The sequence below is a fragment of the Sander lucioperca genome, chromosome 17 (genome assembly GCF_008315115.2).
Source record: "Sander lucioperca isolate FBNREF2018 chromosome 17, SLUC_FBN_1.2, whole genome shotgun sequence".
NCBI lineage: Eukaryota > Metazoa > Chordata > Actinopteri > Perciformes > Percidae > Sander > Sander lucioperca.
The window spans coordinates 27,574,553-27,632,312 of record NC_050189.1 but is presented as its reverse complement, the minus strand read 5'-3'; the positions used below and the strand labels follow the sequence as shown (position 1 = coordinate 27,632,312).

General features: G+C 39.4%; 3 protein-coding genes and 2 long non-coding RNA genes across 11 annotated transcripts; 3 read left to right on the top strand and 2 right to left on the bottom strand.

The window, feature by feature from the left end:
- Positions 1-4,303: 4,303 nt before the first annotated feature.
- Positions 4,304-6,912, bottom strand: LOC118493679. Its single transcript, XR_004895630.1, has 3 exons — positions 6,666-6,912; positions 5,209-5,275; positions 4,304-4,341 (listed from the first exon to the last, which is right to left on the bottom strand). It is a non-coding gene; the product is annotated as an uncharacterized LOC118493679 (long non-coding RNA).
- Positions 6,913-15,203: 8,291 nt separating this feature from the next.
- On the top strand, positions 15,204-17,202 carry LOC118493535 (cell wall protein DAN4-like; the record flags this gene model as incomplete). The annotated part of the gene is made up of 4 exons (XM_035993692.1): positions 15,204-15,395; positions 15,723-16,018; positions 16,385-16,576; positions 16,895-17,202. Coding segments are annotated over exons 1-4 (978 nt in total), but the record flags the coding sequence as incomplete, so codon positions are not given.
- Positions 17,203-20,049: 2,847 nt separating this feature from the next.
- LOC116049059 lies at positions 20,050-25,988 on the top strand. Its single transcript, XR_004104800.1, has 3 exons — positions 20,050-20,088; positions 25,612-25,668; positions 25,764-25,988. It is a non-coding gene; the product is annotated as an uncharacterized LOC116049059 (long non-coding RNA).
- A 39-nt stretch (positions 25,989-26,027) lies between these two features.
- Positions 26,028-29,072, bottom strand: LOC118493534 (calphotin-like). Its single transcript, XM_035993691.1, has 7 exons — positions 29,054-29,072; positions 28,067-28,847; positions 27,808-27,871; positions 27,188-27,249; positions 26,929-26,992; positions 26,104-26,367; positions 26,028-26,033 (listed from the first exon to the last, which is right to left on the bottom strand). The coding sequence occupies exons 1-7, from the start codon at positions 29,070-29,072 to the stop codon at positions 26,028-26,030; spliced, it is 1,260 nt and encodes a 419-aa protein (XP_035849584.1).
- Positions 29,073-29,074: 2 nt separating this feature from the next.
- On the top strand, positions 29,075-33,697 carry LOC116049076 (probable serine/threonine-protein kinase cdc7). Of its 7 annotated transcripts, none has more exons than XR_004895623.1 (7): positions 29,075-29,192; positions 29,538-30,162; positions 30,202-30,666; positions 32,023-32,078; positions 32,586-32,647; positions 32,741-32,889; positions 33,012-33,697. XR_004895623.1 is itself a non-coding variant. In XM_035994334.1 (6 exons), exons 1-6 carry the CDS (start codon positions 29,583-29,585, stop codon positions 33,098-33,100), a joined length of 525 nt encoding a protein of 174 aa, XP_035850227.1. In that variant the 5' UTR covers positions 29,279-29,582; the 3' UTR covers positions 33,101-33,697. The 7 variants fall into 7 exon arrangements, 3 of the variants coding, with proteins under 3 accessions (XP_035850227.1, XP_035850229.1, XP_035850226.1); XR_004895621.1 differs by lacking the exon at positions 29,075-29,192 and adding an exon at positions 29,279-29,372 and having other exon boundaries at positions 29,532-30,162; XR_004895622.1 differs by lacking the exon at positions 29,075-29,192 and adding an exon at positions 29,279-29,378.
- The last annotated feature ends 24,063 nt before the right edge of the window (positions 33,698-57,760 follow it).

Below are 57,760 nucleotides of genomic sequence, written 5' to 3'. Positions count from 1 at the left end.
CCCTAATGTGGCCCAAATGTGGCCCACATATGCAGTTTTTATGGCCCACATTTGGCCTTGAATGACGGCGCTGACCTCAGGTGAGTGTGGCTCCCGAAACTCAGCCACAGGTCCCCCTAATGTGGCCCAAATGTGGCCCACATATGCAGTTCTCTTATGGCCCACATTTGGCCTTGAATGACGGCGCTGACCTCAGGTGAGTGTGGCTCCCGAAACTCAGCCACAGGTCCCCCTAATGTGGCCCAAATGTGGCCCACATATGCAGTTCTCTTATGGCCCACATTTGGCTTGAATGACGGCGCTGACCTCAGGTGAGTGTGGCTCCCGAAACTCAGCCACAGGTCCCCCTAATGTGGCCCAAATGTGGCCCACATATGCAGTTCTCTTATGGCCCACATTTGGCCTTGAATGACGGCGCTGACCTCAGGTGAGTGTGGCTCCCGAAACTCAGCCACAGGTCCCCCTAATGTGGCCCAAATGTGGCCCACATATGCAGTTCTCTTATGGCCCACATTTGGCCTTGAATGACGGCGCTGACCTCAGGTGAGTGTGGCTCCCGAAACTCAGCCACAGGTCCCCCTAATGTGGCCCAAATGTGGCCCACATATGCAGTTCTCTTATGGCCCACATTTGGCTTGAATGACGGCGCTGACCTCAGGTGAGTGTGGCTCCCGAAACTCAGCCACAGGTCCCCCTAATGTGGCCCAAATGTGGCCCACATATGCAGTTCTCTTATGGCCCACATTTGGCCTTGAATGACGGCGCTGACCTCAGGTGAGTGTGGCTCCCGAAACTCAGCCACAGGTCCCCCTAATGTGGCCCAAATATGCAGTTCTCTTATGGCCCACGTTTGGTTTAGTTTGAAATGTAAACAGACTACAGATAACTAGTTACCCAGTTTAAAAAGTAACCATTTTAATTACTTTATCAAAGTAGTGAAATTTATTACATCTGATTACTTTTTGATTAGTATTCTAAACATGTTTATAACTGGGCTATACAGCTGAATAACAGTGAATTTAAACCAGGCAGTTTAAACCTCACAGTAGTACCAACATAGTCAGACTTATAAAATGCAATATCTACATAAAGCTACATATAAGCTTTTTAATTGAAAAGATTTTTTCAGATGTAACCCCATTGTAATACTAAATTAATTACATTTTTCCTCAGTGACTAGTTACATGCAGTTTCTTGCTCCCAAACCTATAGAAACACAGTGAACCAGCAGCTATCAGGGTGCGGCAGCTGACTGATGTGCATTCGCAGACTCAAACAGTTTAGAATTACAAATTTACAAATGTTCCCTAAATACCTCAATTGCCTCAGAAATGCCATGGTAGATGCTTGCTAGCCCTAACCCTGCACCCAGAGAACCTCTAGTGCATACTCAGTTACTGCAGTAAGGAAAGTCAGACGGGTGTATGGTAAAAGTTAGCTTGAAAATAAAGTTTTTAGGCAGCTTGGACTGAATTTTGTAATGCTTTTTATTTGCACATTTAACAGTTAAGACTGGTCCTGGCTGGTTTCTGTCTCAAGTTCTCTGGCTGTTTCTGTCTTTTTAACTCTGGAACTTGGAGATTGTTTCAAGCTACAAATTGCCTTGAACCTTTTCAAACTCAAAAGTGGGCCTATGTTGACAATACCTGACCAATTTGGTATTCCTAGCTTCATGTTTAGGTTAAGTGTGTTCAGTATTATAGTTTTGTCATTTTAAGAAAAAAGGAACACATACCAATATTGAACATTTGAAAACACACTAAAAGAAAATTAATCTTAACATTTACTAAAATAGAACATGTTAATAGTATAAAATGAATCTTAACCAATCTATAAAACACAATAAAACAACTATTTACGTGTGTGTGTGTGTGTGTGTGTGTGTACCCCCAGGATCCTTCAACTTAAATTCAAGGCTTTTTAAGACCTTTTTAATACCATTTCAAATTAAATTCAATGCCAACTTCGTACCCATTCCGACAGAAGTATGAGGGGAAAATGTAAAATCTGTATACATTTTTCAACCCTAGAAAATAATGATGTACAAGTAGGCTACTTGAATTAAATAAAACATTTTATTTAAATTATCAGTCATTTAATACAATTTACTGAATAATAATATAATCGAATTAAATAAGATATATTACACTGCATAATTTTACTTTTGGTACTTTAAGTATATTTTGATAATACTTTTGTACTTTAACTTAAGGGAGATGTTGAATGCAGGACTTGTAACTGACAAGTAACTTGTAACTCTACACAGTTTTTTTCTACTTTTACTGCAATACATGATCTGAGTAAGTCTTCCACCTCTGTAAATCACCAATAACAGTCATGCATGAAAACCTGCAGCAATGTTTAACACTGAAAACACACAGCTCAGTTCAGCGTTTACTTGCAGCTCTGCTACAGTAGCAGATAGCCGTTAACATTACCTGCCGGTCACATCGTCTCTAAATAGTCCGCTCACACTGAAGTCCTGCACAGATCAAGAGATGTTAGAGTCCGATGACTGCTCGATACGCTGCCCTTCTCGCCCTCTCCGAAATCTTTTTAGACAGGTTGAGTTGAGCCTCGAGCGCAGTCAGCGCCACCAGCCTGCCGTACTGGCTCGTCCTGAGGGCCTTCTCTGGTGTCTGTTGAGGAAAACAAACACAAAACACAGAGTGAGGTCTGATGTAACAGACATAAAATGGACTGAGTCTTTAAAGTACATATCTTAGGAGTTTTACTTACATTTTGTAGCCTCGCTATAAACTCCCTCTCCTCCTCCAGTCCCGAGATCCCTGACTCCTGGTAGGGGACAGGGGTTTCGTCCTCGGAACTGGAGGAGGAATCAGGATTGTGGGACCTCTTCCTGGTGGTGGAGGCTTCTGGTGACTCTGGTGATGGTACAGTGGGGGTGAGGGCCTGGCGGAAATCCCTCATCCTCTTTGACTGGGCCACGTTCAGGCTGAGGGCGTAGAAGCAGTCAGCTGTGGCCGTGTTGTGGCACAAAGGTGGCCACCATCTTCTGCTGCTCGGCAGACAGGTTGTTCTTTGCCTTAAAACAGTAGAAGAGAAAAGATTGCTACAGCCAGCATATAGCTTTCTGATCACGGTCGGAAACTAAGCAATCAGGAAAAGTTAACACATTGAACATTTAAAATTAAACAGCTGATTAACGTGAGCTTGTTGCTCCGTGTGAGCTGATGACCTCATCTGTTGACATTTCTGAATGCCTTCCTACAGCTGCTTCATAAAAGCTTTCCACACAAACTAACGTACATGTGTCATTAGTATAGAAAAAAAAATTTGATTTTAACTGTGTCGGGCTCAGACACAAACTTCTTAATGCCTGTCGGACGCGGGCCGGGCTCGCACAGAAAAATTCGGCCCGATCCAGACTCTAGTGTGTGTGCATAACGTTATGAGCAGTTTGCAGTTCACTGTGCCGCTAACTGCTCGCATCATCTGTACCGATGATCTAACATGTCCAGGGATACCATATATCGTCTGCAAAAACTCCCACAGTTGTGCACAAGGTCTAGGATACTGTACATCAAAAACATAAAAAGCCTTAAAGCAGGCATCTACTGCCCCAAGAAGAGATGGGTGCTCCAGGGCATGTCCATGCACTATAACAAAGGCTTGCGATAACAGATGCCTGTCCCCAAGAAGAAGCACATGTGGGACCTCTGTGCTTGTCCTTTTCGTAAGGTATTCAGCGATGTTTGTTCCAACGTGTAGAGAGAAAAAAAACTTTATAAAGACACCTTTACTTCAGATATTAACCCTTGTGACAGGCATAAGCTTGAGTGATAAAATGAAGGCCAAAATTATATATAATCTATGTGGATTTAAATTATGTATTAAGTAATGGGTTAACAACTGGAAAACTATGTCTTTCTGTGTTTGCTCTAACAACATTTCGTTTTAATAATGATAACAATAAACTGAAACAGATCATTGTTGTGCAGTGGTTTGGTCTGACACATGTGTGTGATAGGTCTGAGAGAGGTAGGTAGTAGAGGATGGATACCCCAACTGAGCCCGACTGGACCCAATGGGCCAGGCCGGGTTCGGGCAGATATTTAGAAATGATGTTCGGGTTCAGTCACATCACAACCAATTTTAAGCGGGAAATAAAAGGAAAATGTATTGAGGTCTGCAAATCTTCAGACAATCTGTTACAATACTTGCTGACGCTTGTTTTATTTGTTACATTTGTATTAACTCACAGGCTGCTCACCTATGAAAGCTTTTGTAGATTCGGCGTAGCTGGGGCGGACCGTCTTTCTCCGGATTTTGTAGGTGCCGGGGTCACCACAGGTAGCAGAAGCAAAGCGATGTGCCTGTCTGCAATATTGCAAGCATAAAAGTCAAATGTAAAATTCTACAACTCTGTATCACATTCTGGCGACTACATTTCAAAATGCAAAAAAGATTCCCTGACCTTGCTCTGACTTTACTACAAAATGCTCAAATTCCTTGATTTTCCGTGCCTGGTATAGACCCTCTTAAATGTCACGGCATTCCAGAAATGTAGTATAGTGCATGCAGAGCAATGCATTATATTGTTCTTTTCTTGTTTCTTCTTTTTATCATTATTCTTCTTCCAGGCCCTAATTTGACTAGAACCGCTTGCTGTAGAAATTCCATTCAAAATATTGATGAGTTGGTCCTTGTGCAAATTTTGGGTCTATGTCTTCTCATGTGATTTATACTTTGAGATACTGAATAAGAACTAATAAGCTCTTTGTGACATCAGTGAAACTTCATTGAACTCAATCTAACTTAATTACATTTGCAGCACCTGATCATTGATTAAAATGTGTGAAGTCCAGAGAAAATTTAACTCAGGTTCTTTTTTTCTGCATGGAAACTGGTCAAATACTAAGCCGTATAGATGACATGTTTCGTTGATCGGACCAGTATTATACTAAAATATCAGTGATCATAAAGACATTTATTTGTAACAGCAGGCCTAGGCTATTTTCAGACTATTTGTTGATTTACAGCAGGATTGTTAAGTGCTGCATCAAAACCAAACCTACAGGATATATTGTTGCATTTCGGGGCAGTGGTATCAGAAAATATTACCGGCAGATACCCACATTTACAATATCAGTATTGGACATGAAAAAGTTGTATTTTGCCATTCTTATTCATAGTACATATATGTCTTTTACTAAAAACTTATAAGCTTTTATAAAATGTGCCTACCTTCAAATGTAGAGAGTAAATCACCCAGGTCCCATTCTACCAGTTTATTTTGAACATGATCATCCATCTACAGGAAAACAATAATAATAAAAAACATTACAAAGCTGCCATATATCACTTTCAATAAGCATTCAGAAATGTCAAGCAAGCAAGCGGTCATTCTCATTACGCCAACAACATTTGACAGCTAATAACATAATGAATAATCAAGAATAGTTATTTTGGCAGGCAACACACACACGCGCGCGCGCACACACACACACACACACACACACACACACACACAATTCACTGCCAGCACAGGTTAGAATCAGCCAATTTCTATATTGCATTAGTGGAATTCAGCTGCATGGAGGTAAAGTACTCCGTGACAATAGCTCATGCAGGTCAAATTTAACACGTTGGTCCCAATTGATTAGACTGACGCAAGACTTCTTTGCCAGGTTGTTCACTAACTAAAATGAACCTATTGGCGGGAACCGGCGATGTGTTCGCCTGTCTTTGTCAGCATTACAATTTGTATTTTGTATTTAAAGGAACTACATAAAGTACTTAATACATAACATTTAGTAACGTTACACAAACAGCTAAAACACATGCAAGCCTGAGCATTCAAAGTAGGCTACATAATCACTGAATACAAATTTCGCTCTTTTTTCTGCATGTTCACAATTCAGCAAGCAAGATGGCGGCGTTCGTCTTTTAACACAGTCACGGTCATTCGTAACGTAGGCTGAGGACGGTTACCGGTAAAAAAAAATTTGCCGCGCATTTTAACACTTCTAAATTAAAATATCCAAAACTAATTTACCGTTGGCAATGTCCGTACGTTACTAACGGTCGGTGGATTAGCTAACATTAGTAACGTTTTATTCATAAACCGCTCCTTAAACCGAGCTAGCTACCAAGCCAATGTAGCATACAATGACTCAGATATATCTTAATAAAAAAGAAAACCGATAGACAACGTAACTTTGAATGTGCAAACAGACATAGAAGATAACAACGATACAGCCTTGAAATGTCTCCATTAACGACTCCTTTGAAATAACGTTAATTAAGTTAAATGTCACACTTCATAAGCTAGCTAGCTAGCAGCTGGCTAGCTTATGTGAGTCATTGTATGCTACATTGGCTTGCTAGCTAGCTAGCTAGGTTAGTGCCATGACAAATGTTAGCACGCTTAAACGTAGCTAACGTTGATTTAGCTCGGTTTAAGGAGCGGTTTATGAATAAAACGTTACTAACGATAGGTAATCCACCGACCGTTGGTAACATTCGGACATTGCCAATGGTAAATTAGTCTAAAGTCTAAAAATGGGTGGCAATTTTTTTTACAGCTAGCAGCTAACTAGCTAAGTTACGTTAGCTAAAGTAACATTAGAGTTTATTCTAGAAGCACTGTTTAACAAAACACATTTTCAGCAACAAACTACCGGTAAAATGAGAATGCTTACCTCGCTTCCCTGCCCCAGGAACCAGATGTGTTTTTTAAGAAAATTAGTTGCTGCTGTTCCGACTCATCGAGAGCGAGAGACGACGATGTGGGGTGACTGGGGGTTACGTCAGTTGAAGAGGTGCGCTTGTTTTTCCCTGTGTGAAGATCCAGCGGGCGGGGTGCCAGATAGAGCGATCTCTTCAATGTGTTTCTGTCTTCGCCCGCCGTAGTTCTTTGCTGGTATTTATTTGTAACGCAAATCGTGATAGGATTTATATTTAATAACGTTACTTGAATAAAACGAAGCTAAAACATAAAGTTATTATTGTAATATCGTTAGACTGTTTTTAAACTAAGCTAAACCATCTGATCTAATCTACGAAACAAACGTTTTTTATACGTCTTTTATGTCACGTTTTTTATTCTTCCCATACCATGTCATGAGTCGTGTGTGTGTGTGTGTGTGTGTGTGTGTGTGTGTGTGTGTGTGTGTATATATATGCGTGTGTGCGTGCGTGCGTGCGTGCGTGTTAAAACAATGTCATCCAAAATAAGGCGGATCAGCAGTGTTGAAAAACTGAAGCCTGGATTTCGTTCAACGTCATCAACCCAATGCAATGGGTTATAATATGTTTAACCATTTTGTAACCCAATTATGGGTAAATTTATACATTTCAGGCTTAACCCAGCATATGAGTAACCAAATTAACCCAGCATTTTTAAGTGTGTAGGGTTTTCCCTCAATGTCCTATATATGCCTTCCTGCTTCATTTCTTCTTGTATTGAGGAACAATGTGGGTTGATTACTGTCATTTTTATTTTGCTTGACCAACAGGTTGCTGGTTTGATCCCTGGAGTGACAGGATAAATGTGGGCAGTCAAGTGAAAGAGCAGCACGCCCTTCTTTTTCATTACCACTGCTGAAGTGCCCTTGAGAAAGGCACTTAGCCCACACATGCCTTAGTGGAGATGTTCAATAGCCAATAGATATGACTGTGTGATTGTGGTGGGCAGCTTTTAGAATAATAATAAATGAAATCAGTTTACACAATTTTGTTTTTGTTTTTTACATTTCCCTTCTTATAAAAAAAGTCATACCAGTTTTATCCACTTCAGAAATGCTAGCTAATAGCCTTGCATGAAATTATGAGATAAATGAGACATTTTCCAACATTTTAAAGGGACAGCATATTTACCAAGTGTATGTGTATGTACAGTTGTGCAGTTAAATGTACAGTACAGGAAGTGATGTCAGAACTCAGATTTATTCAGAATAAGGATTATTGTTGAGTCACAACAGTGCCATTACAGGGAGAGAGACATTTTCATAATATTATTTATAATATTTAGTTGGTATTTTATTTTGTTATGTTATCCACGTCATAAATGTGATATTGGTGTAAACATCATTGCATTTAAAATGGGAGCGGAATATATTTTTTAAACTCAAAATGCTGAGAAAAAAAAATGTATTACAGTAAAAGTCAATAATTTAAAAATGTGTCTATCCAGTGGCATATGAATATTCTGCTGTTGTAGTCAATCTTCAGCATTTTATGCATTTTGTGGTCTGAGATACTTTTGCGCACACCACTGTAATTGAGTTGTCCCCAAATATTGCTGAGACATGACCTATCAGGGATAACATAATGCAATGCAGTGCGGTGTCATGGGGGAGTGACATTCAAAATAATCAAATATCAAATAAATAGTCTAGATTTATTTGCCTCATAACATCACTATATACTTCCACATAACTCTTGCCCAGTGTATCATATTAAGGCTATCTGCTCTACAAGACAGGCCAGCATACTTCATCCATAAAATGTGGTCTGGCTCACACAGCCCTTGTTGTAACCCTGGCTCTTTACATTGGGACCACCACCTGACAGTCGGCGCAACCTAGGTTGGGCCCGGCTTCTTACATTTGGGCCAGGTCTGGCCCACACGACACTCACCATAACCTAAGTCAGGCTTGGCTCATTTAATTTGGGCCACATCTGGCCCACACGACACTCACCGTAACCCAGGTCGGGGCCGGCTCCTTACATTTGGGCCAGGTCTGGCCCACACGACACTCACCATAACCTAATTCAGGCTTGGCTCATTAATTTGGACCAGGTCTGGCCCACACGACACTCACCGTAACTCATGTAGGGCCTGGCTCCTTACATTTGGGCCAGGTCTGGCCCACACGACACTCACCGTAACCCAGGTCGGGGCCGGCTCCTTACATTTGGGCCACATCTGGCCCACATGACAGTTGCCCTAACCCAGGTCGGGCTTGGCTCATTACATTTGGGCCAGGTCTGGCCCACACGACACTCACCATAACCTAAGTCAGGCTTGGCTCATTTAATTTGGGCCACATCTGGCCCACGACACTCACTGTAACCCAAGTCAGGCTTGGCTCATTTCATTTGGGGCACATCTGGCCCACACGACACTCACCGTAAACCAGGTCGGGGCCGGCTCCTTACATTTGGGCCACATCTGGCCCACATGAGACTCACCGTAAACCAGGTCGGGGCCGGCTCCTTACATTTGGGCCACATCTGGCCCACATGACAGTTGCCCTAACCCAGGTCGGGCTTGGCTCATTAATTTGGGCCAGGTCTGGCCCACACGACACTCACCGTAACCCAGGTCGGGGCCGGCTCCTTACATGTGGGCCACATCTGGCCCACATGACAGTTGCCCTAACCCAGGTCGGGCTTGGCTCATTACATTTGGGCCAGGTCTGGCCCACACAACACTCACCGTAAACCAGGTCGGGGCCGGCTCCTTACATTTGGGCCAGGTCTGGCCCACACGACACTCACCATAACCTAATTCAGGCTTGGCTCATTAATTTGGACCAGGTCTGGCCCACACGACACTCACCGTAACTCATGTAGGGCCTGGCTCATTACATTTGGGCCAGGTCTGGCCCACACGACACTCACCGTAACCCAGGTCGGGGCCGGCTCCTTACATTTGGGCCACATCTGGCCCACATGACAGTTGCCCTAACCCAGGTCGGGCTTGGCTCATTACATTTGGGCCAGGTCTGGCCCACACGACACTCACCGTAACCCAGGTCGGGGCCGGCTCCTTACATTTGGGCCACATCTGGCCCACATGACAGTTGCCCTAACCCAGGTCAGGCTTGGCTCATTAATTTGGACCAGGTCTGGCCCACACGACACTCACCGTAACTCATGTAGGGCCTGGCTCCTTACATTTGGGCCAGGTCTGGCCCACACGACACTCACCGTAACCCAGGTCGGGGCCGGCTCCTTACTTTTGGGCCACATCTGGCCCACATGACAGTTGCCCTAACCCAGGTCGGGCTTGGCTCATTAATTTGGGCCAGGTCTGGCCCACACGACACTCACCGTAACTCAAGTTGGGCCTGGCTCATTCCATTTGGGCCACATCTGGCCCACATGACAGTTGCCGTAACCCAAGTCAGGCGCGGCTGATTACAAGTGGGCCACATCTGGCCCACTCAACATTTGCCATTGCCGTAACTGAGCCTTAAGTGCCAAAAGTGGCACAAATTTGGCCCAAATGTGTCTGCTATCTGGGAGAGAGAGAGAGAGAGAGAGAGAGAGAGAGAGAGAGAGAGAGAGAGAGAGAGAGAGAGAGAGAGTTATCAGAGTTATAATTATCAAACTTAAAGAAATTATTTAGCTTTATGTGTTAACATCACATTAATAAATATATTTATATATATATATATATATATATATATATATATATATATATATATATATATATATATATAACCCATGAAATATAATCTCATAGCTACCATAGCACAATAATGTCAGCAGTTCAGGTGAGATAACTGAACATACAGTAACTTGTCTTATTATTATTCATGCATATTAAGCTACCATAATTAATAAATAATATAATCACATAGGATACTTATCCTCATTCTTGCAGTGTCTGCTTTACACATTTCAACAGTCATTTTGCCATGCATGCCATTATTCATTTGCTTTTTAAATACAAACTTTATGCTTTTGAATCTTGCTGTAAATTAACCTTTTCCCCATCTGACAAACTCTAAAGTAGTAGGTAGTTTTTTTTTTGTTTAAGAGAGAAATTAGCCCTGGTTGCTATCTGTATACTATCTAGAGACAGTATTAGGAATAATGTAAAAACAAAAACAAAACAAAAACCCAAAATAGCATAAACAGAAAAACAGTATAGGGATTAATTAAGAAATTGTGTAAATAAAAAAAATAGTGATTCATTTCAACAGTACAATTGTGTGGAGGAATGCAATCTACAACACATCATCTCATGCATTTTTCAAACTACGTAAGCAGGGTATATACAAAATACAAGGCATTTGCGCATGTATACAAGACACAATATGCTGTTGTAGGTATGTTGTGTTTGACTACAAATAATAGGAGACAAATGCCTTAAATGTGTTGCTTTTTGTTTTGTTTTTTGTTATCAGATATGCTTGCTGCTTATGAATAGCCATCACTCGCTAACATGAACTGTGGATTTTTTCTAAGCCTACTGGCAGGTGAGTCAGTGTACATTGCAGAGGTGATTTTAGACCCTTTTAAGGGGTGCTCAACCCCTACATTTCATCTCAGACCCCATAAAAATTATACTAATAAAAACAAATACATTTTTATTTATTTTTAATTTATTTAACACTTTTGCAAGGCACTGTATCCGTGTCACATTCTCATCTAAAGATCTGATCCTAGAATCGCCCCTGATACGTTGTATCAGCTGTTCCATGACATGACTAACTCTATATGAATGTACTGACGTCAGTATCAACACTATTTTCTTAGACATAATTGTGGTAACAGCATCTAAGCTTCAGAATGGGCCTCTGGGTGGGCATTTTCCATAGGACCAGCTGAATGACATCTGAGAGCTGGAGATGCTAGGAGAGATGCTAGGCTAACTAGCTGCCAGTAGGAAAGTGGAAGGACAGCCTAGCTTGCTAGCATTATTTTTCATTAATGTCATTTCAGCACATGCTGAGTCATTAGCAGCTTTTACACACCCAGTGCTGTATTTGACCTGCATTATAGAAAGGAAAAAATAAATAAAACTGAATTTAAACCTACCAAATAAGTACACAAGTCAAAACAAAGACTAAAGAGAAATATACAGTTGTTTTTTTTGCCAAAATAATTGTAATTTCAGGATGGATTTGTTGTGAATTACTGCTATTGTTTATGATATAAAAACTGTACAAGATGAACTAATATGAAACCTCACATTTTAAAGGACACCTTACATAAATACCAGGGAGCAGTTAAATCTGCTAAAACTCATTTTTATCTCACCTGGTTGCTAATAACACCCAGAGGCCTCAGGTTCTCTTTAAAGTGTTCAACTCTCTTGTTAACCCTTGTGAAACTGACTGTGCTGTGCCATCCACATTGTTGTGTGAAAACTTCCTGAAACACTTCATAGATAAAATTGTTGGCCTGAGCTTTTTATCCCCTGCTTTTACCAGTGACCCCTCTGTTCCTTCTTTATGCCCAGCTGTCTTCCAGCAGTTTGAGCCAGTTACATTACACGTTCTCTTGGACGTAGTTAAGCAGCTTCGTCCTACAAACTGCCTGCTGCACAGTATCCCTGCCCGCTTACTCAAAGATGTCTTTAACACTGGTCCAGTATTTTATCCTTGGTTAACACATCTCTCAGCTCAGGGTGTGTTCCAGCTGCTTTTAAACATGCTGTCGTGCAACCACTTTTAAAAAAGAAAAATCTGGATCCTTTAGTTTTGTCTAATTTTAGACCTATTTCTAAACTTCCCTTCTTATCTAAAATCTTGGAGAAGGTTGTTTTTAATCAACTACAATCATTTTTAGATGATTTTAGTATTTATGAAAAGTTCCAGTCTGGTTTTAAGCCCCGCCACAGTACTGAAACTGCCCTTCTAAGAGTCTATAACGACCTTCTCTTAGCGGTTGACTCAGGAAACTCCGCTGTTTTAGTGCTCTTAGATTTGACTGCTGCCTTTGACACTGTCAACCACTCTATCCTCTTATCCCGACTCAAACAAAGTGTTGGCATTACGGGCATAGCCCTAAAATGGTTTGAATCTTACTTGGCAGATAGGAGTTTTTCTGTCCACCTTGGGAATTGCTCTTCATCTGCTGCCCCTCTTTCTTGTGGGGTCCCCCAAGGTTCCATTTTGGGACCCATGCTCTTTTCTCTGTACATGCTGCCCTTAGGGTCCATTTTAAAAAAACATAACATTTCTTTCCACTGTTTTGCAGACAATGTACAAATCTATTTGCCTGTAAAAAACAATGACAAGGACACTGTCCAGCCTTTGTTGAACTGCTTGAGTGATATCAAAATTTGGTTGGATCAGAATTTTCTCTGTCTCAATGATAATAAGACTGAAATTGTTGTGTTTGGTCGCGCTGTACATTTTAGTGCCTGTGTTGATGCTCTTGGTACTTTAGGTTCCCATATTCGACCTTTTACCAAGAATCTGGGTGTGATTTTTGACAGTGCTTTCAAATTTGATAAACAGATTAGCTATGTTGTTAAAACCAGTTTCTTTCAGCTGAGACTATTGGCTAAGGTTAAGCCTTACCTGCTACGCAAAGACTTTGAAAGAGTCATACATGCATTTATTACGTCCCGTTTAGATTACTGTAACTCTTTGTATGTTGGATTGGATCAGTCATCCCTTCGTCAGTTACAGTTAGTCCAGAACGCAGCAGCTCGACTTTTAACTGGGACTAAAAAGTGCGACCACATCACACCAGTTTTGGCCACGCTCCACTGGCTTCCTGTTTCTTTCAGGATCGAATTTAAAATTGTATTAATTGTTTTCAAGATCTTAAATGGGTTGTCGCCTTCTTATTTATCAGAGCTTTTACATGTCCACACACCTGTCAGAGCACTGAGGTCTTCCAATCAGATTCTCCTCGATGTGCCCAGATCCAGTTTAAAAAATAAAGGTGACCGAGCCTTTGCAGTGGCTGCTCCAAACCTCTGGAATGGTCTACCTATTAATGTAAGAACAGCTCAGACCATTGAAACATTCAAGTCCTTGCTTAAGACCCATTACTATGCATTGGCTTTCAAATCAAGTTGAGCTTTGATATCTTGACCTTGTTGTTGTGCTGTTGGTTATTTTGTATTGTATACTGTGTATTGTTTGTGTATATTATCTCTTTGATTTTGAACTTTGTTAAGCACTTTGGTCAACTATGGTTGTTTTTAAACGTGCTATATAAATAAAATTGAACTGAACTGAACCTTCTGCCTTCTCCTCTCACACAGGTCTCTGCCCACCTCACTTCTGGGCCACAGCCGCTGAGGTTCCTGCAATTAACTCAACAAATGCTTTGGCCACTACAGTACCAGAGGTCAGTAAACTTTCAACACCTCAGTCATTCAACAGGGCACAACCACCTACACCAACAACATGGACGTCAACGGAGTTAAATACTGTTTCTCACGTTACACCTGTGTCTGCTCTCCATGGACCTGTCCAAACCAGTTTGTCACCTGATATTACCACAAGCCAACCGTATTCAGAATCATCAGTGGTAAACCCTGGCCCATCTCCTATGGATGGAGATGAAAATGCATCTTTTGTTGGGTCTGGTGCTTCCACATTGGTGCATAATGTGTCAGGACAGAAGAATTCCTCAACAGGATCAGTGACTGTAACACAGATTCATACTGACTCCACACAAACTATTTCACCCTTGATTACAGCTCAGTCCAGCAGAGCTCTGACAATGCCAGAGTTTAGCTCACCTTTACCAAATTCAACTGGGATGGATACAGTGGTATCCAGAGATAACGCTTCAGCATCACTGCAAGAAACCCACAAATCTGCAACCCTGAAAATTGTTAACACATCTACAAATACATTTGTTACTGGCATGGCAGCCACACCTAAGTACTTAGATGTCACAGATTACAGCACGCCAAAAGGCATTCCACAGTTATCACAAACTGATTCTATGTTAACACCTACACACAAATCCCAAGACAAAACAGACACAGAGAGGCCAAATTTAACTTCAGACAAATCTAACAATATATCTGAGACACTGAATTCAACAGCTTTAATTAACTTCAAAGCCATGAATTCAACTTTGAGCCCATCTGAAACAGCAGTGATTTCTGCATCCACTGCTGCATCAGTGACTTCACAAACACTAACATCGGCATCATTAACAACAGAATCACCCATAGCTATAAAACAAACTGCTGAATTAACAGCAATTCACATCACATCAACACATAGTGAATCAGTGACTACGACACAAACAACACCAACTATGCAAACAGTATTCACAACACAAAGTTTTTCCGCAAACGTGCCAACACAATCTACTCCGATCTCAATAGAATCAGCAACAACACCAACACAAGTTACAGCATCAGAGATTTCACAACCACAAACACTGACACAAATTACAGTTGTAACCACACAATCAGCAACTTCAGCAGAAGCTGCACCATCTGGAACAACGGAATCAGTGACTTTACGGACATCAACATCATTAACAACAAATATTGAGTCAGTGATCACAACAGCACAAACTGAACAACCTATGGCAACAGCATTTACAAAACAAACTGTTACCACAACCTTACCAACACAATCTATTCCACCCACAATAGAATCAGCAACAACACCAACACAGGTTACAGTTGTAACCACTCAATCAGCAACTTCAGCAGAAGCTGCACCATCTGTAACAACCAAATCAGTGACTTCACAACCATCGGAATCATTAATAAACCAACCCACAGCTGCAACACAAACTGCTGAATCAACAACATTTCAACGCACAACACCAACACACAGTGAATCAGTGACCACAACAACACAAACTACACCACCTATTGCAACAGCATTCACAACACAAAGTTTTTCCGCAACCTTACCAACACAATCTTCTTCGCCCTCAATAGAATCAGCAACAACACCAACACAAAATACAACCTCCGTGACTTCACCACCATCAACACAAGTTACAGTTGTAACTACGCAATCAGCAACTTCAGCAGAAGCTGCACCATCTGTATCAACCATATTAGTGACTTCACAACCATCGACATCATTAACAACAGAGCAAACTGCTGAATCAACAGCAATTTACAGCACAATAACACATAGTGAATCAGTGACCACAACAACACAAACTACACTACCTATGACAACAGCATCCACAACACAAACTGTTTCCACAACCGTACCAACACAATCTATTTCACCAACAATAGAATCAGCAACAACACCAACACAAGTTACAGCATCAGAGAATTCACAACCACAAAGACCAACAGAAATTACAGTTGTAACCACTCAATCAGCAACTTCAACAGAAGCTGCACCATCTGTAACAACCAAATCAGTGACTTCACAACCATCAGCATCAGCAACAGTAACAGAGCAACCCACATCTGCAAAACAAACTGCTGAATCAACAGCAATTCAACTCACAACACCAACACACAGTGAATCAGTGACCACAACAACACAAACTACACCACCTATGACAACAGCATTCACAACACAAAGTTTTTCCGCAACCTTACCAACACAATCTACTCCGCTTACAATAGAATCAGCAACAACACCAACACAGGTTACAGCATTGGAGATTTCAGAAGCACAAAGACCGACACAGGTTACAGTTGTAACAACACAATCAGCAACTTCAGCAGAAGCTGCACCATCTGTGACAACCAAATCCGTGACTTCACAAAGATCACCAACAGCATCATTAACAACAGAGCAAACTGCTGAATCAACTGCAATTCACAGCACAACACACATTGGATCAGTGAGTACAACAGAACAAACTACACCACCTGTGACAACAGCATTCACAACACAAAGTTTTTCCGCAACCGTACCAACACAATCTACTCCGCTCACAATAGAATCAGCAACAACACCAACACAAAATACAACCTCTGTGACTTCACCACCACAAAGATCAACACAAGTTACAGTTGTAACTACACAATCAGCAACTTCAGCAGAAACTGCACCATCTGTAACAACCATATTAGTGACTTCACAACCATCAACATCATTAACAAAAGAGCAAACTGCTGAATCAATAGCAATTCACAGCACATTAACACACAGTGAATCAGTGACCACAACAACACAAACTACACCACCTATGACAACAGTATTCACAACACAAAGTTTTTCCGCAACCTTACCAACACAATCTACTCCGCCCTCAATAGAATCAGCAACAACACCAACAGAACTTACAGCATCAGAGATTTCAGAAACCCAAAGACCGACACAAATTACAGTTGTAACAACACAATCAGCAACTTCAACAGAAGCTGCACCATCTGTAACAACCAAATCAGTGACTTCACAACCATCAGCATCAGCAACAGTAACAGAGCAACCCACAGCTGCAAAACAAACTGCTGAATCAACAGCAATTCAACTCACAACACCAACACACAGTGAATCAGTGACCACAACAACACAAACTACACCACCTATGACAACAGCATTCACAACACAAAGTTTTTCTGCAACCTTACCAACACAATCTACTCCGCTTACAATAGAATCAGCAACAACACCAACACAAATTACAGTTGTAACCACACAATCAGCAACTTCAGCAGAAGCCGCACTATCTGTATCAACCAAGTCAGTGACTTCACAACCATTAGCATCATTAACAACAGAGAAAACTGCTGTATCAACAGCAATTCAGAGCACATCAACACATAGTGAATCAGTGACCACAACAACACTGCAGCCTTTGTCATTTTCTTCTGACGCATCAACCATAAATCCTGCCAAAGCCAACACAACGCAGCTGCAAGTTTATCCTAATTCTGTTCCCTTATCTGGGAAAAATACAGTGTTCTTCCATCATAGCCCCAAAGTTACTGCTGTGAGGTCCCTTACCTTTGAATATCCAACTCTGATCTGGACCACATTCCCAGTTTTGAATGCCTCCAGTGCAGACTCTGAGAACAACACAATTGAGGTAATTACTTAAATAGTTTGACATTTTCGGAAACACCCTTTTTTCTTTACAAGAGTTAGATGAGAAGAGTGATACCACTCTCGTCTGTACGGTAAATTGAAGCTACACCCTGCAGGCGATGAGCTTAACATGAAGGCTACATAAATGTTATATCTTGTTTTCATATAAGAAAAAGTGATGTAATCTTGGAAGTAATAGGTAGTGATAAGTGCTTCAGAGCTGCTGGCAGGCTGATTGTTAATCCTGAATAATTGATTTTTTTGGGGGGGTGTCTAACTGCATGTCAATCACTGCTCATGCACACACATTCATTCTCCCTTGTAGGGGGAGGGGCTTAGGAGATCGTTTTGGGCTTTAGCAGAAAGGGGGGAGGGACTGAGAAGTTGTTGATGTTCAAATGTTTTGGCTAAATCCTGGATCTTCCCAATCCTACCTACAGCACCTTTAAAATAATTTTTTTTAAAAACTGTTCCTATACAGACAGTGATGGTATGCTATTCATAGGCTATATTTTACTGTGTATCTGTTAGAATACATGTGTTCCAGCAATTTGTTAATTGTTTACACCTATTACATCCAGTTACAACCCATTACAAAGCCTGGACTGACAGGTTGATGTTTTTAATTATGGTTAGGTTTTTCTCTGTAGTGAATTATCTTTCTCTTTCAATTTCACAGATTCCCCCATTGCCACCAGAAGTCTGAATTAGACACTGAAGGCTTGAAATCCTTATTTTGAGTCTGACCAATGATCACCTAGACCTACCATCAGTGAGCCACACATATCCAAATTCATAGCATGCTTAAGAGGAATGGGTGTCAACAATGATCAATTGCCACAAAATGCTTTTAAATTAGCACATCCAAAAAAACAATACAAAAAAATCCTTGTGAAACTTACAAGTCACATGTTACAACCTCTGCTAAATCCATCCCGAAATAAGCAGATGTAATGTAGGTGATATCACTGATACACTTGAGGTTTCTCACACTGAATGTTAGTTTTCTTAGTAGAACTGCCTATTGTTTATGTGCAGCCAACTGTTAAATAATTTAAACGTTAGCTGTAGACAGCGTGCAGCCACAAATAGATATAAAACAGATATATCACTCAGCAATGCTTGGATTATTATAACAAGCCAGGCACTGAATGATGTCCATAGAGTTTATTCCTATGTTTGTGGTGGTTACAGTTACACCCTAATTTTTCTTTTATAAAACACTTAAGTTCTTTATTTAAAAACAATATTCAAAAAGCACGATTGAAATCGAAAAGGTTTTTAGTTTTTTAAGATTTGCTTCTTCTTTTTTTATGCCAAGTCTTTGTTTCTGGGTTCTATTGCTATTTGATTTCCAGCTCAATTAAGGTTGTAAATCTTGCTGTTATTTAGACGTGAGGTGTGATATGTTTAAGGCCCATTGCAATTTCTATCTGACACGGAAAATTTGAGATTTTTTGTTTGTTTGTTGCCTGTATCTCAAATGATATCAATAGCTCTTGATGAGACTTAAGTTTTATTTATTGACTTTGTCATTCTAATGTTTTGGTGTTCTATGCAATTTATGTTTTGGTGTTCTATGCAATTTTATCCACCTGCACAATTTGTTCTTATTTTTCTTTCTCTTCTGCTTATCATATTGTTTAATATATTTACAACTAACCTAGGAAGTAGGCCTGTATCTATGTAATTTTCACAAATCAATTTGATGTGACTTGAGTTATCTTTTATGTTGAGTTTTGTTTATTGACTTTGCCATTCAAATAGTTTGGTGATCTTTTGCGAATTTATCCACCTGCACAATTTGTTCCTTATTTTCTTTCTCTGTTTGTCCTATGTTTACTATATTTTAAGACTCCTGAAACCAATATATTTGTTGTTTAGGACACTGCAATTAATTGCACTTCCAATAAAATAGTTATTCATGCCTATAAATGCTGTGTCATGCTTTGTCACTATGTATTATTTTTCTTTTCTTTCTGTTCTCCTTGTGTGGAGTTTGTATTCAGGAGGATTCTAGTTATAAGGGTAAGGTCAATGTCTTATAACTGACTTATGAATATGTCATACTGTTAAATATGTCAGTATGATCTTATTGTCCTGGGCAAGATCAGATATTGGCTTGAAGGGATCCTTTATGTGTGCATGTTGCAGTAATCCCCACCCACCATAAACCAGATGTCTTTATCTTATGAGTGGAATGCATAAACAACAGCACTCAGGATTCTCAGTCATTTTCATCGTTTAGTCACTAGACAATCTGTAAGTGTGGGCTGTGTTTATTTTTTTTATTATTTTTTTAGCCCTTGTGTCACAACACTTCCTTTTACTTTGCAGCAATATATATAAGACCTGAACAACCAGGTGGGATCACAAGAGAATTGCACCAGGGTTGGAGCTTCTGAAAAAAAAAACCATTATATATATTTTTTGACAATTGCTTGGGGTAAGTACATTTTTGTGTTTATACCTATATAGAGGTATTTTTTATGAAATTGTAAAATATGCTTCACTGTGTATTTTTACTGCATTATATGTATTGTTTTTGCATTTTTGGTGTGAAATCTTTCTTTGTAAAGCATCTTACAATCTTATTTTTTTATCATATTTTGATACCATCCATCCTATAGCTATGATATAAAAGAACGTATTCGTTCTTGGAGGAACCTCTTTTTGTATGTTTATAAGTACAAAGATACTAAGTATCTACAGTAGGAACAAAGACATAAGTATAACCTGCTTTAACTTACAATGTAAAATACTTTACATACTGAGACTGCTTTCAAGCTTCTAAAGACCAAATGGTTGTTCCATATCTATATAACCATACCATGATATTTTTCCATAAATATATTTTTACTCAGTTTTATTCAAAATGTTAGGATCTATGCACAAATTATTTTATTCATTTATTTTTGCTATATTTCCATTGTACTCTTTGGATGCCACCTTTAACATAATTATCTTAAAAGTACCTTTACCATACCTTAATGTTAATAAAAAACACTTTATTTTTCTCATACTGCCCATGGCTGCTGCACCTGTATTCACCCTCTGTATGAGATGCTCTGAAGGAGCGCCTGACCCTTTAATCCCTCCTCCCGACAAAGCCCAGTCGGCAAAGAGATTATTTCAAAATTCAAAAGTCTGTCAAAGTAAGAAATAATAGAGGTAAATGTAGGAAAGAAGATAACATTTTTGCTAGATTAAGATTAGGACATACAGGACGTAATGCTACTTTATGAAAAAGACAATGACAGATAAATGTGAGGTTTGTAATTGTAGGTAAACTGTTGAACATGTGCTAATAGTTTGTAAGAAGTTTATTATTGAAAGAAAGAGATTGAAGGACAAAGTGGTTGCAAAGCCGGTGTATGGAAAGCCTTTCCACTCCCTATTCAGCCCCATTGTACCGAATTTGGTTGCAGTTCCACCAGAGTTCCACTGGGGATGGCTAAATTTGTCTCTTTCGCCTGATTGTTGTTGAGAAATCTCAGATTTGATTGTAGTTTTTGCAAGTTCAACATGGATTATAGGTGGAAAGTTGAATGAACAAGTACTTATGTCATTTTGATTTCTTACAGGTTGAGTCATTGTTGCCCATAACACGCTAGCATTCTGCTAATAAATGCTGATTGGTCAGTGAAGGACTGATTACGATTGGAGATCCCGCTTGACGGCATCCGAAGCAGAACCAGAATGTCAGGGTGACTATTTTGGCGTGGTCTTTAAAACATTAGCAAACCTCTTTCTAGCACGTGTATTGACAGGGAGAGCCTAACCTGTCAGCTGTGTTGTCGATGCCTCGAGAGAAAAAAGGAAGCGACTCAGAGCTTGCCGTGAAGCAGTATCTCTGGCCGTATATGAGTATGACGTCATTGACATTTTAAAAGGCTTTTTAGAACAAAAAAGCCACTTTAAAAAAATCTAACACCCAGCAGTGTGTATTTTCTTAGCCTCCCCTTTTGAATGCAACATTCAAATTACTAAACAAAAAAGTATATCGTGAGAAAAGTGGATTTTGAGGGGTATAGCTCCATAGAGTCCCATTCATTCTGCACTCGTCTGTGAGTGCCCCCTATATGGATCAAGAGTGGATCTGCAACCAGTTCAGAAGCCGGAAGTAACGAGAGAGTGGAACTTCTCTTACTAGAAATTCTTTGGTGGTAGATTTGGGAAGGGATTGGAACATCAAATGACTGTTTGAGACAGGGGATAAACAAATACAGGTTAAAAGGGTTTTGTTTAATTATTTAAATGAAACGGGTTTAATTTCCAGAATATTATTTTATTTTTTTTAGTTGATGGTTATTTTAAGTCATGATATTACACACTCCGGTACAGTAGGAGGCGGCTTGCACCTTAACATTGGTTTGTAGCCCACCAATAAACTGAAGAAGAAGAAGAAGAAGAAGAAGAAGAAGAAGAAGACACTAGTAGCAGCTGGAGCTACTGCAACGGAGTTGCTTTATAGCAAGACTTTGTACCGTGAAAAATCACCAATAAAAGCTTGTAAACCAAAAACTACACCCCGAAATTTGGGAGAAATGACCAGCATTGGCCCACTGGTTAGGTCAGGCACTGAGCTGTCACTCAAGTTTGCTAAAAAAAAATCCTTATCCAATGGGGACGCACCCCTGAAAGACCCGCCCCCGTGAGAGTTTTTTGCCAAACAAATAGAGAGCCGAAGTCACGCCCCTTCCATTGACCTCATGGGACTTTAATTCGGAAAAAATATGAACGGTAGCAAAGAATTTCTAATATGGGAAGAAGTTCCACTTTCTCGTTACTTCCGGCTTCTGAACTGGTTGCAGTTCCACCAGAGTTCCATATAGGGGGCGCTCACAGGCCAGTGCAGAATGAATGGGACTCTATGGAGCTATACCCCTCAAAATCCACTTTTCTCAGGATATAATTTTTTGTCTAGTAATTTGAATGTTGCATTTGAAAGTGGAGGCTAAGAAAATACACACTGCTGCGTGTTAGATTTTTTTTAAGTGGCTTTTTTGTACTTGTACTTGTTCATTCAACTTTCCACCTATAATCCATGTTGAACTTGCAAAAACTACAATCAAATCTGAGATTTCTCAACGACAATCAGGCGAAAGAGACAAATTTAGCCGTCTAGCTCCATAGAGTCCCATTCATTTTGCACTGGACCGTGATCACCCCCAGTGGAACTCTGGTGGAACTGCAACCAAAGTAGGTACAATGGGGCTTAATGGGGAGTGGAACGGCTTTCCGTAGACGGGCTTTGACGGTAGTGAACGGGGAGAGGCAAATTATGTTTTATCACGTTTGAATTGAGCCATGGATTACAAATATGATGTTTGTCAATTTAAAAGATAATTTTTCAACCGAAGAAAGTCTCAATTATCCGTAGGTTTGTCATATGACCACTTAGGTTTGTGTGAAACTGATCAGTGAACTACATCTCTCGTCTCACACAATTTATATCACCTAGCTTAATGCTCAACTTGCTCACTAGCTAGCCAGCTTAGCTGCTCATTTAAGTAACGTTACATCCCCGGTACGATACACAGAGACAACGTAGCTTCAGCGAGACGCCATCGATGCGACATTGAAGTGTGTAGTCTTTCTAATTACGTATTTTCACAGTCATACTTCAACAGTTTAACAATAAACTGAGACTTTCTTCGGTTGAAAAAATATCTTTTAAATTGACGTTCCCGTTCAGATTTTTTTCAAAAGATAGGTCTCATGGATCGGAAGTAGAAGGGCGTGGCTTCGGCTCTCTATACCCCAGAAATCCAGAGTTCTCGCGAGAGCACAATTTGAATTTGCTCAGCAAGTCACTCTGGCATTCAGTAATGATGCTCATTAATATGTCCTTGTAACCGAGCTGAACCAATCACATCGGTGTATCTGATATAGGCGGGCCAGAGGTGAAACAGCTGCGACATCAAAATTATTAGTAAACATTGCAAGATGGCTACGGATGAGCACCAGTTGTTTGAAACGGCTTTGACCGCTACAATGAACGAGTTAGACTTGGCTTTTTATCTAAAAGAGGAACAGAAGACGGCGCTCAAATTGTTCCTTTGCAAGAAGGATTTTTTAGATGTTTTGCCGACCAGATACGGCAAGAGTTTAATCTACCAGTTAGCTCCGCTGGTAGCTAAGCATATGGGTACGCTCTGGATACGTCACCCCGTTTATTGTTGTGATTGGCCGTAGGGTTATCCAATTGCATGCAGTGAAATTTTCAAATGCATGCTTGGTGCTGCCTCTTGAGTTGGGCCATTTTCAATACTCATTGCCAGACCCTTAATCTTTTGGATTTGGGTCTGGATTTCCAGGCTAGCAAACAAAGATTCTGGGAGCGCAAACGAGAAAGCTGAGAGCTCAACTGCAAACGTGATAAAGAGAGCAAAAGACTGATCATTGAGAAAGAAACAGAGGGAACTGTAAACAAAAGGAGATATTAAACAAATAATAGACCAATAGTTTACGACTACACAAATATTTAGTTTGCAAGTTTTAAGTTTTACCTTCGAGATGAAATTTTTTTGGCTTCAGTTAGTGATTTTTGTTCGATACTTAAGAAGTTTTGTTTGATCTTAAAAGGCACAAAAATAATTCCATACACGTGCCCGTTTGTAACGGGCTGATTGCTTGGTGCCTCCTGAGGCCTGTACTACGAAGCAAGATCAACATGTCCTGGATTTCTTTCAGTTACCCGGCTTCACTAACCCTAACAACCGCGGTCCCGCATAAGCTGTATCACGACGCTGGTTATCAACTAGTTCAGTCAACCCAGGTTTTTCCAATCTAGAGACGCGCGGGGTCACATAAAAGAGGCTGTGTTTGCACAGCACGACCAATCGCAAATATCTACCAGAGCCGCATATCTTACATAAGAAGAGCAAACTATAATTCTACATATATATGAAGAACACAGACACGTTTTTACAGGCAAAACACAATACAGTCGCTGCTTCCTAAAACAGGAAGGAGAGCTGGCAAAAAAATAGCCGACGCTGTAGATGCTTAAATCACAACGCTTATCAATATCACTTCTTCATCAGTCAGGACCAAGATCTGACCATAATTACACTTGTGCACTTTCCATAAACTGCCGTTGCTTTAGCCTATTATTTCAGTTGCAACCCTGGCAGTGGGAAGCCATCGTAAGAGCAAATAAAATATATAAAAAGATAATTCAAACTGATGTAGACCTACGCATTGGCAACACATGGCTCAAGAAGCCGAGCCGATATGTAATTCCCTCCCATTACAATCTATGTATTTCATAAATATACATAGCAGGGAATGTTAACGGGGTTGTCGGTCTCTAAATGTTTTAACTTGTATGTGTGCACCCCTTTCTCCTCCTCTCCCTCTCTTCCTCTCTCTCTCTGCGCACTGAGCTCCTGATTGATTGGTCAGTAGGCGGTGCTTTTACACAGTTGATCTCTAACCTCCAACTTAACCTGCTCCCGACCAGGTTAGGTGTTCAGCATAAGTTACCACGGCGATTGAATCCGGTAACAAGTGATCCACCTTCGTGATACAGAAAACCCTGGGTTGAACCTGAAGTTAGCTCGTTAACGCCAAATCTTGCTTGCTTGTTATAGCACCACCATCTGACAAATTGTACCACATTTGACACTGCACTCCTTTATGTTGTGTTTACACCAACTGTGTAAACTTACTTCGTTTTGCCTTATTCACGTGAATTTGATTGCTCGAGTTGAAATATTTTAAGTTTAGTGGAAACAAGAATTATGTGTATTTTGTGTTTGTGTCGCACCATGCACTTTGCCCACTGTGAATTGTGTCTATTTGCGTTTTTTCATTGTCTTTGTTTGTAATCATGCTGCACACTATGCACAAAATGCGGTCATGGTCCCCAGCAATACACCTGCTAAGTGTGAAGTGCCTTTTTAATGTCACTGTCCAATAAAGGTAGAAATGCCGAAAAAGTAATTTATGTCAAATTTTGCAGGTTCAAGAGCAGACACAATGCTATTTGGACCAATATTATCAATGTTGCTAACAGTAGGTAAGTGATGATTACTACAATATGAAGTGAAGGTGTTTCCTGTACTCTGACACGTTACACTTTGAAACATTTATCCTTCTGTTCTTCACAAATAGTGGCCATTGTGCTTGTTACTACACCTTGTGACACATTAACAACTGAAGCATCAACAACAAATGGTGTGTCAACGACAATAACTGGTGCATCTACAGCAACTGAAGGTTCAACAACTGAAGGGTCAGCAACAACTGATGGTTCAACTACAACAGAAGGCTCCACCGCAACTGATGGATCAACTACAACTGGTGGGTCAACAATTGGTGTGTCAACTACAACCGAAGGTTCAACAACAACAGGTGAATCAACAACTGATGCATCAACTACAACTGGGGATTCAATAACAACAGGCGGAGGTTCAACAACTGAAGAATCCACAACAACTGGAGGTTCAACTACAAATGGAGGCTCCACAGCTACAACAACAGCTGGTTTATCATCATCAACTGGAGGTCCAACAACAAGTGGATCAACCTTAACTGGAGTTTCAACTACAACTGGAGATTCAACAACATCAAGTGGATCAACGGAAACAACTGCAGGGTCTACAACACCTACAACTGAAGATTCAACAACAGGTGGATCAACTACAACTGGAGATTCCACAACAATAGGTGGATCAACAACAACTGAATATCCAACGACAACAACTGGAGGTTCAACTACTGAAGAATCCACAACTGAAGGTTCAACTTCAACTGGCTTGTCAACAACTGATGCATCAACTACAACTGGGGATTCAATAACAACAGGTGGAGGTTCAACAACAACAGAAGGCTCCACCGCAACTGATGGATCAACTACAACTGGTGGTTCAACAATTGGTGTGTTAACTACAACCGAAGGTTCAACAACAACAGGTGAATCAACAACTGATGCATCAACTACAACTGGGGATTCAATAACAACAGGTGGAGGTTCAACAACAACAGAAGGCTCCACCGCAACTGATGGATCAACTACAACTGGTGGTTCAACAATTGGTGTGTCAACTACAACCAAAGGTTCAACAACAACAGGTGAATCAACAACTGATGTATCAACTACAACTGGGGATTCAATAACAACAGGTGAAGGTTCAACAACAACAGAAGGCTCCACCGCAACTGATGGATCAACTACAACAACTGGTGGGTCAACAATTGGTGTGTCAACTACAACCGAAGGTTCAACAACAACAGGTGAATCAACAACTGATGCATCAACTACAACTGGGGATTCAATAACAACAGGCGGAGGTTCAACAACTGGAGAATCCACAACAACTGGAGGTTCAACTACAAATGGAGGCTCCACAGCTACAACAACAGCTGGTTTATCATCATCAACTGGAGGTCCAACAACAAGTGGATCAACCTTTACTGGAGTTTCAACTACAACTGGAGAGTCAACAACATCAAGTGGATCAACGGAAACAACTGCAGGGTCTACAACACCTACAACTGAAGATTCAACAATAGGTGGATCAACTACAACTGGAGATTCCACAACAATAGGTGGATCAACAACAACTGAATATCCAACGACAACAACTGGAGGTTCAACTACTGAAGAATCCACAACTGAAGGTTCAACTTCAACTGGCTTGTCAACAACTGATGCATCAACTACAACTGGGGATTCAATAACAACAGGTGGAGGTTCAACAACAACAGAAGGCTCCACCGCAACTGATGGATCAACTACAACTGGTGGTTCAACAATTGGTGTGTCAACTACAACCGAAGGTTCAACAACAGGGGAATCAACAACTGATGCATCAACTACAACTGGGGATTCAATAACAACAGGTGAAGGTTCAACAACAACAGAAGGCTCCACCGCAACTGATGGATCAACTACAACTGGTGGTTCAACAATTGGTGTGTCAACTACAACCGAAGGTTCAACAACAACAGGTGAATCAACAACTGATGCATCAACTACAACTGGGGATTCAATAACAACAGGTGAAGGTTCAACAACAACAGAAGGCTCCACCGCAACTGATGGATCAACTACAACAACTGGTGGGTCAACAATTGGTGTGTCAACTACAACCGAAGGTTCAACAACAACAGGTGAATCAACAACTGATGCATCAACTACAACTGGGGATTCAATAACAACAGGCGGAGGTTCAACAACTGGAGAATCCACAACAACTGGAGGTTCAACTACAAATGGAGGCTCCACAGCTACAACAACAGCTGGTTTATCATCATCAACTGGAGGTCCAACAACAAGTGGATCAACCTTTACTGGAGTTTCAACTACAACTGGAGATTCAACAACATCAAGTGGATCAACGGAAACAACTGCAGGGTCTACAACACCTACAACTGAAGATTCAACAATAGGTGGATCAACTACAACTGGAGATTCCACAACAATAGGTGGATCAACAACAACTGAATATCCAACGACAACAACTGGAGGTTCAACTACTGAAGAATCCACAACTGAAGGTTCAACTTCAACTGGCTTGTCAACAACTGATGCATCAACTACAACTGGGGATTCAATAACAACAGGTGGAGGTTCAACAACAACAGAAGGCTCCACCGCAACTGATGGATCAACTACAACTGGTGGTTCAACAATTGGTGTGTCAACTACAACCGAAGGTTCAACAACAACAGGTGAATCAACAACTGATGTATCAACTACAACTGGGGATTCAATAACAACAGGTGAAGGTTCAACAACAACAGAAGGCTCCACCGCAACTGATGGATCAACTACAACTGGTGGTTCAACAATTGGTGTGTCAACTACAACCGAAGGTTCAACAACAACAGGTGAATCAACAACTGATGCATCAACTACAACTGGGGATTCAATAGCAACAGGTGAAGGTTCAACAACAACAGAAGGCTCCACCGCAACTGATGGATCAACTACAACAACTGGTGGGTCAACAATTGGTGTGTCAACTACAACCGAAGGTTCAACAACAACAACAGGTGAATCAACAACTGATGCATCAACTACAACTGGGGATTCAATAACAACAGGCGGAGGTTCAACAACTGGAGAATCCACAACAACTGGAGGTTCAACTACAAATGGAGGCTCCACAGCTACAACAACAGCTGGTTTATCATCATCAACTGGAGGTCCAACAACAAGTGGATCAACCTTTACTGGAGTTTCAACTACAACTGGAGATTCAACAACATCAAGTGGATCAACGGAAACAACTGCAGGGTCTATAACACCTACAACTGAAGATTCAACAATAGGTGGATCAACTACAACTGGAGATTCCACAACAATAGGTGGATCAACAACAACTGAATATCCAACGACAACAACTGGAGGTTCAACTACTGAAGAATCCACAACTGAAGGTTCAACTTCAACTGGCTTGTCAACAACTGATGCATCAACTACAACTGGGGATTCAACAATTGGTGTGTCAACTACAACCGAAGGTTCAACAACAACAGGTGAATCAACAACTGATGCATCAACTACAACTGGGGATTCAATAACAACAGGTGGAGGTTCAACAACTGAAGAATCCACAACTGAAGGTTCAACTTCAACTGGCTTGTCAACAACTGATGCATCAACTACAACTGGGGATTCAACAATTGGTGTGTCAACTACAACCGAAGGTTCAACAACAACAGGTGAATCAACAACTGATGCATCAACTACAACTGGGGATTCAATAACAACAGGTGGAGGTTCAACAACAACAGAAGGCTCCACCGCAACTGATGGATCAACTACAACTGGTGGTTCAACAATTGGTGTGTCAACTACAACCGAAGGTTCAACAACAACAGGTGAATCAACAACTGATGCATCAACTACAACTGGGGATTCAATAACAACAGGTGGAGGTTCAACAACTGGAGAATCCACAACAACTGGAGGCTCAACTACAAATGGAGGGTCCACAGCTACAACAACAGCTGGTTTATCATCATCAACTGGAGGTCCAACAACAAGTGGATCAACCTTAACTGGAGTTTCAACTACAACTGGAGATTCAATAGCATCAAGTGGATCAATGGCAACAACTGCAGGGTCTACAACACCTATAACTGAAGGTTCAACAACAACAGGTGGATCAACTACAACTGGAGATTCCACAACAATAGGTGGATCAACAACAACTGGATATCCAACGACAACAATTGGAGGTTCAACTACTGAAGAATCCACAACTGGAAGTTCAACTCCAACTGCAGGGTCAGCAATAACAGCATCAACAACTGATGTTTCATCAACAACTATTGTTACAACTGGTGCATCAACTACAACTGAAGGTTTAACAACAACAGGTGGATCAACTGCAACAACTGCAGGGTCTACAACAACTGGTGCATCAACTACAACTGAAGGTTTAACAACAACAGGTGGATCAACTGCAACAACTGCAGGGTCTACAACAACTGGTGCATTAACAGCAACTGGAGAATCAACAACAACAGGAGGTTTAACTACAACTGGAGGGTCCACAGAAACAACAAGAAACAATGTATTATCAACTACTGGAAGTTCAACAACAACAACTGGTGAATCAACAACAACAAATGTAGGTTCAACAACAACTGGGGGACCAACAACAACTGGTGGGTCAACTGCAACCGGTGTGTCAGCGACAACTGGAGGTTCAACAACAGCAACTGCTGGGTCAACTACAATTGAAGGTTCAACTACAACTGGCTTGTTAACAACTGATGCATCAACTACAACTGGGGATTCAATAACAACAGGTGGAGGTTCAACAACTAGAGAATCCACAACTGGAGGCTCGACTACAAATGGAGGATCGACAGCTACAACAACAGCTGGTTTATCATCATCAACTGGAGGTCCAACAACAGGTGGATTCACAACAACTGGAGGTTCAACAACAACAAGTGGATCAACTGCTACTGGAAGTTCAACTACAACTGGGCATTCAACAATTAGTGGATCAACTACAAGTGGAGGATCAACAACAACAGCTGGAGGTTCAACTACAACTGCAGGGTCAACAACAACAACAACAACAACAACAACAACAACAACTGCTAATACCACCACTACTACTACTACCACTACTACTACTGCAGCTCCTCCACCAGTTGTGGTTCTTGCAGCAGTCTTGGGAGTACCATTTGTAGAAGAACTCACCAATAAACGCAGCATACAATTTAAGAATCTTGAGGCAAAAGTTGTAGCAGTGGTTAGTACTTATTCTTATTATGTGTCTGTGTATTACTTTTGCATTTTTTCATTTAATTAAGAGAATACTGTATTTTTAGTTTGTTTATACTTTTTATTTCCCCAGTATAATTCCATCTACAGTAAGAGATTTGGCCGTCTTTTCATCCGCACCTTTGTCATACAGTTTAGGTAATATTTTATAAATTTTGAGAGCCAACTGAATTTGTTTTACTTTCTGGGTTGTGATCATCAATATTATATTTTTTAATATTTACAAAAAAATGAATAATTACAAACATGCATATGTTATCAGTGTCAATATCATTTAATGAACATATGTGCTTTTTGATGCAGCCTAGCCAGAACACGAACAGATAATACTGTAGCAGAGATCGGGATTGAGTTCAATCAAACTGCTTCACCTTCAGAAATCCCAAATGCTGATGTTGTAGCAAAAACCTTAGTAGAGGCTGTCTCTAACCCCAACAATACCTTCAACCTCACTGTTGATGCCACATCCATCACAGTAATTCGTAAGTAAACACTAGCCCTACATTTCACTCCAGTAGTTGTTAGAGCAAGGACATATAACCATTGTTATTTGTCATTTATTTATCACTGTCTGTGTGTATATGTGTATTTTTAGTTTTAGTTTTGGGGAACCAGAGTAAACTGCTTAGTGTGTGTTATTCAAGGGCGTTTCAATGATCTGACATACTCCACAATTTCATTGAAAAGAACCACCCTAGTTGTAGTTTCATATTCTAGTACCATTAAATTATATTTTTTTTCATACGGCAATACCATTTTAAATTTGTTTTGCCAAAGAGCATACACAATCATAATAACCATGAAGTCCACTTTGACAAACATTAACTAGACTACAGTGATGTGTATGTTTGTTTAAAAGAAGGCCATCTGGCTACCATAATTTATTTTTCCTTTCCTTTTTTACAGAAATAAATATATCAAATTCAACAACTGCAGCCCCCACTTTAAATACTACAGCTGTAATCCCAGGTGCTGCAAATACAACTACAACTACAATGATCTCAACTACAACACCCTCAAATACAACTTCAACTGCTGCAACTACAATTACAACTACTGAGGCAGTCACAATAAAGCTACTGACTTTCAGATCTGCTGGAGAAACATTTACAATTGACTTGCTGAATCCATCAACTGCAGCATTTACAAGTCGAGCCTCAATAATAAAGTCAACAGTAAGTCACTCTTTTAGTAAAGCTGAGAAAAATCTATGCATCTTAATTAATTTGAAATATCTGACTAACTATCTATAATTTTACAGAATCTGCAATATGCCATATTTTCTTTTAATATGTATGTTTATCCTACTTCTTTAAAAAAAAATTATTTGATTTTCACTTACAGTTGTCACAAAGTACATTTCCCATCAGAGTGCGCTGAAGCAAGACTGTATAAATAAAATCCATCCAAACGTATTTTTAATTATACATATTTAAAAGATAATTAAATTATTTAAATTTAAAATAGCCCTGTGCAAACACATTAAATATATATACTGTATATAAATCAAAATCTATATACATTAAATAGAACATAAATGATGATGAAAGAATGAATAAGTGTTATTTCTTTTTTTACCAAATGAAATACCATAATTAAATCAAGGCATAAGTGAAGAAACACAAGCCAATAAAATAAATGTACTTACAAATGTTTTTTTTGGTTTTTTTTTATTTCTGCAGCTTGAACCTTTCTACCAAAAAGCATTTTCTTCATTCCGCTTCTTGAAGGTGATTTCATTCAGGTAATTTGTTCATGCTATGGTAATAGAATCTTAAGAGTATTAGTCATAAATTCATACAAATAAAACAATATTCTTTGGTCATTCCTTTTGCAGTAGTGGATCAATCATCAACAACTTGGCCCTTACATTTTCATCCACATCCATTCCTAATAACACTCAGATTGGAAATGTTTTGGTAAGGGCAGCTTCAAACATAACAGCTTTCAACGTTGACACCACCTCCATTTCTGTGGATGGCACACGTAAGCAACTTTAAATATTACCTTCAAAAATAAATATTTAGTTCATAAAGAAATATTCCAGATTTGATTTTTATTTATTAAAGCAATGCCTTTCAATGAATTTCCTTTTTCAACATTTACAGAAGTTTCAAGTGGAGTAAGCCACAAGATCAGTCTCATCACTGCATCCTTCCTTGTAATACTGTCATGGCTACTGTCAAGCCAGCAATAGTGCAGCGGTTATGCCCATGTGAAATACCATTAAGAAAAAGACTTCTATTACTGATATAAAAAGGACTTTGCTCCCATTAAAAATTCAAGAGGACTTCTGATGATCACAATATTTGGCTTGGAAAGAACTTCCAGATATTACACACATTGATAATGGATGTTGGTTGCAATGGCACATCAATTCAACTTTGACAGGACAGACCATTACTGGAACTTTTCCTTATTTATTAAAGAGAGACAACTTTAAGCACTTGGCCCACTGAAGAAAATAGTCATCACTGTAATGAATGGCTTAAAAATGAGAGTAACATGACAATTGAAACCTTGTATATCAGACACACCATTACACACCACGTAAACTGTTCACTATGTTTAAATTATTGTGCTATGATAACATGATGTAGAAAAAATAACATTTAAATTGAACACAATGCCCTGTATGATTATCCAGTCACTTTTCTTATTTAAATGTATTTATACTATCATACATATGTGTATTCTGTGAGCTTACCTGTATTTTTGTACAACTTGAGTAAAAAAATTGGTCTTTGTGATGATCAGGATACACTAATAATAAAAAACGGTCTATTCTATGTCACTAAGTTTTAATCATTTACAGTGAATACAAAAGTGTATCACATTATATTGAAGATGCTTCCATTAAATGCACTGAAGATATGTACAGACAATCAAACCCTGCTTATTATTTCCCAAAACTTACTTTCACAATTAGCTTTTCTGAATAGAGTAAGTGATTCAGGTTTGCTCAGGGAGAACATAGCAGCACAGTTTTCCAGTGGCTATGGGTCTTGAGGAACAGTTTCCATTAAATTCTGGAAAGACATGTTGATGTAGATTTTTTTTTAAATGCAGTTAAGTCATTCAATCCATTGTTAAATGAAAACATTGATATGTGCAGCTGTGAAGTAAATTAAAGGCCTCACTAGCAGTGATATTGATGTGTGGGCATTATCAGTAAATCCAGCAGCTAGTCAGAGATAAGTAAAAAGCTGAAGAAAACTCTCTTTTCAGACCTTACTGTATTGTAGAATAATTCAAACAAAACTGTTCCAACAACTGCAGTTCATACCTCTGAATGCATAGGGTCAGGTAAAAAAAAAAAGATTGTTAAAGTATGAAATCATTTATTTCTCCAAAATGCCTGTAGTATACCGGGACAAATAACAGAGCTAACTCAGGTGTAGCATCACAACCAATATTAAGAAATGATTTGTTTTATGATTCACCATGTAGTTTGAAACAATTCTGTGTGTGAAATATATTCAGATCATTGAGGATTTTGGCTTTCAAATGAAGTCTTTAAGAGCTGCTCAGCTAATAGTTAATAGCGTTCTCTTTGCTCTTACTCTAACTCAGTCTGATAAATAGTGAAGGTTGTGTTAATCATTACTGCCCTGTCAGAACAATGTCTTGTATAATTAGACATACACTGTGCTTATTAGTGTGTATTTCTACTATCATTCATATTTTTATTCTGAGAGCTTACCTTTTTGTATATTTTTGTCAGAAATACAAAGTCTTCCTTATTATCAGAATAAAAACATGAGAAATAAAACAATCTTTCTGTGCTCTAACATTTATATCATAATCTATGACCCTCTATTGTCACCTTTAGTGGGTGATGAATCACAGCATATTAAAGATCAATTGTTTCCATTAAAGGCATTGAAGATATGTACACAAACTATCAAACCCTGTCTCATCATCTCATCATCCCACAAAATTTTATATATATAGTAGCCATTCTCAACCGCAATCAATTAATTGATTGGCTAATCTTTTTTTTTAAAGATTATTTTTTGGGGCTTTTCCCTTTATTTTTGAAAGTGGATAGACATGAAAGGGGGAGAGAGATGGGGAATGACACGCAGCAAAGGGCAGCAGGTCGGATTCGAACCCTGGGCCGCTGCAGGACTCAGCCAACATGGGGCAAACGCTCTTACTGGGTGAGCTAGAGGTCGCTCCTGATTGGCTAATCTAATGATTGTATTTACCCACAACAATTTTGAAAATCAGTAAATTGTTAAATCATTGTTAAAGCAAAAAAATTGCCAAACTTTTAATGATTCCAGCTTCCCAAGTGTGAATATTTGCTGGATTTCTCTGTTTTCTATGATACGGAACTGAATATCATTGGGTTGGTCAAACAAAAAATGGCAAAAGAAACAAGGAATTTGAACATGTCACTTTGGGCTCTGGTAACTTGTGATGGACATTTGCTTTAGATTTAAAAAGAATCAATCAACATAAAGAAAAGTCTAATTGATCAGTAATAATTAATAATAATTGGTAGATGCAGCCAATATTCTGAATGTGTAGCATTAGCACCTTTATGAACCTCAAAGAAAAGTAAACATCTAATCAATGAGCCACTGTTAGACCTTACCTGAGACAGTACGACTCCCAACTGCTTTTCCTCCAGTCTGCTGTCTTGATAAACTATATGATGGTGTTTCCTGCAGGTAATAATGGGGACACAGTAACCTTCCCTAATGAAGACTATGGTAGGCTATTTTAAAAGCTATTAATGTAAAAAAAAAAAAAAAAAATGAATGGCAATGCACAGAAACATTATTCTAATCTACCAGTGAACAATATCAAAAACTATTTTTCAATCAATTTATGAAGTTACCTGCCTGAGGTGGCATCAGGAATTTGTTATTTTGTTACATTTTGGTTTATCTTAAAAAAAATGTGTCTCCATCTTCTTATTTTTGTGTGCACCTTTGTCTACAACATAGATGGGGACTCGAGTCTGAGACTCGGACTTCGGAGTCACACTTAAGTCGCACAAACAGCTGACTTCAGACTTGACTCGGACTTGACCCAAAAGACTTAGACTTGACTCGGTCTCGAGCTTCGAGACTCGTCAACAACCAGTTTTCATGCTATTATTGCTTTTTAAATCTAAATGTAATCATGTATTTCTATTTTCTTTTATTGGCGCATATATGTTGGGGAAACGTATGACGAGCTGCATGTCCCCTGCCCTTTGCCATAATGTGCTACGTAACACATGTATTATGCCTTTTAAATGTGCGCGCACTCACATGACAAAATGCATTGACGATGGCGACACCAAGTCCTCCCGGAGTTTTGCATTTTGTCATTAGTTTTGCTTTCAATAACTTCGTAAACAGTGGCAGTAAGCGAACAGCTACATGCAAGGTGTGTGACAGCAAGATAAATGATGCCGGATCAACGTCGAACTTCATCAGGCATCTCAAAACGCACCCAGCGAGGTCAGTCACTTGCTAATGTGAAAGAGACATTACGTTTAGCATATATCGTCACAGGTAACAAGCTAACCATCGCAAAGTGGTGTGCTAATGCTGGGAACAGGCAAATTGTATCTTTTTAGTTAGTAGTTGCTCCAGCTCAGACATCCATGGCGCACAGGAGGCGGGACGCACGGATCCTAATTTATTAATAACGTATTATAATCACTGGGTCGTATAGGCCTAGCTTACGAAAACTGACTGGTTATGATTAAAATAGTTTAAAGGAGACAAATGTCATTTTTAGGTTCATACATGTATTTGGGGTTTTTAATATCACATGTTTACATGATTTAATGTTCATAAACACATTGTTTTTACTATAGCCTACTGTCTGTCTGAATAGCTGGGGCCTTTCCTTATTCCCGGTTTGTGCATCCCAGATGCCTCTCCTCGCATCTTAGTCCCGTCCAAAGAAGATTCGAGCGGAGGAGTCGAGAGTTACTGTTGGTTTTATTAATGGATATATTTATAAATTCCTCATAGGAAAACGTGTACGCAAGTATACCCACATTCATCAACAGTGGGAGCCATCACACCAAATGTGAGTCATGACCTATGCAGTCTATGGTTTCATACAGTAAACTATCTGCTCCAGAATCAAAGTTGTAGTTTGTGACATAATGTGAAATGGACAACTTCTTTTCATAGGACATTTTAACCTTTTCAAATTCTCTTTTCAAAGTCCATAACTAGAATTCATCCTCTAGGACTTTTTGTATAAGTGTCTTTAAAGTAACTATATGTAACTTTTAAATGTTTCTGAAACTGTGTAATTTTTCATCTGATGATCATAAATTACCTTTAACAGCAAACGAGACTTACAGTGAAAAGAACACTACTTTTATAAAGTTTTAATTAATGCCTTTGCCCGGTCAGATTTTTCCCGCAAAGTCACAAACTGATTTACAGCAGATAGACTGCGCTGCAGAGCACACATTCTGAAGGGTCACAGATTTCGGCGTAACACAGGAAAAGCCTGTTTTCTTTTTATATATATATATATATATATACTTCATTGCAATGTTCTTTCACCCCATTAGAGACAATCGTTAACACTTCTGAGTCTATTGCACATTTCCTTTTTATACATGTACAAAGAAATTAATATCTATAAGTAATAACTGCAAAACGCTAAAACAAAACCAGAAAAAAAAAAATAGAAAAGGAAAGGCCTGTGTTAGTGTATCCAGCCAGGTAAAGGGTAGCAGGAGATTTCTTTATATAGGCCTAATAGTATTTTAATTTTATTTTAGAAGTTATCTGCTTATGGCTGATACTGGGGCAGAGCCATCACAGAAAAGAAGGAAATTAAACGAAGAACAACTAAAAGCTAAAAGGGAAAGTGACAGAGGACTTGCGAAACCCGAGTCAATCTCGGTCCAGCTTTTAACAGATGGAGACAATTAGGGGATTGTAAATTATTCAAAACCGACCCTGAATTGGCCATCAGGTATGTAATATGTCTATTTCATTCATAAAATTACTTCACAATGCGCGATGTGGTTGTAGTCAGTTAGCCTACATTACATTACGTCTCCCTTCCATTTAGGGCCTACCACTTTTGTCCAAAGAATCAACGCAAACTGAAAGGTACATATAGCCACTTTAAGTAAAAGTATGTATCATCAGGAAAAATGATCTAAGTGTTAAAAGTACTCAATGCAAAACTAGTAACTAAAGCTGTCAGATTAAATGTAGTGGAGTAAAAAGTACAACATTTCCCTCTGAAATTTAGTGGAGTAGAAGTAGAAAGTGGCATGAAAAGAAAAGACTCAAGTAAAGTACCTCAACATTTGGACTTAAGTACAGTACGTGAGTAAATGTACTTTGTTACATTCCACCTCTGGTGTTAAGTTTGTAAAAATGTAATTAATTCTTTGTGTGAATGATGTACAACCAAAATTCTTTTTTTTCCTGTATTGTATACATGTGTTCCCTTAGGGAAATGTATTATCTGATTCAACTGTTTTCTATTAAACAAAAAAAAAATATTTAACTTAGGTTTTTCCTTTTATGTTTTATGCCATTATAACTGTTAGACTGCTCAAAATACATTTAGGAGCTATTCCTCTCTACGCCAGACTTGCAGATAGAGTGAAAAATGAGCCCACAGTGAGTAATAATGTGACAGGAGCAAAAAACGCTTAAAAATGGCTTGGTTTTCACAGGGTTAAACCCACATTATATAGAAGTTTTAAGCTGCATCATTGTCTTCAGGTTTTTTTTTCTCCTGAAAGCAGAATTATTATTGTGCAGGTTTGAAAAGCTGACAAAACTCATCTGCCATGAATTGATACACAAGTCACAGGACAGGTGATCTGTATGAGGTGCAATGCAAGAACACAGGGATAGACTACATAGCTAAATAATTTACATCACAGAAACTAAAAGCTATGCATCCTCCTGATAATAAACTTTTAAATAGAACAGCAGGATTGTAGCAGGTTTTGCTGCCACAGTGGGTCACCCTTGGCACAAACCACACCCGAGTCGAGACGATTTACAAACAATAGTATTTATTTTCTGACTGCTCACACACTTACAACATAAACTGACATTTTCTGACCGTGTGCCTCTGGTTGTCCGGCTTCTCTCTCTCACGCACAGTCCAATTGCTTAGAGTTCTAAAATAGCTCAAATAAACAATATCTCGCAGCGCAAACTTCATTCATAGACTGTTAAAGAAATGGACAAAGCTACGCCGTAGACCGCCACTGAGACCAGTGAAGGCCATTAGAAGCACTTTTCCGGTGATGGCTGAGCGTTACTGCGTAGCCTCCAACTGAGCTTGCCGACGTATGTGACATGAGCAACCTGTCTGAAAGTTGTAAGTCTTCTGGTAGCTGTGCCGCTGAGCGTTACTGCGCAGCCTCCAACTGAGAGAGACGACGTAAATGTGACGTGAGCAACGTGTCTGAAAGTTGTAAGTCTTCTGGTAGCTGTGCCAAGAGAAATCTCAGTCATTCCCAATCTTGCAGAGACGAAGAGCGTAGGTATATGTAAGGAGATAACATAGGCACAGGCTAATTATTGCTAACTAAAATGCTAGTTAACATTAGTAATTAAACTTAAAGGCTAATGTAAGTCGACACTGCCTGCGAGCTTCTCCGAGTAATTTGTCTACTGTGCGACAGAAAGTCGCGTGGTTATGACACAATTGTTAGCCTATTTTTACAAAAACGTCTGCTACGGAGCCATAACGTGAGATACAAGGTAATGGAGCCTTTTATACATTGTCATGTTTCTTTAGAAATAAACAATGGACAAATAGAGTCTTTAAACACTTCAGATGTAAAGTTATTCGCCAGTTAATTGTGACGTCAAAATGAATGGCAGTCAATGGAATGCTAACGGCAGGTGATCGCTTATTATCATCAAAATGGCTCCATAAGAGGTACGCTTTGTGGATGCTCGCTTACCCCCTTTTTTTTCTTTTTTTTGTCTTCAAGTACAGATACACATATACATTGAAAACATTAAATGCATACATACAGCACATGAAAAGAGGGGTGCATGAAATTTACATTAAAGAAGTTGTAAGGCATTGTTAATGTTCAGAGTCCGGATGGCTTTCTTATTTGTCAGTCTCGTCTTACTTTTAAAGTTTCAAAATATAATTTCATGTCATTTTTAAATTGGTGAATATTTGGTTTTCTTTCAGACCATTTACATTTATGGATATAAAATGTTCCAAATAAAATTAAAAGATTCAAAATAAAAACATGGCATTTATTCAAATAATTTCCTTCAGAGTAAAAAAATAATGTCTCTACTTTGTAATTTTATCCTAGAGCCATACAATACATGAAATACATCCTCCACATCAATCCAGAACAATCTGACATAAAAACATTCACAAAACTAATGTGCAATTTTCTCTGTGAAAACATCACAAAACAGGGACGTCGTTAGGCCTATTTTAGGGGGGCTGAAGCTACCCCAAAATGTTCCTAAGCCCCCCTAAATAATTATAAGAACAACAATAACAATTTGATTTGTCCTCATTCATATTTAAACGCAACAAATGATATATATATAGCTACAAAAAGATAGTCGTTGTGCTAGCAAGATGATGCACCGCACTGTCTCGTTGCATTGGCGTAAAACTGGCAGCTTTCAGAGCGTTGCGAGTAACTGGAGGATTCATCTCGTCTCGTCGCTACTCTTTGGTATGAACTCGCTATGCACCCTCCCCCCAAAACATACACACACACACACACACCGATACACAAGTTAATGGTGAAAGGAAGATTCAGGGACGTCACTAGGATTGAAAGACAGGGGAGGCTTAGCCCCCAAGGTATTTGTAACTTGCTTTTGCAAAATCTTTGCACTCACATCTTTCGTTACTGTATTAGAGCTACACTTATGTCAACAACCAGTCAAGAAACCAATATGTTAACAAGTAAAAAGTGACACATATCCTCTTCTTCCATTTCTTTTCCTTCTGTCTTATCCTTTAAGATAAAACAAAACCCTGATGCTAATTTCATGACTTCAAAATGCAAATTGGTCACATGAAACAACATCCAAAATGTCCAAAAACAGACAAACAGAGGCCAGACAGCTAATAAGTTGGTAAGTTAAACAAATATGACAAATAGCAGTACAAGAAAAAGAAAGAAATAGGCATCACTGCATACTTTATCATGCAAGATATTAATACGGATCCTATTTAAAGTGGCTACTGTCTAAATACAATAACCTGATGGCAAAAGGAATAAAAGATTTGGAGTAATGATTACTGTATGTATGTATGTATGTAGGATTGCTTTCATTTTATTTGCACATGTATCTGTGGGCATGTGCTCATATTTAGCCTAGCCTACATTTAGGCAACATCTACATATTTATTTAATTTATCACAGCCAATAAATGCATAAAGTTAAATTGGTTAGAATATAGCTAGCATATATAATAAATATAATTAAATAATTTAGTTTCGGCTATGCATAGTACCTAGACCTGCCAACAAATGCTTATTGTTAGAAGAAAACAAAACAATCCTTAGACCTATAGACCACTACTGACCTCAATCACACCGGCTCCCTCAGAATCTACTGCTGCCAATCTCCTGCTTCTCTTTCTCTCTGCTGAAATATCTTCCAATATCCATCTCATCTGCTCAATGAATTGAAGGATACAACGGTACAATAGCATCAACAGGGACCCTATGACATTTAGTTTTCAGTGACAACAACATTGTATGGGGATGGATATTGTTTTAGAATATGAGAGGAATAAAGAATAAAGAGTTGTGATTAGCTTGCTAAGTTAACCATTTCATTGTTATTTTAGTTAACTAGGCCTATAGTTTTCCATAGCAAACCAAAATATCCCCTTTCCTTTACCTCAAGAAAACGTAGCTAAAGGTAAGCAGGTAATTAAAAACAACTTAGGCTACTATTTCACTCTGTATCACTACGTGTAATCAAGTAATACGTGTTTCAATTCATATCATGGCAAACCGTAATTATTTCATACATTAATATCCCGAAAAATGTGGTGTGGAAATTCATTCAACTTAACTCATAACAGCCAAATAACAATTAAGAGTATCTTATTTGAACATTTAGCTATAACCTAACCTGGCACTGCCTCCGTTTTTGCGTCTGCTGCAGTGCGCAGCGCTGCTCGGACCGTGCGCCGCTGCCCTTTTTTCCTCCATAAACTCCGCTCTCAGCTCCTCTGCCAGTTGCTGCATGAACTTCTTCCGGACAATTGTACTAGGCTACTGGTGCACTCCTTGGAGAGGATGTGTGCAACGATTCCAGCCAGTTCGAGAATGTATAAAGTTATATGAACATGTAAACAGCCACCGGCCATCTACGTGTTCCACGCCTTTCACAGAGGGAGCGCCCGGTGCTTTTCTTCTGATTCAGAACAGAGTGCATCCACGCCGTGTAGCTTACATTACCGACTCTGGCTTTGCCTTCGGCCCATCGGTGATGCCCACACTTGTTACTTGAGACCGCTAGTCATAGATATATCTATGCCGCTAGTTACGTTTCTCTGACAGAGACTATGGTAGTTACTAAGCAACCAAGATGCATCTTCAACCGCGCGAAAAATTGAAAACAATACCGCGAAAATCCAAGCGGTTAATATGACGGTGTATGGCCAAAATAGGTAAAAGTGATTGTATTTTCTTTGCCTTTTGTGTAATGTATATACAAACAATTTTAAATTAAAATACAGACTCTTTTAGGAAAAGTCAGGCAGCAGCAGGATTGTATTCTTTTATTCAGCAAAGTTATTACACATATACATTTCAAAACGTTCAAAATGACCGTCATGGCCGTTCTAGTATTAAGGGCAAGGGGGTGTCACTGCCCGATGTGAGTCGAGTGCAGATGTGAGTCGCGCATGCTCAGATTTAAACTGTTTATGGCATAACGTGTCATACTGAAATTTGTGAAATCTATAAAATAATAAACGTTTCTCTTTACATACAATAACAGAAGATGGTAATCATTTCAAAAACGTAACTATCTATGACGGTTTGGTTGCTAACGTTAGCTCAAAATGCCATTCAAGTGACAGCCTTTGTTGTGTTTGATTAACTTTTAGCTAGCAGTCATTTCAAAAACGTTTTAGCTATCTATGACTGTTTGATTGCTAACGTTAGCTCAAAACGCCATTAAGTGACAGCCTTTATTGTGTTTGATTGCTAACTTGTAGCCAGCAGCAGCAGTCATTTCAAAAATGTTTTAGCTGTCTATGATTGTTTGATTGCTAACGTTAGCCCTACGGTGGCCCTGAAGTGCAAATCACAACAGCAATAAGAAAAACGCGACAGCAAATATGAAAACACGACGGCGAATATGAAAACACGACGGCAAATAGGAAAACACGACAGCAAATAGGAAAACACAATGGCAAATAGAAAAACACGACAGCAAATATGAAAACACAACAGCAAATAGGAAAACACAACAGCAAATAGGAAAACACGACAGCAAATAGAAAAACACGACGGCAAATATGAAAACACGACAGCAAATAGAAAAACACGACGGCAAATAGGAAAACACGACTGCAAATAGAAAAACACGACAGCAAATATGAAAACACGACAGCAAATATGAAAACACGACAGCAAATATGAAAACACGACAGCAAATATGAAAACACGACAGCAAATATGAAAACACGACAGCAAATATGAAAACACAACAGCAAATAGGAAAACACGACAGCAAATAGAAAAACACAACGGCAAATATGAAAACACGACAGCAAATAGAAAAACACAACAGGAAATAGGAAAACACGACTGCAAATAGAAAAACACGACAGCAAATATGAAAACACGACAGCAAATATGAAAACATGACAGCAAATATGAAAACACGACAGCAAATAGAAAAACACGACAGCAAATAGGAAAACAAAACGGCAAATATGAAAACACGATGGCAAATATGAAAACACGACGGCAAATAGGAAAACACGACAGCAAATAGGAAAACACGACAGCAAATAGAAAAACACGACAGCAAATAGGAAAACACGACAGCAAATAGGAAAACACGACAGCAAATAGAAAAACACGACAGCAAATAGAAAAACACGACAGCAAATAGGAAAACAAAACGGCAAATATGAAAACACGACAGCAAATAGGAAAACACTTCAATAAATCACAAAACACGACGGCATTAACTTCTACCGGAAAAGGTAGGGCCTATCTAGCAGTGGACGGACCCTCCTGATTGGACAGACGCATTGTCTGTCTTTCGCGCTCCCAAATCACCCATAATCCTATGCGTGCGGCTTTACCGGCTCGTTAAAAAAACAACAACAATGGCGGACCTAAGTGGGAGTTGGAGCGGCATCGCTGATGGCACAATTAACATTTAAATGTAAGTATATTTAGTGTTTGCCGTACATTTGTTATCACCGTTAATGTGTTACATCAATGTCAAGTGTTACGCATTAATGCTGGTACAAATTGCTATTATAATTAGGTAGATACACCCCGAGCTAACGTTAAGCTAACTGAACCTATCATTTAACATTAGGCTGTTAGCTAGCTAGCTGTGTTGCTGTCTTTTATGCCATTTGTGTTCGTAAAGTTTAATGTCCGGTGTCATTTTCATCTCTTTTTGTAAGCCGTTACTGTATATGCGTAATGTTGTAAAGTTGTAGTTGTAAAGTTGTAGCTGCAGGATTGGAAGTAAAGCTGCACCTTGTTAACTTCACTAGCAACGTTAAATGAAAGCTAAAATGTATGAGTAGTTTCCCATGTAACAAGTATAACATTCCGTTATAGCATTTATAATGGTAAAGATCTTTTTCTTGTGTTTGCTGTCTTTTAACAGGGACTAAGGAACAAATGGAGGCTGCACTACAACCTGAAGTTGGCATCCGATTCGCAGCTTCCGATTCGGCAGTTAAGGGAAAATTTAAGGGGAACTTAAAACTGTCCGATTCAGCAGGGAAACATAATTTACATCGCTATGTGACTGATCCTCCGTTTTTTGAACCTCTTACTGTATTGAATGAGTGTTAGTCATTAAGGTAAATTATTAATTATGTCTAAAACACACTTTTAGATTTGTGAAAGCTTTATTGTCTTTGAGAACACAATAAAGGGAGATTTCACCGTTTTTCTAAACTTGTCAAAGCAGGACTAAATTGTCCCAGAGAGTCAAAGGAGTCTTAAAAACACAGTTTGAGATTTGTGAAAGCTTTATTCTATTTGTGAAAATGCAATAAAGGGAGATTTTACTGTATTTTTCACATATAGACTACATTGGACCAGGTCCAGATCCAAAACCACAATACTTAAGACTTGTCAAATCAGGACTAAATTATCCCAGAGAGGCTAAATAAACTGTTTTATTTTATTGCCACAGCATGGCCTTTGCTAATTGACATTCAATGTACAAGTCCACGTCTCTCCATGTCATTTCTTATATCCATGAGCAGGTCTTCCTTCTCACTTCAAAAGAAAAGTAGAAAAAGTTATTTTTACCTTTTGGAAATCAATCCAAATATCGTCATAGATTTGCCAGTGGTTTAATTTACTCTTCAAATCCTTCTCCTTCAACATAAGTGTTGTTTTCTCACCTTTCCTCAGAAAAAGAGGCAGGACTGAGTATTTATTAAGATTTTTTTAAATTCATACTTCATAGGCCATTGTCTCAGGTGAGGAGCAACCCCACTTCTGGGGAACGCTGGGTCCCGATCTTCTTTGATGATGAAACCCAGCTGGACAGGATTGTGAAATACCTGTCAAACTTCCTCGACAGCTGTGACACACTCTCTGATAAAGTGTGCACCATGGTGTCTTCTGACAGGATCAAATACATCCTAAATGTGTTGCTGTCAGAGATAGGTCCACAGCAGTTCCACATTATATTCATGAAGACATTTTTTTCTATGACTTAAAGTGGCTATATGTAACTTTCAGTTTGTGTTAATTCTAGCGGCCACTTTGGACAAAAGTGGTAGTATTTTCACCACACCTGCTGTCGTAAAGGTCTTTTCTTTACGGTGCTGTATTGCCCATTGTAGATTACCAAGTTTGCGTTACCGTGTTTACACAAGTACAGGGGAAGACCTGCTCATGGATATAATAAATGACATGGAGAGAGTGAGTTAATTCTTGTCCAGTTTTGACAAGTTTAGGTATTGTGGTTTTGGATGTGGACTTGGTCCAATGTTGTCTACATATGCAAAAAATAGTAAAATCTCCCTTTATGGCATTTTCACAAATAGAATAAAGCTTTCATAAATCCCAAACTGTGTTTTTAAGACTCCTTAGCCTCTCTGGGATAATGTAGTCCAGATTTGACAAGTCTAGGTGGATCTAGACCTAGTCTAATGTGGTTTATATGTGAAAAAAAACTTATTGTGTTCTCATAAAGACAATAAAGCTTTCACAAATCTAAAAGTGTGTTTTAGACATAATTATAAATTTACCTTAATGACTAACACTCATTCAATACAGTAAGAGGTTAAAAAAACAGTTTTAAGTTCCCCTTAACTGCCAAATCAGAAGCTGCGAATCGGATGCCAACTTCAGCATCGTGGCTGCACTAGCGTCACCAGAAGGGAGAGATGAGGAGGAGAGGGAAAGCAAAAGACAAGCAGGGAGACAGAGGCCAAAAAGAGATGTTGAATAGATTATTTGCTATATTAGAGATTGCCATTCAAAAAATAAATGCATTAAATTAACTAGTTTGTCTGTGTCTTTTAAGTTTTTGGCTGTGTATATAATATAAACTGTTTTTCAATGTTTATTTTTCGATCAAATTATGACCTGGACACAGGAAACTTCTAACTGAGTAATTATATTCAGATGCTACCTGTTTTAATAACTAGTTAGGTATACAAGCTCTAAAAAGACATTAATGAAACGTGTATCTTTATTATAACATTTATTCAAACATTACTATATACTGTACACAAGTATATTCAACATGAAGTGGTGATCAGACTCAGCTCCCGATGATGGTGTTGCTTCCGGACTGCAGACAGAAGGAGAAAGATTAGGTTAGTCCAGTAGTTATCCAACCTGTCCTGGTAAGATTAGGTTAGTCCAGTAGTTATCCAACCTGTCCTGGTAAGATTAGGTTAGTCCAGTAGTTATCCAACCTGTCCTGGTAAGATTAGGTTAGTCCAGTAGTTATCCAACCTGTCCTGGTAAGATTAGGTTAGTCCAGTAGTTATCCAACCTGTCCTGGTAAGATTAGAATTGTATCACAAGTATATTTAAGCATACTGAAACATGAAGGTACTTCATGTAACTGTGTAGTGGTGTAGTTTCTTCATCATGGTCCTAACTGACAACTGTTGACCATTTAACACACTTACACCTACCTTTACTGTATTAGTGGGTGTTTATCAATGGAGGTATTATGACTTTTCATATGTTGGTTGTAGCCTTGTAGCTTGTGTGTTTACAGTACTATTTACCCTTTCTCACTTGCAGTTTAATGCATATCATACTGCCTGTGGTAGCTCATTAGCTGGTAGCGTTTACCTTGTAGTTGCTGATCATATTTTGCACTGCATTTGTCTGAAAGCTAGAAGCTACTGGACAATGAGCTAATGTTGCATACATGCAGTAAACTACAAGCTAATGTAAACGGTTAGCTACTGCAATTCTCCTTACCGGTAAGTGTTATGACTACTACAAACATGAACTCCCACGAGTTTTTAATTTATTGACATGGGATAAATAAGACAAAACGACTATTGCTTACATTAAAGCCTATCGGTGTCGGTAACGTTACCTACCTTTGCACGTTGCGAGCAAAGTTCCTGACAGAATATTCTCCTCCTGCAAGCAGACTGACGCCGATTCACCAACAGCACAGTTCATAGTTCCACATCCATTTCGTCCAGTGTTTTGAAATGAGAAACGGCTAGTCCGTTTGTTAAAAGCATAGACAGTGAGGCACTTTTATTTTTTCACCTCACCTTCCTGTCAAAAGGCAGACAGTGCGTCTGTCCAATCAGGAGGGTCCGTCCTCTACTAGATAGGCCCTACCTTTTCCGGTAGAAGTTAATGCCGTTGTGTTTTGTGATTTGTTGAAGTGTTTTCCTATTTGCCGTCGTGTTTTCCTATTTGCCGTCGTGTTTTCCTATTTGCCGTCGTGTTTTCCTATTTGCCGTCGTGTTTTCATATTTGCCGTCGTGTTTTCCTATTTGCCGTCGTGTTTTCATATTTGCCGTCGTGTTTTCATATTTGCCGTCGTGTTTTCCTATTTGCCGTCGTGTTTTTCTATTTGCCGTCGTGTTTTTCTATTTGCCGTCGTGTTTTCATATTTGCCGTCGTGTTTTCATATTTGCCGTCGTGTTTTCCTATTTGCCGTCGTGTTTTCATATTTGCCGTCGTGTTTTCCTATTTGCTGTCGTGTTTTCCTATTTGCCGTCGTGTTTTCATATTTGCCGTCGTGTTTTCATATTTGCTGTTGTGTTTTCATATTTGCCGTCGTGTTTTCATATTTGCCGTCGTGTTTTCCTATTTGCTGTCGTGTTTTCTTATTTGCTGTTTTGTTTTCATATTTGCTGTCGTGTTTTGATTTTTTCTGTTGTGTTTTCCTATTTGCCGTTGTGTTTTATGATTTGTTGTTGCGTTTCTCTAATTGCTGTGGTGATTTGCACTTCAGGGCCACCTTAGTTAGCTCATAGACTGTGCGTTAGCTCAAAAAGCCGTTAGCATCTTGTAGGCTACTTGTCGCAAAGTGACGCATGCGCGACTCACATCTGCACTCGACTCACATCGGGCAGTGACAGGGGGTAAGCTTCGCCTCAGAGCTCGAATCTCCTATGGCGCCATTTTGATGCTACAAAGCGATCACCCGACGTTAGCATCCCATTGACTGCCATTCATTTTGACGTCACTTTGACAGCGAATAACTTTACATCTGAAGCGTTTAAAGACTTTATTTGACCATTGTTTATTTCTAAAGAAACATGACAATGTATAAAAGGCTCCATTACCTTGTACCTCACGTTATGGCTCCGTAGCAGGTGTTTTTGTAAAAATAGGCGATTGTGATCATAACCACGCGACTTACTGTCGCATAGTAGAGGAATTACCGTATATTATAGGAGAAGCTCGCAGGCAGTTTGGACTTACATTAGCTGTTTAAGTGTAATTACTAATGTTAACTAGCATTTTAGTTAGCAATAATTAGCCTGTGTCCATGTTATCTCCTTACATATACCTACGCTCTCCGTCTCTGCAAGATTGGGAATGATTGAGATTTCTCTTGGCACAGCTACCAGAAGACTTACAACTTTCAGACACGTTGCTCACGTCACATTTACGTCGTCTCTCTCAGTTGGAGGCTGCGCAGTAACGCTCAGCGCTCACCAGAAAAGTGCTTCTAAAGGCCTTCACTGGTCTCCGTCCAGAGCAACGGGGTCTGTTGGTCCATTCTTATGGAGACCTTAAGGAACAGTGTGAAATTCTACAGAATTTGAATTTGGAAGAAAAATACATATAGACATTCACCAGTAATTAAATATAGTGATTTCATACTGGGTGATATTAATTTCATGAACTGAAACTTCAGAAGAATATGAGGAAATACCTAAGATACATATTCTTTTGATGTGTGTGTGCATATATATATACACACACACATTTGTTTGTCATAACTTACTGTCACACTAGTCAAACCTCTTTCAACATTCTTATAGGTGGATGCACCAGCAACCGGTTTCACAGGACACAAGAAGGGAGTGTGCCATTGTAGGCCTATATACTGAGCCAAGAAACTGACAAATTAACTGTTGAAATTCTGTATCCTGTGATTTGGTTGTGTTCATTGCTAAGGTGTCACAGCATTTCTGAATATCACCTATGAGTCACATCATTAGCTTTTCTTCTGTTCCAATATAAAGGCCCTAATAGATGCGGACTGTCACAGATGTCGAACATTTTGGCAATACCACAGACTGGACTGAATCAAAAGACATTGAAAAAATGTAAAACATTGAAAGCAGATAGAAAGGGGGAATATATAACGTTTCATCTTAAATCTTTTGGGTGAGTACATTTTTAAGTATATGTAATACTGTCAGGAGATGTCTTTCACTTATAAACTAAAAGTGGGATTGGTGCGATAGTGAATTGTGTGTTCAGGAAGCAGTTTAATCCTTTTTTGTGAAGTTTCAGTCAGCATCATCAGACCTGGAGCAAACACTGTTGATACAGCTAGCTACAGTAGATAAGCTGATTGACTCATTATGGGCATGTGCCAATTTAAGCAAAAGCTTCAAACTTGAAAATTTAATAAATTCATCATTTTACATTGGTTATTCCACCCATCCATTTAAGGCCACTTATCCAAGTCCAGGTTGAATTTAATTAATTATATCATAAATAATGATTTATAGCCTACTGCTGAGGAGTACTCAACAAATGTGATATAGGCTAATAACAACATAATGTTGGGACCGTCCAGGAGTGAGTTAAACATTATCTTGTCAAACAAAGGATTTCCAGCCAACTGCGCTCCTGTGTCTCCCTCTTGTCAACCACACGTGTGCAGACACGTTAGCTTAGCAGCTAGCCTATTGTTGGTAGCACATAGCTTAGCCTGAATGAGCCTCTCTTACCACCCAACAATAAATTAGGCCATATTGCCCTTACTAATTTAAAAAAAATCATACTTAGGCCAGTATAATCATGAAAATGTTATTAAAGTATATTGTGCGTGGTATTAACAAGGTGTTTAAAAAGTCTTACATCCAACTTGGTGAATTCGCAGAAACCCTGTATAAGCAGCTACAGTTTGTCTTTACCCTATGTGCTGCTATTGTTAAATATAAAATGGAATGAGGAGGAAAAATACATGTTGACATTCACCATTTCAGAATCAGAATCAGAAAGGGCTTTATTGCCAAGTACGTTTTTGCACATACAAGGAATTTGTCATGGTGTTGTTGGTGCATGTCACACATTCTCAAATATAAGAAGGATAAAAGGATTTTTGTTAAATATAGTGATTTCATATTGGATCATATTGATGTCATTAAATTACAAGAATAATAAATACAAGAATATGAAGAAATACAACTTTCATATGTTTCTTTAGATGTGTCCATATAAATATTATTTTCTACTTTCACTGGTCTGATAAGTCTAATAACTCTCAATATGATATATAATATTAGTTCAGTATGTTTAAATGCAATTCTTTTTTTCTTGCATTTCTTCCTACACCATTTCCACGACACTAGAAACTCTATTTATCATTTCATCTTTAGTGACTGTCACACTGGTCCAACTAGTTTTAACATTCACGTAGGTGGAATGCAGCAGGACAAAAGAAGGGAGCATGCCATGATAATAATCAAAGAAACTGACAGTTTGACAGCTGGAATTCTGTACCTGGATATTTGGTTTTGTTCATCGTTAAGGTGTAACAACATTTCTGAAAAATGTTTCACCTATGAGTGATGTCAATAGCCTACTATGTTCCAATATCTGTTCCAATATAATAATAGATATTGACTGTCAAGTAAGATGAACAAGAAGGGAGTGTGCCATTATAGGCCTATACTGAGCCAAAACTGACAAATTGACTGCTGAAATTCTATATCCTGAGATTTGGTTTTGTTCATCACTAAGGTGTCACAACATTAGCTGTTCTTTTCCAATATAAAGGCCCTAATAGATGGGGACTGTCACAGAAGGTGAACGTTTTGGCAATATCACAGGTGAACTGGACTGAATTAAAAGACATTGAACAAGTTTTAAAGGGGTGATAGAATGCAAAACTGATTTTACCTTGTCATAGTTGAATAACGACAGTTCGGTGGGTAAATAAGACATAAATAGAAGCTCAAAATCCCATTGATACCCCTATCCTCTGCAAATCTCACATTTTGAAACTGCCACTGAAAACGGCCGAATCTCAACAAAGCTAGATGATGACGTCATGATCTCAAGTCACGCCCCAACATTTGCATAGGCTACACCACTGACCTGAGGTCAGCTTAGTCTTCTGAATCTAGCTAGGTCATTCAGATCTCCAGAGGTCTGCTATTTAATTACGAAATTCACTTCTGAGACTTTTTTATGCGAGAAATCAACTATGTAGAGGTCAAATATGGGCCGTTTTACAAAAATTGATGGCTAATTGCAAATTTTGTCCGACTGTGTGTCGGGAGTTCAGCGGCTGGTGCTGCCTGTGTTGCTGCCTCGCCGCCCGGCCCGCCTTCCTTCACAGACCCCGGCCTGCTGGGAGGTAGATGGAGCTCCGTCACGGCTGGCAGCCCACGGTACTCCATGCCCACGCAAAGCTCCAGGGCCTGCAGCTCCCCTCTTCCTGCTAAATGGCTGCTGTGTGTGAGTGAGAGCGTGGTCAGCGAGTTACGCCAGCAATCTCTTACCACAGGTTCCAGCTAATCTTATAATGTGTGTAATTATAATGTGTTGAGTTATTAAAACAAACGATCGGGGAAATAAACGCCTCTTGTCTGCGAGTCTTATTGATAAAGCCTGCGGCTGGATGGAGCTCTATCAATGAGAGCTAGCTAGCCTCCTCTTAGACCTCTGAAACGAAACCCCTAATGTTCACAACAATGCATTAAATTGAAATCGGACACCATAGTTAGCTCTAAAACACCTTGGGGTAGATGTTCTATAAGTGGCATGACGAAATTCAAACTGTAAATATACAGAAATTATGTCAAAAGTGTAGCAACGCATCCAGGGTACAAGCGGCCGAAATGGGTTTCCTCAGGAGGGTGGCTGGCGTCTCCCTTAGAGATAGGGTGAGAAGCTCAGTCATCCGTGAGGAGCTCGGAGTAGAGCCGCTGCTCCTTCGCATCAAAAGGAGCCAGTTGAGGTGGTTCGGGCATCTGGTAACACAGCTTTTGATACAGAATTTGGAGCCAAACTAGCGGAGTTCATATCAATCAATACTGACTCAGTTTCGGACCGGGCATACATCTGGCAAGCCACTAAAAGATTTATTAGAGATTTCACATCTTCCTTTGCAGCAAATTTAAAGAAAAAGAGAGAGGTAAGGATTGCGGAGTTGGAAGAACGTTGTAAATCGTTAGACCAATCTCTTAAGACTTGTTTCTCTAAATCTACACATACTCTTCTAGTCACAAATCGAACAGAGCTAAATTACTTGCTAAAAAGGAGAGCTGAATTCATAATGCACAGAGTGAGGCGAAAAAATACTATTTTAATGGTTGTAAACCAAGCAAACTGCTAGCTCTGAAATTAAAACAAAGCGAGTCCAGAGCTGCTATCAATAGCATCCGCACGGACTGAGGTATCTCAACAAATCACTGCCACTTTCCAATCCTTTTATTCAAAGCTGTATGAATCCTCCTGCGATCCGGATCTGACACAGTGCCAAAAGTTCCTTAAAGAGCTAAACCTCTTCTTGACTCAGATGAGGCAGAAGAACTGGGTCAACCTATTACGTTAGAAGAATTCAGATCAGCGTTAAAAACAGCTAAGAAAGGGAAAACACCGGGGTTGGATGGAATTCCATCAGAACTCTTACTACAGTACTTTGACACACTAGGACCTATCATTTTACAAACTTTAACCTCGGTCATAGAGAGGGGCAACTTTCATCAACAAACCAACACTGCACTAATTTCGGTCATACACAAAATGGGCAAGGATCCTACGGAGTGCGCAAATTACAGGCCCATCAGCCTCACTGGGACTGATATTAAGCTTTATTCCAAAGTCTTGGCACTTCATCGAGAAGGTAGTCCACTCTGACCAATCAGGGTTTATACCACAGTGTCATGCTGCAGACAATATACGCAGATTACTCCATGTAATAGAAGAAGCCAAAAACCTCCCAACAACAGCAGCAGTTTTATCACTGGACACTGAAAAGGCTTTTGACTGCCTAGAATGGAACTAAGTAAGTAATGGAGAGGCTTGGTTTGGGAGCCAAATTCATTGACATGGTACGTACTTTATATGCAAATCCCACGGCCATAGTCTCAACCAATGGCCTGCATTCACAGCCATTCCCCGTCGCACGGGGCTCGAGACAGGGATGCCTGCTCTCTCCCATGCTATTTGCGATCTCTCTTGAACCGTTAGCCCAGGCAATAAGGCAAAATAAAATATGTAATGTCCAGATTAAATCTAATAACAACTCAATATTGTTATTTGCAGATGATATTTTACTGTACATATCTGACCTTGAAGAATCCTTAAGATCTTTAACGAATTTGGTCATATATCATAATCAGAGGTCAGGGTCAAGTTGGAAAAAAACATTTATATCAGTGAGATGTGAAAAAAAACGTCCAATTTGTCAGGCAGGGTTTTAGTTTTAGCATTACATTCTGAAGACTCAACATGGTTTCTTTTTGTATTTTTTTTAACTTTTGAATTGGCTTTAGCAGACTGAAAGGATGTGTTGTGAGAGGAAAGGGTTTTTTATGCAAAAAAATCATCAGAAGATGTGAATTATTTGCAAATAGTGTTTTTAAATCCTGGCTGCAGATATTATGGCCAGTGTTAATTATCAGCCCATTTCCAAACTCTGCATCTTAGTCAAGGTTTTGAAAAGCTGGTGAATGATCAGATTAAGGAGTATTTGTGGTCTATTTACATTTTATCCCCCCATCAGTCTGGTTTCAGAAAACACAGCACAGTAACTGCCTCCAAAGTGTTAAAGTGTGTTGTGGATCCCTTGGATTCCAAAGAATACTGTGCTGCACTGTACATAGATATTTCCAAAGCATCCAATACTGTAGATTACAGCATCTTATGTCAGAGGCTTTCAGATGTAGACTTCTTAGACCAGACTGTTGGGTTGTTTGTAAACTATCTTTCAGGTTGTAAGCAGTGTATGCAGCTTAATGGTCTCTTGTCCAGTTATTTAGAAGTCACCAAGGGTGTGCTGCAAGGGTCAGTTTTAGCACCCACTCTCTTCACAATTTGTTAGAAAAGTGGGTCAGAATGTTTCTGATGCATCTTTACAACTGTATTCTGATGACATAATTGTTTATTGTCTTGCAAACACGGTTGCCCTGGTCTTTGAACATCTGCATGCCATATTTGACAGTCACACTTGTTCCCTCTCAAACTGGTGTTAAATGCTGACAAAACAAAGGGTATGCTGTTTTCGAACAAAAAAAGGTGCTAGCATTTTTCCTTTCTATTACATCCACACAATACACCCATATCCAGTTTGTAGCCTCTTATAAATACCTAGCCATTTTAATTGACAAAAATCTTTCTTTTACGTTACTTACTGAACACCTTTTAAAGAAATTGAAGTTGAAATTAGTTGTTTTTACGCTTAATGCCAGGAAACGACTTGATGCTGCCACATTTTTACCTCTCCTGGATTATGGTGTCATTGTTTATATCAATGTCTGGTAACATTTCAACTATCCCGGCTCACCACTTTTCCATTCACTCTCAGCACACCACTCATTCCATGCAGAGAGAGAGACACACAGCTGCTCAGTGTTTTGTGCGGTCAATAGGCTATAATACATCCATGGTTTTGTGTTATCTAAAAGATTTTCAATAAAAACAATGGTTCGTATTTGCTCATGTCTCACAGCCCTGTTGATGAGAGGAGGGAAATCCTGACGTGGTAACACAGCGTTGTGTCCGAGGTATATCACTGGAGACATCCAGACCACAGATATCTGGCAGCAACAGGTCCCACTCCTGAAAACATTCTTTGGGCATATAGAGCCTCGCAGCCCTTCAGCTGCTTCACCCTCCTCTGCCTCTCTCTCTTTCTCTTCATCCGTAATGTTGCGGCCTGCTCTGGCTCATATGAATACGGGCGGCCATCCAGTTATAATGCCCTCACGTCAAAATCATTTAAATATTGAGCCATTACACTGAAAATCTTTTAGAGAGCCTATCATTTCTGTAGCCTACTCCGTAACAACAGACCTGAATGCCTTTTTCTCGTTTCACGTCTTCGGATAAAAAGTCACGTCCTGAGATCGATAATGTTGTCAGACACTTTTAGTAACAATCTGAGCCTGTCAGTACTAAAAAAAAACACTTTTATTGGACAAAAAGCAAGGCTCCACAATTGCCCCATTAGGTTAGGCTACAATGCTTGGTTCGCAGCTTGCTCAATACTGGACCAAATTCTAAGATTTTTGGTCACATCACTCTATTAGACATAAATGCATGGGGAAATGGGTTGAACAAAACGGTAGTTACCCTTTAACTAAGGTGTGCAATTATCATTTACTTATGTTCATGTTAACTAAGGTATGAATTGATACAGTATTTGGTTTTACAAAGAGGTGGAGGCACAAAAACAGAGGAAGGCCCAGGTTGCAGCCCAGATGTATTTATTCACAGGATGATAACATCACTCTTGTGCAACCAAGGTTTAATGGCCAAGCCCAGTCTGTTTGTAACTGATGTTGTGTACTGTCTCAAACAGGTCTCTCTTGAGAATGAGACCCTGTGTCTCAATGAGATTAGTTGTATGAATAAAGGGTAAATACAAAAATGAAAATTGACAGAACCTCCACATTTTGTTCTTGTTTATACAAAGTGTATTTATGTAATTAATCAAAGCTGTATTCTGTGATATTTCCAATAGCTTTTACCATTTCTGTGAAAACGTTACACTGATCAGAATAATAAAATCTTGGATTAATTTAAACCGTCTCTCGTGTGATGTTTTGCAATGGTGAGTAAAGAGAAAGTGTGTCAGGGAATGTTTCATTTTTAATTAATGTCAAGAGCTTTAATTAAAATGCACCAGTGATGTTTACATACAAGTAAGATCGGCTGTGTGATTTCCTCCAATTTTACAACAGTGTCTTACAGTCAGCCTGTCTCAGCCTTTGTTGTGTCAGTGAATCAGGTTTGTTAAAAAACATTTTTATCCATTCACTGCATATTTGTGTATTTTGAGAATTAATCACAGTAACCCTCCCTAATGAATTTATATTCTATTGTAATTTGTAATCTACGGAGCCCCCCTGGTCCCACTTTGTAAAAAAAAATTAATTATAACTATCTCGTGGCCTCAAGATAGTATCTCGTGGCCTTGAGATAGTAACTCGTGGCCTCGAGATAGTAACTCGTGGCCTCGAGATAGTATCTCGTGGCCTCGAGATAGTAACTCGTGGCCTCGAGATACGTATCTCGTGGCCTCGAGATAGTAACTCGTGGCCTCGAGATAGTAACTCGTGGCCTCGAGATACGTATCTCGTGGCCTCGAGATAGTATCTCGTGGCCTCGAGATACATATCTCGTGGCCTCAAGATAAGTGTATATAAAAGGAGAATGCACAATGGAGCAGCTTTTCTCCCCAAAGCAGAGAGTGCAGAGAGTTTCTCCTAAAACCCAACCTCCGCCATCCCGTTATTGTGGTGGGTCCCCCGCAGCCGTCTCCCGGCGCGTAAGGCGCCCTTTCCCCGTTATGTTTATCCTAAACCCAACCTCCGCCATCCCGTTATGGTGGCGCGTCCCCAGCGGGCCGCCTTGTGGCCGCCTCCCAGCTTACAAAACATAATTTTCGGCCGTTTCCCAGCCGTCTCCCGGCGTCCTTTCCCCGAGAAAATAACGTGACATTTACACGAACTGCCGTGAGACTGCATATCCATAGTCCTTTATAATTCTTCTTCATATTTTATAGCCTATATTTATACTTTTTACATGTATATACTTGTTTATTTACCAACTTCTATTATTATTTATATTCCTTTAAATGTCTTGATGCACTCTCTGCTTTGGGGAGAAAAGCTGCTCCATTGTGCATTCTCCTTTTATATACACTTATCTTGAGGCCACGAGTTACTATTTTGAGGCCACGAGATAGTATCTTGAGGCTACGAGTTACTATCTTGAGGCCACGAGATACTATCTTGAGGCCACGAGTTACTATCTTGAGGCCACGAGA

Coding starts and splice junctions, on each gene's coding strand:
- LOC116049076 (XM_035994333.1), top strand. CDS start 30,465: ATGGAGGATCGACAGCTACAACAACAGCTGGTTTATCATCATCAACTG. Junction 30,667..32,022: donor ACAGCTGGAGGTTCAACTAC/AACTGCAGGGTC, acceptor TTACAATTGACT/TGCTGAATCCATCAACTGCA. Junction 32,648..32,740: donor TTGAAGGTGATTTCATTCAG/GTAATTTGTTCA, acceptor TTCCTTTTGCAG/TAGTGGATCAATCATCAACA.
- LOC118493534 (XM_035993691.1), bottom strand. Junction 26,993..27,187: donor GATCCACCTATTGTTGTGGA/ATCTCCAGTTGT, acceptor AGCTGTGGAGCC/TCCATTTGTAGTTGAACCTC. Junction 26,368..26,928: donor TTGAACCTCCGCCTGTTGTT/ATTGAATCCCCA, acceptor GATTCTTCAGTA/GTTGAACCTCCAGTTGTTGT.